This window comes from Hoplias malabaricus, chromosome 5 (assembly GCF_029633855.1).
Source record: "Hoplias malabaricus isolate fHopMal1 chromosome 5, fHopMal1.hap1, whole genome shotgun sequence".
Lineage (NCBI taxonomy): Eukaryota > Metazoa > Chordata > Actinopteri > Characiformes > Erythrinidae > Hoplias > Hoplias malabaricus.
Window position 1 is genome coordinate 8,763,526 of NC_089804.1, and position 70,190 is coordinate 8,833,715.

At 38.7% G+C, this 70,190-nt stretch overlaps 6 protein-coding genes across 14 annotated transcripts; 2 read left to right on the forward strand and 4 right to left on the reverse strand.

Annotated features, from left to right (window-relative positions):
• Nucleotides 1–1,852: 1,852 nt before the first annotated feature.
• Nucleotides 1,853–10,497, reverse strand: mrgbp (MRG/MORF4L binding protein). Its single transcript, XM_066672269.1, has 5 exons — nucleotides 10,317–10,497; nucleotides 8,443–8,564; nucleotides 8,280–8,361; nucleotides 8,115–8,189; nucleotides 1,853–2,981 (listed from the first exon to the last, which is right to left on the reverse strand). The coding sequence occupies exons 1-5, from the start codon at nucleotides 10,450–10,452 to the stop codon at nucleotides 2,773–2,775; spliced, it is 624 nt and encodes a 207-aa protein (XP_066528366.1). The 5' UTR covers nucleotides 10,453–10,497; the 3' UTR covers nucleotides 1,853–2,772.
• An 866-nt stretch (nucleotides 10,498–11,363) lies between these two features.
• On the reverse strand, nucleotides 11,364–15,990 carry sac3d1 (SAC3 domain containing 1). Of its 2 annotated transcripts, none has more exons than XM_066672465.1 (4): nucleotides 15,460–15,802; nucleotides 14,490–14,844; nucleotides 13,148–13,424; nucleotides 11,364–12,493 (listed from the first exon to the last, which is right to left on the reverse strand). In XM_066672465.1, the coding sequence occupies exons 1-4, from the start codon at nucleotides 15,519–15,521 to the stop codon at nucleotides 12,030–12,032; spliced, it is 1,158 nt and encodes a 385-aa protein (XP_066528562.1). In that variant the 5' UTR covers nucleotides 15,522–15,802; the 3' UTR covers nucleotides 11,364–12,029. The 2 variants fall into 2 exon arrangements, with proteins under 2 accessions (XP_066528562.1, XP_066528563.1); XM_066672466.1 differs by lacking the exon at nucleotides 15,460–15,802 and adding an exon at nucleotides 15,872–15,990 and having other exon boundaries at nucleotides 11,365–12,493.
• Nucleotides 15,991–17,703: 1,713 nt separating this feature from the next.
• Nucleotides 17,704–24,189, reverse strand: haus8 (HAUS augmin like complex subunit 8). The gene is made up of 10 exons (XM_066672548.1): nucleotides 24,057–24,189; nucleotides 22,248–22,312; nucleotides 22,079–22,140; nucleotides 21,733–21,862; nucleotides 20,859–20,966; nucleotides 20,686–20,777; nucleotides 19,829–19,987; nucleotides 19,588–19,729; nucleotides 19,323–19,464; nucleotides 17,704–18,450 (listed from the first exon to the last, which is right to left on the reverse strand). Exons 1-10 carry the CDS (start codon nucleotides 24,122–24,124, stop codon nucleotides 18,330–18,332), a joined length of 1,089 nt encoding a protein of 362 aa, XP_066528645.1. The 5' UTR covers nucleotides 24,125–24,189; the 3' UTR covers nucleotides 17,704–18,329.
• Nucleotides 24,190–28,197: 4,008 nt separating this feature from the next.
• On the forward strand, nucleotides 28,198–33,260 carry snx21 (sorting nexin family member 21). 7 transcript variants are annotated; one of them, XM_066671774.1, is made up of 4 exons: nucleotides 28,198–28,330; nucleotides 29,270–29,569; nucleotides 30,106–30,263; nucleotides 30,969–33,259. In XM_066671774.1, exons 2-4 carry the CDS (start codon nucleotides 29,305–29,307, stop codon nucleotides 31,716–31,718), a joined length of 1,173 nt encoding a protein of 390 aa, XP_066527871.1. In that variant the 5' UTR covers nucleotides 28,198–28,330; nucleotides 29,270–29,304; the 3' UTR covers nucleotides 31,719–33,259. The 7 variants fall into 7 exon arrangements, with proteins under 7 accessions (XP_066527871.1, XP_066527878.1, XP_066527874.1 ...); XM_066671781.1 differs by having other exon boundaries at nucleotides 29,270–29,566; nucleotides 30,969–33,258; XM_066671777.1 differs by having other exon boundaries at nucleotides 28,249–28,324; nucleotides 30,969–33,260.
• Nucleotides 33,261–36,684: 3,424 nt separating this feature from the next.
• Nucleotides 36,685–40,500, forward strand: wfdc2 (WAP four-disulfide core domain 2). The gene is made up of 4 exons (XM_066671653.1): nucleotides 36,685–37,023; nucleotides 38,184–38,321; nucleotides 38,510–38,647; nucleotides 40,211–40,500. The coding sequence occupies exons 1-4, from the start codon at nucleotides 36,927–36,929 to the stop codon at nucleotides 40,342–40,344; spliced, it is 507 nt and encodes a 168-aa protein (XP_066527750.1). The 5' UTR covers nucleotides 36,685–36,926; the 3' UTR covers nucleotides 40,345–40,500.
• A 510-nt stretch (nucleotides 40,501–41,010) lies between these two features.
• pigt (phosphatidylinositol glycan anchor biosynthesis, class T) lies at nucleotides 41,011–50,361 on the reverse strand. Of its 2 annotated transcripts, none has more exons than XM_066671652.1 (12): nucleotides 50,011–50,361; nucleotides 48,630–48,807; nucleotides 47,915–48,042; nucleotides 47,731–47,831; nucleotides 47,567–47,653; nucleotides 46,345–46,432; nucleotides 46,152–46,249; nucleotides 45,776–45,929; nucleotides 45,162–45,362; nucleotides 43,224–43,389; nucleotides 42,832–42,915; nucleotides 41,011–42,478 (listed from the first exon to the last, which is right to left on the reverse strand). In XM_066671652.1, the coding sequence occupies exons 1-12, from the start codon at nucleotides 50,270–50,272 to the stop codon at nucleotides 42,229–42,231; spliced, it is 1,797 nt and encodes a 598-aa protein (XP_066527749.1). In that variant the 5' UTR covers nucleotides 50,273–50,361; the 3' UTR covers nucleotides 41,011–42,228. The 2 variants fall into 2 exon arrangements, with proteins under 2 accessions (XP_066527749.1, XP_066527748.1); XM_066671651.1 differs by having other exon boundaries at nucleotides 45,773–45,929; nucleotides 50,011–50,360.
• Nucleotides 50,362–70,190: the final 19,829 nt, after the last annotated feature.

Genomic DNA, 70,190 nt, shown 5'->3' on the forward strand with positions numbered 1-70,190 from the left:
CTCAGCGCTGGGGTCTTGGGTTCAAGCCCCATCCGGGTGGAGTTTCCATGTACTTCAGGGTCTCCACTTCCTCTCCAGAGTCCATAAACATGGAGGTTAGTTGTACTGGCTACTTGGAATCACTAAGCACATAGCAGGAACACACTCTGGACATGGAGCTAATCCATCACACACACACATACACACACCCCTATGGACACTTGACGGCCAATCCACAGGGATTGAACCTGTTGTGCCACCAGGGAATAGTGATGACATTTTTCACATAGCAAAGAAGGCAGTTCCTTAGCTTTCGTTCATTGTGTGATGCAAGGTTATATTTTTTCACTGAAATATCTAGGAAAATGGAAAATAAATAAGTAAATATATAAAATAATGTTGCGCTCCAGTAGTTTGCCTGGATATGCACTGGTGCTCTATCCTGGGTGAACCCCCCTTTTGCCTCTATTAAATTGTTGTTCCTGGTTGAGTGCATTTGGCTGCCACTTCTCACCAGTGTGTGTTGATTTGGTGTCTTCGGGTATCTAAAAGGCCCTATATAAATGTAAATAATAAATAAATTCCAGCAAGGTTCCGTAGTTTCAGGTGCTGCACATCTCGTATCTTCACAGCATAGACAATTGTCTTCAGATGACCCCAAATATAAAAGTCTAAGATAAGTCTCCATTCAACTGGCCAACGACGACCGATCCACTTTCCAGGAAACTGTTCATCTAGGAATGCTCTGACCTGACACCCATAATGTGGTGCACCATCTTGCTGGAAAAACTCAGGGAACGTGCCAGCTTCAGTGCATAAAGAGGGAAACACATCATGCAGCAATTTCGCATGACCAGTGGCCTTGAGGTTTCCATTGATGAAGAATGGCCCCACTATCTTTGTACACCATATACCACACCATACCATCAAGATGTGCAGCACCTGAAACTACGGATACTGGAAGCCTGTGCTAGCATTTCTCCTGCAGTGTTGCTATCAGTGTGTGAAGAGTGGGAGAAGAGGGTTGCATTGACAATCCAACACAATGGGCAGCACTTTGAACACATTTTATAAGTGCTCAGAAACTTGTAAATAACTCATGAAAGAATACGTTAAAACCAAGCAAACCATTGTTTTTCTTGTGAAATTCCAAATAAGTTTGATGTGTCACATGACCCTCTTCCCATTGAAAAAACAAAAGTTTGATCCAAAATGGCTGACTTCAAAATGGTCACCACCCATCTTGAAAAGTTTCCCCCCTCCCATATACTAATGTGCCACAAACAGGCAGTTAATATCACCAACCATTCCCATTTTATTAAGGCGTATCCATACAAACGGCCCACCCTGTACATCAGCCACTAATTCACTGACCATTGAAGAACAGGGTGCAAGGAAGCATGAGCAAGAGATGGACTACAGGCTGCAATTGTACAACTACAAAGTGCTCCTGTCTGGTCAGCTAAGCAGAGAAATGGACCAAGAGAGTAGAAACAAGTGGTCAAAATTTAGGGTTGCTCAGTGTAGGGCACAGATATACTGTATATGTATATAGAGCTACACCGGCATTCCAGGTGACTAAGGCTATATCTAGCCCTACTGGCACCGTTAATGTATTCTCAGCACCACTAGTTCCTTGGATGGGATGCTCTACTTTAACTTATAATGAATAAATAAAATAAACAACAACTTTTTTTTTTTTTTTTTTTTAAATGAGACATATGTAGTCAATAGGTACAAAAAGATACTAGAATCACACCCCAAAATCATACTAATACATAAAGAATAGACCTATACATGCATTTCTTTCATTCATACAAAAATCACTCAATAACAGTAGTATATTTTGATTTAATAAAAGGTTTATACCTTTTAAAACAAAACTGGCAAACTAATAAATACAGTAAAACAAGGTTTGAATTTAAAAAAAAAAAAAAAAAAAAAAAAAAAAAAAAAGAATCACCACATTTTCCTTAAAGACAGTATGTAAGGGATGGTGATGCATAGTCTTACACATGGAATTTTTTTTTTTTTAACTTATGCCCTTGACCTCACACTGGGGGGGATCCATATTGTCAAAATGACCGATGTAATTTATGAACCATAGTAGTGTATACCTACTGAACTAGCAATGGCTGGTTCCTAAGACTACATATTCCCTCATATCAAATCTAGAGCAAGTCATGGCAGAACATTAAAACCAAATAGTCCAGTTAAGAAGCATTTCTAACAAAACATATATGTATGTAAAGTTGTTACTAATTCAACACCATGACAGTTAATCTTCTAAATGTCTATTATAAACCAAACGTCCTACATTTGCCAACAATGAAATCCTACCCAATTCTCCCTGTTCAAGTAATAGAATCACAATATTTTTAGCTATGGGAAGTCTCAGTGAGACATATCAGGCAATATAACAAAAAGTAAGCTACATTAAAATTAAGGGGAGGAAAAACAATTGCAAGTGCACATCATCTGCCTCTAACCTTGGAAATGAGCAATAGTTAACATAGCTTACATTGCCCTTCGATTACTGACATTTTCTAGGTATCTGTCCTTTCCTCTGAGAAATGCTCTAAATATCTGAAGCACAGTAGCTTCCCTTCATTACTTCAGAGCTTTTGCAGCAAGCGCAAAAACACAGGGACATCTATTGATATCTCCTCAGATCTTCTCACTTTGACCTCAGCTGAGCCGCAGACTAGGCTAGCGTAGGCCATTTCTCTCAGTCTCAACCAGCCAGCTTCTCTATGCACCATGGGTCTGTAGATTGCCTGCTGCTGGCTGGCTCTACGTCCTGCGGCGCTTGGTTCCCCCAGGGCTGGACGGGTTGCCGGAGCTCACAGTCTTGTCCGTGGTGCGATTTCTTTTCCTCTTCTCACCTGCGGACTCTCTCATTCCTCCACCCGACTCACCCGAGGCCCCCCTCTCCCTGTCGCGATCTCTCTCTTTCTCTCGCCCGCTGCTCGAGCGCTCCGTCTTTACTGAGGAATTGCTGCCTGACAAGTCAGAGAGGGACAATTGGTAGGAGAGAGAAATAGAAAGAGGGATATTTTGAATTAGATTTACGAAAGTGTAAAAGCACATTTCACCTTCAAAAGGGTACTCCACTCAACTCATACAGCAGGGAGATTTTGATGCCATTATCCAAGTTTAAGCGTCATTTTGGTGGAGAATCCTTTGAAGCTATATGTCATCAAGGCCTTCTCTCCCTCCCTAGTCAGTATTTAAAGCTGACTTTCATGATTTATTCAAAAAACACTCTATAAAATTCAGAAGAAGTTTCCTCACCATTTGCCAGCTCTCCAGTCTTTGCGTGCTCGAAACCCGTCTAATTTCTCAATGAAGCCCCAGTGTTTGTACGTGTGTAAAAAAAAAATTGTGTCTCAGTCCACTAAGCTAGGCTTTCTGACGTCTAAAAACTTCCAAAATGCCATTTTTCTGCCGTGAGCAAAGAGACACTCAAATGTTGAAAAGCGTAAACAGAGATGAGGACATGATAGATGCTCTATTCCGGCTCCATGGGTGGGTATTATTGACCGCCTCTAAATTCAGCAGAGCACCAACTGCATGAAAGTGCTACAAAACTAAACAACTCGAGTTAGATATTTGTTTCTGTGGTAATTTAAACAGTAAGTAAAAACTTCAGCCAAACACATCAAATTGGGGTTTATTTTGCCCTCAAACATACCCTTCCACCTTAAAATAAATAAATAAATTTACTTTCTACATTTCTTACATATAAAAATAAAACTTACACCATCTCTAACAATGTTCTACCTTTGTATGTGAGGCAAAAGTTACATTTGTTAATAGAATTAAACCACTCTTTGCTGCACCTCTATGAAACCTGTATTCATTTATGTTATTCACATTTAAACTCCCACTGGGTAAAATAACATTCATTATATGAGATGATGTATCAAATGGACCATACTAATGTGAGCTGGCTTAATATACACAAAATAAGACAGCTGTTTGCAACTGTTTGAATGTTGTTTAACAAAGCATTTAACGTTTAAAAAATATGAACATTCTACACACGCACAGTATTTCTGGAAGTTGGGATATTTTGTAACATGCGATGAGAACAGGAATCTGCGATGTGTTAATCTTCTTGAAGGTTCTCTGACAAATTTACAAAGATTTTGAATGATTTTACTGACAAACATTACAGTATTGTGTAAATATAATTTCAAACTTTTAATTCAATGCCTACAATATACATACAAAAAAAGAGCTAACTTTTTTAAACTCCTGCTTGGATCAAGATTCCAGCTGCAAAACATTTAATGGTTGGTACTGTCTGACTCTCCTCGTCATGATTTGTAGTCATTTTTAATGCGGAATATATCCTAACAGCAGGTAGAGCATTAAAGCACATGCAGTGCGTCTCTGATGCCATTTTAACTTTAACGTTAATTTGCCTCTTACTGGCTTTGGCATCATTAACTGTACCAAACTTTACCAACTGTATCAAAGTCCATATTTTGGAAAAACACAATGGAATTGGACACAGCATACATTTCCAAGGTATTTTGGACAATCTGACTTTCTCCCAAACATAATATTTTCATGTTCTTTCATTTTCATATTTTCATTCTCATTTCTTTTTGCATTGGTGAACTGTATAATGTGATGATGGTTTTCTAAAGTACAAACCCCAATTTTAGAAATGTTGGGACACAGTGCAAAATGTAAATAAATACAACCTGCAATTATGTGCAAAACCCTATATTTAGTTTAAAATAGTACAAAGACAATATTTCAAATGTTTAAAATTGTTTTAAAGAAAAATATATGCCAAAAAAAAAAAGGTTGGAACCAGGCAACAAGAGTGTGGTAAAGTTGTAGTTGTGTAATGCTACTACAAATCAGGTCCCCAATCTGTGAAGGACTCAATTGTGCAACGATTTAAGAATAAACTTTGTCGACTTAAAATATTAAACATCTACAGTACATAATATCATTAAAATACTCAATCCACAGAAATCTCTTGCAAGGTACAAGGCCCATAACCAATATTGTTAGGCTGTGATCTTTGAACCCTAAACTGGCACTGAATTATAAACAGACACACATCTGTAGAGGAAAGCACTGCATGGGCTCAGAAACACTTCCAAATCTGTGAGCACATTTCGTCACTGCATCCACATATAAAAGCTAAAACTCTATCATGCAAAGTGGAAACCCTATTTCAAAAGGATCCAGAAATGCTGCTGCTAACTCTAGGCCCAAGTTCATTTAAAATGGATAGGGGACATCCATTTTATTTTTTTTCTTTGAATATGTTATTTTTAATTCAAGCTTTGTGCCCAGTGATTCCAGGTAGGCTCCGGACCCACATCCACCCTGAACTGGATAGACAGTTTCAGACAATGAATTAATGAATGCTGGCTCCTACAATCTAAAGAAGAGAGAGAAATCTGTCTTGTTATAAGCTCATAGTTAAAAAGCCAGCATCTGTTGCATGTTGCAGGGCTGCATTAGTGTGCATGACACTGTGTGACAGGCACCGTTAATGCTAAACAACATAGATAAGAGCAACACACTGCCATCTTTTTTTGGGAAAGTCTTGCTTATTTTTGTAACAAGTCCAATCCAGTCTTCCTGGATTTCAAAAGCATGGCTCCTTAGTAAAAGAGTTCAAGTGGTAAACTAATCCAGACAAAACAAATGGGGCATTATGAAATGAAAAACATTAGAATGGAGACTTTGAGCTGTACAGCAGCTGAAACCCTGTGGCAAGCAGAAACGGGATCCCATTCCACTTTTCAAACTATGAGTTATTCTTCTCAATTCCTAACACTTACAAAGTAATAAGAGGTGATGCAACACAATGGTAAACATGAGCATGTCCCAACCTTTTTTGGAACGAGTTACTGGCATCAAATTAAAAACGGGCAAATATTAAAATCAATCCAATTTGAACATTTAAATGTCTTTGTACCATTTTCAATTTAATTCAGGGTTTATATTATTTTCATTTTTATATGCAGTTTTTTTACCAACAAAATTCATTCAAACAGTTTACTTATGCAAGTCATATCTGATTATTTGAGTTCTCCTTTGTGTGAATACATTTTCATGGCATTAATTCAGAGCATTAAGCATTTATGCTTTCTGAAGCTCACAAAATTTCAGGTAAAGCTGAAATCCAAGCTAAATCCAACCACCTGAAGTATTTCTAATAAGAACAAACTGTCTGCATTTATATGTCTGACAACCTTTAAGTCACTGAAAAGCCACTTGCCTTTAAATTCAAATTTACTAAAAATATCACTAATATCTGACCTGCTTTTAATCATAAGACCAAGTTACTTTCATGATGCCATAACAAGACATTCAGAACAACAACCTCCCATGTATAATGGTTCAGTTTACCAAATCTCTTAACCTGTCACTACTGTAAACGTTTTTATTTAAATGTTTTATTTTTAATTAAGGATGTTATAAAGTATGCATCTCTTCAAGGGTTCAAAAACAGAAGGTTATATGTCTGCCCAAACAAAAAGTCTATTTAAAACATTTTCATTAGTGGGGCAGACATTGCGGCTGTGTTGTTGCAACACAACTCAAAGTGGTAAAAGCAAACTGTCAAAAACCAAAAAGGGTACCTAAGAGGTAGCTCAGATCCAACAAGCTGAATTTTAAGGGTATTCAATTAGCCAAAACAAAGATAGAATCTTAGACCAATATGCTCAATATACTTTTGGGGAATATATAAATAAAATTTAATGGGGACTCTCCAATCCTTCCCCAAAATGTTTGAAAACTGGTTAAATAAGTTAAAGGAAAGTGATCAAGGAGGCACTGAGTTTTTTTCATGAATGTGAAATATACCTTGGGTGAGTCAACTCTATGGCAAACTATGTACAACACAGTGTCACTACAGAGCTGAGAATGATCCAAATAATTACTTCTTTGTGGTGGTTCTGACCACTGACAAATAGGTTAAGCAGAGAAACAGACAATCTATATCATGCACTTATGTGGTAGGTGGCTGATAAAATGGTCAATTAGTTTAGATACAATATATCTAAAAAAAAAGGCCAGTGGGTGCTGCCCTATATAAATAATGGCCATTACATTCTTTGTTCAGCATAAGTAGGCAATTTACAATCAAACATTTAAATAATAATAGCTGGTACCCTAATTTCATAATGCACACATTCAGTTTTCGGTGTAAAGGCAGTGTGCAAATTAAACAGCCACTACCGTCACTTAATTGCATATCCACTATAAATATTACAGATGTCCTGGTGTAAAATGACTTTACCCCACCAACCCATGTGACACTAACCCCATCCAAATAGGGTTACTGTTATTGTTTTAATTCCAGAGGAGTGGAACATTATCTCTATAGTTATGTCTGTCAAATAGCTTGCCTTCTGCCAGAAAACTAAAGCTTAAAATGTATGCTTGCTGCTGTAAGGTTTGCTGTAAAGGGTTATTCACCCGGAAATCTGTTAAGACCACATGCATGCATTTTTCTACCTTTTAAATGAATTTGAATTATGTTTATCTTTCAATTCTAACCTTGGTTAACTGTTTAAGTCATGTACGTTTGTCATATTTTAAAATACAAAATTACTCAGGAGTTGACAGCCCCTTATAAGCTCATATTCAAAAACCCAAATAACCAATCTCTTAAAAGGTCATGCTTTTCACCAGACACAGAAAAGAGAAGATGAGGGACAGCTACTCCACAGAAGGAAAGAGAGAGAAAAAAATAGAGAGTAAATAAAATAGTTAAAGAGAAAGACGCACATGCTCAGAGGACTCTGAAGGCAGCCTACAGAGGCCTCTGGTACTGAGCTGGTCTGTATTGAGCTCAAGCTGGAGTTTTGGAACAGAGTGAAAAGTTTTCTTCTGTCCATACCTTGCAAACTCCTGGCCAGCCATACTGGGACCCAGACCTTTGAAAATAGACACAAATCACCAGGGTGAGCCGCATCGAGCTACGCGCCAAATGGGAGAATGATCCAAAAAAGAAAAAAAAAAAACTGCAATGATGCAGGCTTATAAAGATTTCTTGCGTCAGAAACAGAGAAAGAGAAAGAAAGAGAAGGCAAAGGAAAGAGGCAGAGGACAGCAACATGGGAGAAAATGAACTAAAATAAATAAATAACCTTCTTCATGAGAGGCAGAAATGTCCCTCTCTTCTTTGAACTCTTCTTTCAAATCATCCTCTGAGACTAATTTTCCTGTAGAAAGTGCAAAAGAACATTAGGATGAGACATGCATGATAGTTCCCAAACCACTGAAGCTTAGAAATACAAACTAAACTAACTCACCTTCTTTGACATCCTGTATTATGTCCTCAGGTAGGACAAAAGTCCTTTCTGAGTTGGGAAAGGGTAGTATTTCAGACTCATGCTGTCAAAATGAAAAGAGGATAAATAAAGATTTTTATAATCACTATTTCTACTACATTCTAAGACACAAAAGTTAACTCACCAGTGCCTGCATGTCGTACATAGTCCCTAGGTGATCCCAGATGACTTTTGAAGAAACCTGCCTTCCGATGTTTTGGCTAAATTTATCACGGATGCAAATCATATGGAAGTGACGGTTCACCCCTGAAATAAAGTATCAAACATTACTCCTCAGCGTGACTACAGCATGTTCTGTCAAAGAAGAAGACGACACATGTTTATTGCTTCTCTGCATATAACCCATCCGTGGCCCCTACAGTGAGCAATTCTTCACATGCACTAGGGGCAGTGCACACACACAACCGGAGCAGGGGGCTGCCAGCCACTTCGGAGTCCGGGAGGACGCGGTTTAGGGGTTAGGTGCCTTGCTAGAGGTCACTTCAGCCGTGTATGAATTTTTTCTTGCCAGTCTCGGAAAATGAACCGATGACACTCCAGTCTCAAGGTCGCTTCTCTAACCTCAAGCCACAGCCGTCTGCTTAAATGTTACTTTACATATGTATAACATACTTACAGTGGTATACAGACCTATAGCATGGACACTAGCATAGGTCAGTGATTCAGTCTGGACCAGAGACTCTCACAAGTCATTTTCTGCAAGTAAAGCTTCAAGTCTCTGAGCTCATGCCCAAGTCAAGTCTCAAGTCTTTTATCACAAGTCCAAGTCGAGTCTCAAGTCTCTTAAAGCTGAAAAGCATGAATGGCATCTGGCCCATAACACTGCGCTGCTATTTCTTATTAGTTTAAGTCATGTACTGTACTGTCATTTATTAGCATGCATTATCAAAACTGATCAGTTGAATGAACACATTAAATATATATTTCAATGCAATGCAATGTCACTGAATGCAGGTCACTAATCAAACACCAAAAATCTATTTAGAAAATAATATTGTTAATAATAAAATAAAATAAAGATGGTTAACAAGTCCTGAATCTCGAGTCCAAGTCGGGTCCGGTCATTTAAAGGCGTATCTCAAGTTGAGTCTGAAGCCACCGTTTGAGTGACTTAAGTTAATAAGTCAACATTACCCACCAGGAATAGAATAGGACAGGAATAGAGCAATAAGCTGATCTTGGTTCATGCTTTTCAAGGTTTGGAGGTCTACTCCTTGTATAAAAACTTCCAGATGCCATTTTTCTGCTGTACGTCTACCTTGAGCAATTATTTAAAAAATCTTCCTGAAAAAAACATTTGTTGAAAACTTGCTTGTTGCTGGTGTTGTAAATTTGATTATTTAAAAAAAAAGCTGTGGGAGCCAACGCAGATGTATTGAATGTTATGCATAAAATGTTATGTAAATGACAGAAGTAAGTGTGTAGGAAAACTTCAATTTAACAGGATTTTTTTTTGGTCACTTTAAAAGGAACACTGGGTAGTTTTACTTTTAAACTGCAATCCCAAAGTCACTGTCTATTACTTGTAATAGGGAGAACAGATTAAATAATATTAAATATTTGCTCGACCTTTTTTAACGTTATACTCAGGGGCTCTACATACTGCTAAGAATGACTGTTTACCAATTATGCTACTGAATTCTGCAGAATAAAAAAAAATACACCGGTGTCTTTCACAGAGCTTACAATGATAAAACAGCACGGACCGACTGTGGTCTGCAGACAAGTGTGCTTTCTTTACTTCATTATTGTGCTATAAACCCATTAACGCACTTTTTGCTTACTATATTAGTAAACTGATATACGGTTATTTTATAAGACTAACCAGTTAAGTAAAACTAAAATCAGCACGCTATGTGGCTGTGGAGACCCGGCCAAGCACAGACTCTGCAGGCGGGCTCCCTTGACGTAGGTGACGGAGGGAGAGCTGCACTCTAGACCGGGGCCTTAAGGCCTACTGCGAAGAAACAGTACAGAAGAACTGGAAATTAAGCTCACCAACGGGTTTATGACCCAGCATGGCGTGAAACAGGCACACTTCCACCTCCTGACTCCATACCACCGATTCCTCAGCAGCAGAGACCACCGAATCGCCCTGTTTTTCCTCCGGAGTCACCGCTTCGGCTTCGCCCATAGCTTTTGTCTGAGGATCCGCTTCGCCACCTCCTGCAGCTCAGAAGAGCACAGCACGCTACAGCCGCGCGATATAACGATGTATCGAGGAGGACACATGGAATAAGACACAACCATTAGTTTAAAAAAAAAATGTACTATTGCCATGTTCCACACCATTTGATGTTATTAAACCTACAGACCAAATAAAAGGACCAAAAATTTTGATAATAATAACATTAATATTAGTTTCTTAGTTCCTGTAAATTGTACTTTTGGAAGTGTTTTTTAAATTATTATTATTGTATGCATGCATGTATGTAAAAGTAAAAAAAACATTTTAAATATAAAATTAAATATCCTATTCCATTATAACCACATCAAGTATAGATTCATTGAATTATTATAATAATTAATCGGTAGCTTTTTGGAATTATCTGCAATATTCAAGAAGAATTTGCATATGGGAAGAAGGACAGGCTTAGTTCAAACTGTGGAGACATTAAGCTTAGCAGAAAACTGTAAGCGTATGAGAAGCGTAACAGAAAATGGCACTTGGATCATCCATACATGAAAGTTTTCAAATATCTCATGTACAATTTTTAAATAAACCAGAGGAAATTACGACTTGAACAGCAAGAAAGAAAAAATACGAATGTGGCAGATGAGAAAACAAGGGATGGCATCCTCCATACAAATTGAGAATCTTGATATACTGATATTATTGCAACACAAAAATGCATAAATATTAGTGCTGTGAATCGATTACATTTTCTGAAATTAATCACAAATAATTGTAATGTCCCTGCTTAAGACTGAAGCTTTATTAATGGTCATTTACATATAAAATTAAAGATGTAAGATGAACACAATGGTATTATATTTATATTAATATTGTCTATTTACTTAAAAATATCATCTCTGCAATAGTTAAGTTAAAATGTCAATATCTTCTTGTATTTTTGGGTGGAAGAATCTGGCAAAATAAAACCATTCTTATTATCTCAGTGTGGTTTCAATTAATTTAAGAATCAAATTATTTAAAAATTTCAGGAAGAGCTTTGGCATCAGACAAAAGCTTTAATGGAGAAAATTAATGCTACAGCATTGAATATGGGCTCAAACATTAAAACAAGGGCTCTGTGGGTGTGTGTGTCATTTCAGCAGGAATATAATGTATTCTATAATCTATAAGTCATCAGTATTGAGGCTGTGTTTACATCTCTGTATAAATCCGCTCATATGTCACTAGAATCTTTACTGAAGGAAGTTGCGGCCATATTTGGTAAAATGATTATTTAGGGTTAATTTTGATAGCAATAACAAATATTACACATTAGTTATTGTATCACGCACAGATAATTAAAAAATAATAATAAAAAATGCATAACGTCACTGAAAATGCTCATGGCTAAAGGGTTTGTGTACCACCTGAAATGCTGAGAAGTCACCATGTTGTGACTAATAGCGATCAATCCAATAAAAACAAAACAATCCAAACAGTGCTTTAAAAGTACGCCCACCACCCACATCCTAAAACTAGGGGGGAAAAAGTGCTTTGGTAAACGACATGTAATATATAAAAACATGATTAGTTCTTCAAGCAATGCCATGAATGATGTTGCCAATTGAAAAGTCTTCCTGTTTGTCATTCTCTAGTTTGTGCATAACTGCACATTCCAGCTGTTTAGATGGGTTCTCTGAGAAAGAACTCTTACAGAAGACAACATAGTCCCCATTAAGCTGTATTCCATGAGTCTGGCAAAGCTGAGCAGCTACAGAACACTCCAGCGTGAGAAGGTCAGCTAGCTTCTGAATGGGAAAGCGGCAGTTTCTGCTGCTGTGTCCATGGCTGTAGAGCAGTAGCAGATCTTTCCTGCAAGAGTGCAGGTGCCGGTGTAGGGCACAGGCCTGAAGGAAGTCCAGTCTTTGGGCCAGACGGAGGAGACGGACAGGGTTGCGTTCCATGTAAGCGCTGCTGACAGCCAGAGCTAACTGAACAGGTGCAGAGTGCTGTACCCCATGAGGTAGCTCAAGAGTATGCTGGATAGCATGAGGTGAACCTGGACATCCACACAGGTATAGAAAAAAGTAATATAAAGTTGAACCATCTTTGACTTAAAGGACATCATTAAATAAGAAGCCAAAGAGCTACAATATTAATACTGCATTTACCAAATAAACATAGCACTACTACTCAAAACAACTTGTAGCACTTCAAACATGATTACCTTTACTACCTTCTTTATTTCAAAGAAGCTGATTTTAGACTTTTATGTTTGGTTCTCTGAAAGCTTAGGACGTACCCACACTCCCCATCACACAAGCACATTGCTGATCAGCACAGGTTTCTATTGATTGATATAACTATCAGGTGGAAATAGCAGACTAATGATTTTGGAGGAAACTGGGATCACATTAAATAATAAATCTGCCTTCAAATTCAATCTGCCTTTTTGATATATATTAATTTAGGATATTTTTGATATGATGGGAAAGGTAGATGATTGCAAACAAACTGTGCAGTAACAGATGGCAATGGCCTATTGATTTTGAGTAAACTAAGCATCTACAAACTGCAGGTGATGAGTGTGGGGAAAAGAGTGTAGTTAATGATTGTAGGTAATGCCATAGATTATTATTAAATTGACATCTTTATGTGTGGATTAACACTTCTGTAGATCAACAACAAGCAGAAAAGCAGTACATTCACCCACCCAGGTTGTAGAGCAAGTTGAGGGCTTGGAATTCGTTCTGGTGCTTGTGTTGGCCTTTGCTGTAACACTCCAAGAGCCAGCTTATACACTCCTGCAAGTGTGTGTTGTTGATGTGTGGATCGTAAAGCCGCAGTGGCTGACCACACAGCCGGTAAGAGCCGTACAGGAGGAAGCGCACGGTTCGCTCCAGTACACTCACGCATTCTGGTCCAGAAATGCGCTGGATCACCATGTCTTGCCGCACGCTGCGTAACCGATCAAACACAAAACTGTAGACCTGTACAATATCCAGAAAAAAAACAGATCTGTCAGTACTACTGATTAGACAGAGAACATTTATACAGAAACAGAATTTTCACTGGTCTATTGAGTTTAGATTTCTGTGGACATATAACTTGATCCATACAAATTTATACAATGCCATTTTGCACATTCATTCATTATCTGTAACCACTTATCCAGTTCAGGGTCGCGGTGGGTCCAGAGCCTACCTGGAATCATTGGGCGCAAGGCAGTAATACACCCTGGAGGGGGCGCCAGTCCTTCACAGGGCAACACAGACACACACACACACCCCTACGGACACTTTGGAGTCGCCAATCCACCTACCAATGTGTGTTTTTGGACTGTGGGAGGAAACCGGAGCACCCGGAGGAAACCCACGCAGGAAAACACACCAACTTCTCACAGACAGTCACCCGGAGCGGGAATCGAACCCCAGGTCCGTGGAGCTGTGTGACTGCGACGCTACCTGCTGCGCCACTGTGCCGCCTCTTTGCATATGAACTATATACAGACCATGGGCCACAATGTTAAATCTGCTCCAGGTTTAGCCTTAATTTATGAATTTATTTATAATTTTGTGTAAATTTACCATTATCTTTGATATTTAGCTCCATTAACTTTACTTCACTTTCAGAATGTACACTGTCACAAAGGATCCTAATAGAACTAACAAACTGGTATGAAATACTCAAAGAACTCAAGAGTAAAAAATGAAGACTCAAATGTGAAGCTGAATCAACATTCCCCTGACCACACTGTGAAATTATGATACAACTAGTATCTAAAAAGGTTTACTGAGACGACTGTCATAAATGAGTCAAAAGAAGGATCTAAATAAATATTTGGGATCTTGATTAATGTTAACTATTTAACCAAAAAGTTATGAGACAAAAACTACAAACTAACTTAGACAAGATGTAAAATATGAGAATATATGAATAGCTTATTTATGTATAAGATTTTCGAAGTAATGAATGTAATATCAATTAAAGGCTGTGCTCCAGGCTAGATTGAAGAATATCCCAGCTCTTTAACACCTGAGAATGCAGCAGCTAACCTCAGTCCAGGGCTTAAGTGTAGGGCAGGCAGCTATCTCATCCACCAAATAATACACAGTCTTAAGCAGTACATCTGGTGGCCGTAGATCACTGGCTCTTGTGGCGTCCTTCCCAGCTGCAGGGCGGCTGTATTCCTTGACCACTCGGGTGGTGTCTGCACGCGGCAGGCGCTCTCGTTCTGTGCCAGCCAGCATCTCAAAGCGGTGCAGCCTGTTCTGAGCTTCACGCTGCCGTGTCTCTGAAATGGGACACATTGAGGTGCAGGTGCCACGGGGTACCACATCTTCTGCTTTTACCTGTGCCTCACGGTGCTCCTCACGTTTCCTCCCTCCAGTTTTCCTGGCGAGAGGTCTCCTGTGCATGAAACGTTTCATAAATTAATACATAACTCCAATGTGTTTGTGATGAAAAATCAGACCAACTGCTGTTTTTTTTAAAATCTTTTAGTCCTGCACTATAAAAAGTGACTGTTGAAATACTGTGATGTATTACTGTGTTAACGGTTGGCATAATGTTAACAGTTAAAACATTCACTGAACTTTTGTAATATTAAAACCTTGTATCTACACTTATTGTTCATTTTATCAGCTCAACTGATCATACAGTAGCACTTTGTACTTATACAATTACAGACAGCAATCCACCTGTTACTCTGCATACTTCCTTATCCCCATTTCACCCAGTGTGACAGAGTGTAGATACAAAGTAGTTTTTCCAAATCCAGTGATCTTTCAGTGTATATGTTATAATTTAGCAGGTACAATAACCAATTCTCATGAGGAATCAAAGGTGGGCAGAGTAGTCTAAATCTTTAATAGCTGCAAGCAAAATAACATTGAAAAGAGTTTAAATACAACTACAAATGTAGCACTAAAATAAGAGCCATTAAATAAATGTTTGTGCCTGAAATTAAACATAAAAGTAGATTTATTTGTGCTGTTTGCAGAGAAATCATTTAAAGGTGCATACGTATTTGTGAATGAAATATCCGAGAGACACCAATGACGTTTCACTCTGAAATCCACCTCCATTCTTCAGTCAATCCTCAAACTCTGATACACTGGGATATTAGAAACATTACCACTCCGAGTAGCACATAGAATCTCATCATCTCTATATCTGACCAATAAGCGATAGCTTAAATATAAGTCCTCAGCTTTTATTTGATATCAGAACTAAACGCGTTGGTCACTGTAAGGTGAGACCCTCAGTAGGAGTTATATGAACAGACAGAGCCTCCAGCTGACTAACCGCTATAGCGCGTAACCAGGAAGCGTCTACCGCATGTGATTAATCGGGACCTCGACATTACTATATTATTATTACATTATTTATTTAGTGAACAAAAATTCTGCAATGTTAACGATAAAAAGAGACTTACGCGCCACGCGCTGCGCTGCTCCTCATTGGTCGCCTCTGTAAAGCAAAACAAAACGACGCCTTCCTATGTCGTCACATTCGTTACGTCACAAATTGAGTGCAAATAAACCAACCGAGGGGAACTGGAGGGAGAAAGTTCATGAACGAACTTTGAACTTGACTTGTCACGTATTGCTAGCGTCCATCGAAACGGGCACATTAAAATAAATACCACATTGAAAAGTCTCCCATTCTATTTTGCCAGCCACATTAAGAAATTCCACCTAAAAAATCTACCATTTTATTTAGGCTTCCACATGAAGTGGAACCTTAAAAAACCCAACCACCTTAAAAAGACCATTATATTTAGACTATCTCGTTCAATAAAATTCTGCTGGAATTTCACATTCCACATTAAAAATCCGGCCACGTTTTTCCAGATCTTCCTTAAGTCAGTGTGAGAGTGGCAGTTAAATGTCAGTGTTCCGGAAAGTACAAAAACCGTACCCCACAAAACTAACCATTGTATGAGGAAGAACCCTTTGTCGATCGATTTGATGCAAGAACTGTGCAGATTGAGCAAGAATTGTTTGTGTTATGGCAGTGTAAAACATAAGGTGTGCTCCGCCGGTTAAAAACTAAATTGAAGTCTATGGGGCCTGGGACCACACCTAGTGTCGAACAAACACTCATAACTCCAAAACCCTACCGTGAAGTGATTTCATATTTATAGGTGTTAGAAAGGGGGAATACTTTAACTCTAAAACTGTAGGAGCAGTATCATTTTAGATTTTGAGTGTAGAATCATAATAAATACAGGTGGAATGTTCGTGAACAATCTTTGAATTTGGCTTGTCACATATTGCTAATATCGTTGCAACTTTAGCTTATATGCTATATTGACGGTTACCTTAATGAAAATTCCACATAAAAATGGCCATTTTATTTAGACTTTCACCTCAAATAATCCTTAAAAGTGACCATTGTTTTGTCTGACACCTTAAAAGTTCCACATTTAATAATCGGTCGTTTAAATTAGACATCTACTTTAAATACATGATCACTTCAAATAATCTTTAAAGACTAATATTAAATCAGTCATTTTATTTAGGCTTTAGCTTAAGTAAATGACGGACATATTTAAGAAAAATAAACACCACTTTAAAAAAATCTGCCATTTTATTTAGGGTTCCACGTTAAGTAAATGGCCACTTCGCAGAAACTGATATATTAAAATAAATACCACCTTGAAGTTTATTTTAGAAGAAAACGTTTAGCCGAATAAGGTCATATAAGACACCTGAGTTAGAATGGATTATGACATCACCCACTCTAGCTGTCCCTATTCAAATGAATGGAGGGATATTGAAGGATGGATAAAATGAGACAAGATGAGTGCGATCAGTCTGAAATTTGACATGGTGGGTCCTGGTGTGCCCAGGTCTCACCATGTGAGTCTCATAACTATAGGTTAAAAATTGACCGTTAGAGCATGTTGAATTTTTTGCCAATATATTCCTATGGAAAAAATTCCCAATTTGGAAGCTCATATTCCGGAATCTGTCAGTCAAATCGCTCCAAACAGCACAAGCAATGTAATTGGTTATAGGTTCCTGTGAACCTACAATCCTGTGAAATTCTGTGGCTCTACATTTGAAGACCCTAGGAGTAACACTGCGAAAACGCAAAGAGAAGAAAAAGAATATTATGAAGAACAGTAATTTGGCTTTGACAGGCCAGATGAATGACTGAACAAACAAGTCAAAAATCATACAAGAATATTTTAATATGAAAATGTACGGATATGTACAAATCTACAATGTTGGGTGACAATATTTAACCAAATAATTTTAAAGACACTAAAAACGCAGAAATTTTAATTACACAAAGTGGCATTTCCAAAAGAGGGAAGGAAGGGGGGGAAAAAAAAAATCAGATGTCTTTAAAACAACAAATATAATTTTGAATATTTAACATTATTCAATGAGAGATCATTTGTGCCTTTAGTACATTACATGCCTTGCTGTGGCAGTGAACTTGTTGATCAACCACCTAAAGGGAAAGCAACAATTTTGTTGAATTTCCTCCATTTGTACACGATCTGCCCGATTGGTGAAGTCCAAAATATTTAGATATGTTTTCAGAACTTCAGGCCTAATGACCATCAAAACTGGTCCTTAGAAATCTCCTATATGTACACTATGATTTACTTCCACAAAGGTGTTTTGCAAAAATCGAACTTTTGACAGGGACCCCAGTCACTCACGACTGTCATACCACATGTCACAAACGCCTACAGACTTACAAATGAAAATCAGATGATGTTTTAGGTCATATTTTAACAGAAATACAGAACATTTTACATGACTCGTTACATTTTCAAGCACCACTGTCATAGGAATAAGACGGCAACAAACTGAATATATTTTAATGCTTTAATACCACAAATGTGCACATATACAAAGAAAACAAATGTTGCATCAGTCTGAGAAGAGTGTCTGCACCATAGTAAGTCCAATTTTATCTTCTTCTAGAGCTTGCTGGACTAACACAGTCTCACGGCTTACTAGTGAAGACAGCTCCAAAAGCTCTGAACATGTACTGAAAAACCAGGAACACAAAGCCATAATCGTAGTCGATCAAACCAGTTTCAGAAGTTTATAACCCTGCATCCTACATCCAATTTGTAATGTTAGATTTCAAACAATTGTTTCAACAGCTAAAGAAACTTGATTAGCTTGAAAAACTTTTTCAACAGACCTAAAGGGAGCTTACATTCAAGCTTCTGTGATTCTTATAAAAACTAGTACAAACATGGTGTACAACCACCCCTTATTAAAATATGGCATTAGACGTTTGCAAACCTAATCCAATTATTTAGTTGTGTTAAATGTATAACAGAAAACATTTGTTGGCTTTTCTTCAACTGAATTTTTTCCCCAAAATACACAATAGAATCACAGTATAGTTGTCAAATCAATTAAATTTGTAAAGTGTATTCACTTAATTAGGAGAAAATGCTCAAATGTGGAAATGTCCATTTTAATTGAAAACACTCCTCCTGTCAGAATGCCAGCATATTACTAATCATGTAAAATAACAAGCCATGTAGCAAATGAGTAGAAAAACAATGCAGTTCTACTGGTGATGTACTGCAATATTGCAAACATCAGCATCAGTTCAGTAATAAAGAATAGTGTCTACTTGATAAGTAATAATCACAGTAGGCAGAAAGAAAAATTAGATAAATTAATAGGTATTTTAAGGATGCAGTAAAAGATAAAGCATAATTATTAGATTAATAGAATTAAAAAATTAGGGGAGATTCTTCTCAATCATAACCCCACACGAGTGAGTGTAAGAACTGTATATATATATATATATATATATATAAAAAACCTTAGTTTGAGAGACACCTTAAATACTATAGAAATTTTAGGCCATTAGAAAAAGTGCCACTGACTGACTCTTACCTGATCAGCTGCCTGTTGATCTCAGGTGCTGTGTTTTTTATTTTTTTAAGGCACTCAGCAGTGGTTTCGCTGTCTGTGGAAAAGTCCTTCACATATTGTTCCAAGGCATGCTGACTCTGATTTAGACACACTACCGCGTTATCTGTGTGACAAGAGAATGCATACTGAACTTAGTGGTAAGATTCTGCAATTTTCACATCTAGAGCAATGAGTCTATTTAACATGAAGCTTTAACATACTTGGAATAAAGGAACATTTCACTAACCCAGAAATTTCCCCCGATCATCTTCAATATGAAAGTTTTTCACAGGTAACTCATGCCGAGTTGTGTCTATGGCTGTGGCAAACACCTTGTACTCCTCTGTAAACTGTTTTGCCATTGCAGCTGCAGGACTTAGTGCTGCAATCTGAAAACAGAAATTACAACCTCAACTCCCCATTACACAGGTCTATTTAATGTCGATTAGAATTTATTTAAAATAAGTTTGTGTATTTGTAAAAGTAACCTGCAAGTCAAGTAAGTCATTGAACTGTTTTTGTTTTTCGAGAAGGATGTATTGCCGCTTCATGCTCATGACTTCTGAACGCAACTTCTCCTCTTCCTCCATCATTATAAGGAGATTTCTTTCTGCCTCTTCCTTCAGCTTGTGAGTATTATGTTCAGTCTACACAAAACAGTGAAAGACTACAGATTGATATCAATTCTGTAAAGCTGCTTTGTGACATCAGTTGTAAAAAGCTCTATAAGTAAAATGTGATTGACTGATTGATTAACTTCAAATATAGATGTATTCAGATTCAGTACTTAAAAACCTATGACTTAGGGGGCTAGGAAGGAAATCTAAATTAGTCTGTTCTTACTTCAGTGGTAAAATTTTATCCTGATGTCACACATTAAGAAAATAAAAGTGAAAATATATGGAGGGAAAAAAAAAAAAAAAGGAACAAAAAGTGAAAATGAATAAAAGATAAAAGCCACTCTCTGTTCCTGGTGCCTCACTGCTCGGCTCTCCTGTTTAAAAGTAAGCTGAGGTAGGTCTTTGTGGTATTTTGACCAACAAATATCACAGACGTGTTATTAAGACCCCAAACGAACTGTGTTAACTTGGGAAAAAGGGTGTAATGTGTTCCCTTTAAATGAAGACTTTGCCTTATGAGAATGTTTTGTCAACTCAGTCAGTATAATCACAACATACTTGGGGGGGTGGGGGGGGTTGTATTTAAAAATGAACTCTGCAAGACAACAAAAATCCAGGATCACAGCTGAGCATTTATAGGCTTAAGTACTTAGGTCACTTCCTCTACAAAATTACTGATCATATGATTTGTTTGTGTAAAATACTTTAAAACCTCTGCGTCTAACCTTTGCAGTAAGGAAGGCCAGCAAGAAGGTCTCCAAATCCATGTTCCGTTTCTGAGCTTTAGAGTGCCCTGCAGTTGGTGGTGCTATGTTTTCTGAAAATATATTGCTTTGTATGAGAGACCTGTATTCATTATGCTTGAATTCCAAAGTTTAAATTTTTTTTTGTACTTTACCTTTAATAACTGAGAGATCAAAGTCTGGGCGCAAATAGAAATCATCCAGTGCTGTTGACTGCAAGATATTTCCCCCTAAGGCTGAAGCCTCCAAAACGCTGGGCATAACTAGTGAAAGATTTGCAGTGGTCAAAAGTTTGTTACATAAAATTGCAAAGGTATAAACATGTTTTCCTGACACTGTTAAACATATACCCGACATAAAAAGTCATGATCCAAACAGAGAAGTCCTCACAAGATGCATAAAAATGGTGATCAACAAATATACATTATAATAACATCTGTAAACATCCCTTATAATTAGTGAACTCCAAGTTGCCTCCATTGTGAAGACATTCAATAATGCACACACAAAATGTAAAGTCCCCCAAACATCCTGTTTCAACTATTGCTGAACTGGAACATTATACGACAGGTATGTGCACAGCTAAAAGGTAGTTTCCCAGGCAGGGACTAAACCTAGCCCTGGCCTACACTGCAATTTGAATAGTGATCTACCAAATGAAAAGAGGTCCAGGACTAGGCTTAATCCATCTGGGATACCACCCCTAAATGTCTCTGTCCACTCTACAGAAGTTTAACTGCATTCTCTGGTGTAACAGAGCTCCATCAATATCTCTGGGGTGAGTAGTGTTTGTGATCCAGAACTAACCCTCCAACATTAGCACATAACCTTATGCTGACATGTTTGCATGCTCTAGTTAGCCTTCACAAAAGAATAAAGATCATTACTGCAGCAAAGAGGGAACAATTTGTTAATATCGTTGATTCAGAAATGTCAATCCATAACATTTGGCCATAATGTACAACATTATATTACAACATTGAAGCCAATCCTCAGCATTTGCAATAATGAAGAAAAGCAATAACGTACATGTTGAGTTTTGATCAGAATGGCCAGAAGATCCATGTAACGTTCGTCTCGGTGGGGTACCAACTTTGGGTTTGAAGGCACCAGCAACTTTTGGTGAAGCAGGTCTTGGTGGCAGAAAGACAGACTCTTTCTGAAAAAAAAAAACAAAAAAAAACCAAAAAAAAAAAACCATGCAATTAAGAGTATGGAATAGATTCAGTATATACTTATATTTTATGCATTTTTTTTTCATATCTTCTAGTACATCTTGATAAATCTTGCAAAACCAAAAAGACATCCTCCCACGAACTGAAGCATAAAGAGAAGATGCTGGTGGGGAACACAAAAGAAGAAAAGTAAATCCTACCTTTGCAACAGATGACTTCTTTTCAGTTTGCATATACCGAGACTTAACGAATGTTTGAGAAGCTGAAAAAAAGAACCCAGACAAACAAATATGCAACACAAGTCATTCAATATCCAGTTGAAATGCTTTAGTAGATTTTTTAGTTCAACAATTCTGTAAAATATTTTACACTGAGTCTTTCTTCGTGCTCCACTACTGTTTTTTCCACAGCTGGTGTCATTTCCAGAAGCTGAACTGAAACAAAAATGGAGAGAGATTACAGTTCTCAATTTTTCTGCTATAAAATAATTCACAATACATGGATAAAGCGGCATCGAAAAACACATCACCACTGTTTTAAGCAATATATTTTCCAATATAAATAGTGAAAGTCCTTGATACACCTTCACATTAAAGGAATTTTGACAGGAGGCTGCAAGATAGTATTATGTTTTGAATTTGTGTAGTATGAAAAACCAAAAAATGAAACCAAGATGGCAAGTGTGGGAACATCCCAAAAATGTGATAGATATATGATGTGTGACCAACATGTGATAGATATATGATGTGTGATGTTCAATGCTTCGACACCTGGATTTTCCAAACATCCACAAGTTCATTCAAACAATGAAACTACGGCATAGTAGTAGACCACTCGAAAAAGTAACTTTAACCTCTTAGTAGTATATGTATACGAAAGTTTTCATTTAAAAATGCATTACAGATATTTTTCATTACGTTTCTGTTTTGCATGGGATTGGAATTTATGCATGCAAGGCTTTTATAATTTAATCCATTCATAGTAGAGAAAAAAATATTTTCCAATATAAGTGAATTCTTATGTTTTTCACAAAAGTAATTTCATCATGGGGCACGGTAACGTAGGTTATATGTTATACGCAGGTAATATGGCAGTCACACAGCTCCAGGGGCCTGGATGTTGTGGGTTCGATTGCTGCTCCTGGTGACTGTATGTGAGGAGTTGTGTTCTCCCTGTGTCTGTGTGGGTTTCCTCCGGGTGCTCCGGTTTCCTTCCACAGTACAACAACACACGTTGGTAGGTGGATTGGTGACTCAAAAGTGTCCGTAGATGTGAGTGCGCGTGTGTGTGTTGCCCTGTGAAGGACTGGCGCCCCCTCCAGGGTGTATTCCCGCCTTGTGCCCAATGATTCCAGGTAGGCTCTGAACCCACCGCGACCCTGAACTGGATAAGCATTACAGATAATGAATTAATTTCATCATGAATATATTGGACAACTTTAAAATATATTTGTTTATAAGTCAAATAAGAATTAGGTGAAACACTGCTCAACATGAATGTACAGTGTGCACAATCTTTATCATTTGCCATGGAAGAGGGCTTCAGGGCTTTTGTCAATAAACTTAACACAACTTACATCCAGCATTTCTACAAAGGCTCTCAAGACTATGGTGGCACAAAGATATACAGAAAAAAGAGAAGGGCAATGGCAGATGCCCAAATGGCTGAATGTTTGCTTTATTTCTGACATACATCTGAATACATGGATGCTTATCTTTGAGTTACCTGCAATTGTTACTCTACAGTTAAATTTATCTTCTGTTCTTCTTGGTGTTACTAAATTCCCTAGAGCTCACGTCAGGAAATCTGTGACTGGTCTGACCTTTAACAGTGACCTTACAGGCAAAAATCACTCGTGTGGTCTTGAGAAAACAAAACCTGTAACCATTGAAATAGAAAAAAAATAAAAAGTTGTGGTCTTGGATCCCGAGGAGACATTAGAAAAACTAATCCTAAAGGTACAATGGATTCACTGCCCTGGGGTGATGCTTCAGTGAAAGGATATGGTCTGGTTTTGTTTGAAATTGAGGGTTGTTTATTGCTGTTTATCGTAGGCCTAGGAACACTGAGCAGTGTTTTGTTCAGAGCACCAGTAATGCTAAGTGTGTTGTTTAGCTAAAAGCAGACAACAGACTAGCTGGACAATAAGCTCCGTTAAAGTTAGGCACTCGGTCTCACCTCTGAGAGTGCTCGGCGGAGGGTTTCTGTACTTTGTTCATATTCACGCTCTTCTTCTTTGATGCCATTTTGAAACCCGCCCTTTTTATCCGCGTCTCTCTCGTTCTCTTCCTTGCGTCGAACAGACCATAAACCCGCATTACTGCCCTCTACTGTCATGAACCTGTAAATACTGATATATTTGTGCTTCAACGACCAGCCAAAACATTAAAGCCACCTCATTTTTTTTATACACTCGCTGTCCATTTAATCAGCTCTACTTACCATTTAGCTGCACTTGTACGTGTAAAATTAGAGGCTGTAGTCAATCTAATATTTTGGATACACTGTTAGAACACTTTCACCTTGTTCTTCAATGGTCAGGGATCCCACAGAATCCCCACAGGACCAGAGGGAGCAGGTATGATTTGGGTGGTGGATCAACAATAGACTATCTAATACAGCGGAAACTGGGTGGACACTGTGTATGATAACTCCAGCAGCACTGCTGTGTCTGATCCATACCAGATTATTGTCACAGCAGGGTCACTGCAATGATGAAAATTGTGGTACAATCCGCCAACCAAATAGTACCTGCTTTATGGTGTTCCTGTGGAGGTTTCGACGTTTGAAGAATGGGGGAAAGGGGGCTAACAAAGCATGAAGAGTGACATATGGACTACAGTACATCACTGTGTAACTACAAAGTGTGCCTATATTGTAAGGGAAGTTGCTAAAATTGACAGTGAATGTTTAAAACACAGGAGTTCATTTTAATGTTATGGCTGACTGGTGCATATGTAAAGTTGTTCTGCTCGAAATGGCTGCGGGTAATGTGCCTCATTCAAAGTACTGGAAAGACGGAAGTGCTTTTTATGAATTCAGCATAAATGGGAGGTCTAAAATAGAGTAGGACTATGAAGAGAACAGCATACAGAGAATAATATTCATTCATTGTCTGTAACCGCTTATCCAGTTCAGGGTCGCGGTGGGTCCAGAGCCTACCCAGAGTCACTGGGCACAAGGCAGGGACACTAGAGGGGGTGCCCGTCCTTCACAGAGCGACACACACTAGCCAATCCACCTACCAATGTGTGCTTTTTTGGGCCTTGGGGGGAAACCAGAGCACCTGGAGGAAACCCATGCGGACATGGGGAGAACTCCTCACAGAGAGTCACCCGGAGCAAGGCTTGAAACCAGAATCTCCAGGTCCCTGGAGATGTGTGACTGCAATACTGCCTGCTGTGCCACGGTGCCGCCCAAGAACAATGTTAACAGTGTTTATATATAAGGTTTTTTTAATATGGTCTGTTTAAAGACATAGTGCAATAATACAATAACTGTATTAAAATAAAATAAATGCTACAAACAATAATATTTCCAGAAAAGTTGAAATGCTGCCAAAATGTTAATAAATGCAATGATGTGCAAATCATTAAAACCCCATATTTAATTGAAAATAATACAAAGATAATGTTTCATATTGTGAAACAAGAAAAAAATATTGTTTTTAAAAAATGTATGCACAATTTCAATTTGATACAAGCAGCATATTACAAAAAGTGCGGGCAGGGGCATTTTTACAAACGCATTTCCTCTCCTTTTAAGAAAACTGTAAATCTTTGGGAACTGAGAAAACCAACTGCTGTTGTTTTGAAAGTGTAATACTTCCCCATTCTTGCTTGCTATAGGATTTCAACTGCTCCGTAACTCTGGTCTCCATTATAGTATTTTTAATTGTTAATGCACCTAATGTTTTTAATGGGTATGGGCCTTTTTAGTCTGGTTAGCCATTGCTAATTCCCCATGTGTGAGTTCAGGCACATGGACATTCTCTCTTTTTTGGCTGTTCTGTACACATTTTCGGATGCGGAGTTGGAGTGCAAGTCACACAAGACATTGATGCCACTTTCTTTTTGTGAATCACGTAATGCTCAAACAACACTCCCACAGCCAAAGGACAAACATTTGGACACCCAAAGTATGGAAAAAGCCCACTCAAATGTCAATTTCTGCCTACGCCAATAACTTGCACATGTATGAAGGAACTGTAAATGCTGAACAATATATATATTTGCCATTCAAGTCTTTTCCTGGGAATGCATTTATTTAGTTGTGCAAGACAATCATCATTATACATGGATTACAACAGCACGGCTCTCTAATTAAAACTGATGTATGGCATGAAAAAGAAATCTATAAAGGGATTTCTGAGTTATTTCTGAGCCCATGCAGTGATTTCCACTAGAGAAACATCTTTTTTAATGCAGTGCCACCTTGGGATCCAAAGAAAACAGCCAACCAATACTGGTTTGGGGCCTTTTTCCTTGGATATAGAGGTTTTTCCAGATTCTCTTAACTTTTTATTGATATTATATATTGCAGAGGATAGCATTCCCATGTTCATTATTATTACTACTATACTACGATTCTTGAATTGTTTCAAAATTTACCTGCAAAGTCTTTCACAGAGTGGTGAACCACTACACATTTGGATTTCTGAGGTTCTTTTGAAATAATATCATGTTACTAACCTTTTTCTAGTTCATACCTCAGTTTCAATATAGACTTCTTATAGAGTTTCAATTTAATATAAAGCTTAAAACTCTTGCTTATCATTGCATTCTTCATTCATTCATTCATTATCTGTAACTGCTTATCCAATTCAGGGTCGCTGTGGGTCCAGAGCATACCTGGAATCATTGGGGGAATACACCCTGGAGGGGGCGCCAGTCCTTCACTGGGCAACACAGACACACACACACATTCACTCACACCTACAGACACTTTGGAGTCGCCAATCCACCTACCAACGTGTGTTTTTTTAGGACTGTAGGAGGAAACCGGAGCACCCGGAGGAAACCCGCGCGGACACAGGGAGAACACACCAACTCCTCACAGACAGTCACCCGGAGCGGGAATCGAACCCACAACCTCCAGGTTCCTGGAGCTGTGTGAGTGCGACACTACCTGCTGCGCCTCATTGCATTCTGTTTTATTATAGTTTGCAAAACATCCCAACTTTTCTGTAAATGTACTTGTTGATTTGTTCAATCTCTGACGTTCTGTCAAGCACTGTAAATCAGCATACTTGTATTCCAAGGTCATATTTGCATTGTAAAATACTAATGCTACTCACTCTCATCAGCTGGAGAGTCAAAGCAAGTCACTTAACTTCATTTCTCCTGAAAGAGCTCTAAATCATTTTCTTTCTGAACATCTTTTTTTTTTACACCAACTACACTTGTGAAGTTTGTGACCAAAAAGATTCTCCGTTTCCTATCTGATCACAGCTCCAGTCAAAGTTCTGATGTTAGTAAACTTCAGTGCACTGTGCAATGATAAGAAGACTCTTTCTTCTGTCAGGCCTCCATGTCAACTTCAATAGGAGGCATCTTATGTCAAATTTGAGCCAGTTCAAAAGAGTTTTATTTTTATATTTTTGGATAATTAAAGCATTTAGAGTGGTTTGAAAGGGTGGCACGGTGGCGCAGCAGGTAGTGTCGCAGTCACACAGCTCCAGGGGCCTGGAGGTTGTGGGTTTGATTCCCGCTCCGGGTGACTGTCTGTGAGGAGTTTGGTGTGTTCTCCCAGTGTCCGCGTGGGTTTCCTCCGGGTGCTCCGGTTTCCTCCCACAGTCCAAAAAACACACGTTGCAGGTGGATTGGCGACTCGAAAGTGTCCGTGAGTGAATGTGTGTGTGTCTGTGTTGCCCTGTGAAGGAGTGGTGCCCCCTCCAGGGTGTATTCCTGCCTTGCGCCCAATGATTCCAGGTAGGCTCTGGACCCACCGCGACCCTGAATTGGATAAGCGGTTACAGATAATGGATGAAAAATGAACAGAACAGTCTGCTGTGGGGGTGATAGAAACCAGACATGTAATGCTTCAAAAAAAGAAACAAAGAACAAAATTCGTAAGAATACACTGATGCCTGAGAAATTCTGTTATAACAGTAACAGAACATAACAATATCTATTCCCTGAAATGTTTCCTCTGCTTATTATCAATCATAACTCTCTACTCCTCTTCTATATACTGTGTGTGTTTGTGTATAATGTTAATATGTATTTGATTATGAAACACACACACACAGAAAGATAGGGGTGTGTGTGTGTGTGTGTGTGTGTGTGTGTGTGTGTGTGTGTGTGTGTGTGTGTGTACACGCCTACCTCAACACACCCAGGCCAGTGGAAATGTTCCTACTGTTTTTCCAGCTCAGCTCTCAGCCGCAGTGCCTGTCCTCCTGAGCTGTGTGTGATGTCCGTTTGTGTGTTCAGTAGAAATACGCGGTGCGGGTAAATACTTTTCGTGTTCTCACTTAAGTTATATTTTGTATCTGTGATATTCCTAACCGACATTAATTTTAAAGTTCTGTAACGTGTTTTATTTTAGCCAGTTAGCTAGTTGTTAGCAGGTGACCTGTTGCTCTTCAACAGTTTTAGAAACACTACGTAATGGGACTGTTCATGTTTTCAATATTAAAGTCGTCTTTATGCTTAAATTCTCATTGCCATGTTATTTTCCAAGTTAATTTTAGCTGATTCAGCAGAACTGTTATTAGCGACTCTGCTACTACCATCCTCGTATGGTCTCTGCTAATACGACGAAACGTCTTGTTTGGTTAATTTATTCATGTATTTTTTTTTATTTGCCGTCCGTGAATAGTATTTATAGATCTCCGCAGATGGCAAGGGCTGAAGTTGATTCCCTTTCTCCCACTTCTATTTCTAATTATCCGTTCCACCTTAAACCGTACAGTTAACGTAACATTCCCAGATCCCTGACTGGTCACTGTATACCATTTAAGGAGGAACGACTACTTCGAACAAGAGCCTCGTTCAGCTTGTCGGCAGATGTGTAATTCAACAGATATGTGTTTGCTGAGTAACTGGATTTTTCCCTCGGGGTTTGTCTAATGTTATGAATAATTGTGAATTGTAACATTGTTTTCTTATCTGTTTAGAGGCCAAACAAATTCAGTTAGTGTTTGTTGGTTTAGTCTCATTTGCAAACGTGCCTTTATGAATTAAATATAATAGTCGCTTTCAGGGTTTGTTCTCGGGTTTCACAGAGCAGTGGAATATCCTGAAATGGTAGAGCTTTCACTGTTTCCGTTGCTGCTGTATGACACAACATGCAATGCTCGTGTGTGTGTGGGGGTGGTTAAGGGATAGTTCAAAATTGTGTGGGTATTTTGTTTAACGTTTGTCTCTGGCTTTGGCTTTCAAATCCAGAGCACCATATTCTGTAGGATTGTGCTGAGTGTGGGATGGCCTCTAAGCTGCTTGACAGACTTCGCCGCACACTGTTCAAAGAAGGAGAGCACCCCACAGATGCAGATGGAACTGATGACTGCCCAGAAAGCTCTGAACTAGATGATGACACAGACTATGTGTCGGCCAGACTTGGAGGAACACTGTGCTTTGAGGGGGATGCTGTCCTGGACTCTGAAGATGCAGGAGAAGCGTCGGGCCCAGACAGTGATTCTGACTTCTTTGGGGAGTCATTAGATAATCCATGCAGTAGCACAGGTAGTAAGTCCAAGCACTCTTCATTCATTTTGTTGGTTTGGAAAACTACAGCCTTGTGGGTATTTTAGGTGTAACTAAGAATCAACCAAAATAAAGATTCTAAAAGATTTTAAGTTAATATTTGTAAGTAGTTTTCTATCTTCTGGATTTCTTACGAGTCCAGTTACGACAGTTTGAACACAAAGGAAGTAGGCAGTAAATCATGGCTTATAGTAATTTTGTGGTTATTCGAATTTTGCACAACATAATGACTGCATTGTTTTTGCAACACCAAAGATTCTTCAAGCAATTGTAAAGCAGACATGCATTCTCATCTTGCTTTCATCTTCATCTATTTAAAAGTTCTTTCTAAGCTGTAATGCAAATTATGAGGTCCTGCTGTTCTGCCATCACACAAGTGTGACCAGAAATGAGCTAGTATAAACAGATTTATTAAAGGACACTTAGCTTTCAGTTCTTGTTTTTATTGTTAGAGTTGTGAGAACTCTCAGTTCTCTACATATTTCACAATTCCAAGTAATTACTGTTGTGTTTCTTAGACATAAGCCCTACCAGCCCTACCCTGAAGGGTTCAAACATGCTCACCAGGCAGCTTCAGGAGAGCTGGAGAAGCCTTCGGCCTCGATGTGCGTCAGAAAAGCTTATTTTTGAAGTCACTGATGCCAGCGTAGTACATGAGACAAACTCCAAATATGTAGTAAGCCACTTTCCATCATCATCATTTTTTTTTACCTGTCATTACTGCATTTGAATAAGTTTGCTTGTCAATCCTCAAAATGGTCCATATTGATTTTGTAGTTCCCTCCCTCAATGTTACTGGAGGGCCAATAATTATTTTGTCTAACAGTGATTCACCAATAGTTGAGTTATTGGAAGTTTAAAGGTGTACACATTTATGGTGCATGTCAATTGTGCTTGCCCATGAATCACCCTTCTGCATTTCAATCAATATGTTTAAATACAGCTATAGTATATACACAATGGCAATAAAAGTTCTTGCCTCTGGACTCCTAACATTATTTACCATTAAAAATGTTGAACAAAACCAATAGCCTGCTTAAAAATGACATCCTTTATTACCAAGAGTTACATGCTCAGGGAAGAGCTGCAAACAAGATGCATGTGGAAGCATGCTAAGTATATGTTGTTCAGTGGCTCCAAGATATTATAGCTTTGTACTTCCTCAGACATTTAACCTTCTATTTTAAGATCAATCCCAGTATGTATTTTATGTGAAAATAGGACACAGCATACCATATACATAGCAGATGTTCTTAAAATGTACCAGTTGCTACTGAAGTACATTTTGCGTTGTAAAATATACTTGATTATTACAGCACAGGCTTATATTTTTCTGGATTGTCATGTGTGTTATAAAAATTGTGTTCACCTCTTCATGCAGCTCTACACCATTCACATCATTCAATCTGCATCTTTCGACAAAACACCAGGCGTCATCACTCGTCGCTACACTGATTTTGAACGTCTGCACAGCCGTCTGCGACGCCGGTACGGGGATGAAATGGAGGGCGTTTACTTCCCCCGCAAGAAGCTCCGCAAAAACTTTGCAGCCGAGACCATTGCCAAGCGGAGCCGGGCTTTTGAGCAGTATTTGAGTCACCTACACTCACTCCATGAGCTGCGTGTTGCACCCACCTTCCTGGAGTTCTTTTACCTGAGTGACCTGCGTGCCGGTCAGATGCTGCTGCGCGTGGGACATTATCAGGAAGCGGTGGGGACATTGCTCAATGCTTTGAGGCTCCAGGAGAAACTGGGCTGCCAACAGCTGCTGCACCATCAACCTGTGCAGAAGGCTCACTGGCTCTTTACATTGGGGGCACTAGTCAGCTGTTTCCAGGATTTGGAGCAACCAACTGAGGCACAGGAGCACTGTGACAGAGCACTACAGGACCTGGCACCTTCCCCAGACACCTTGAAACAGCAGCCACCACCACCCCAGGTTCACCCTCTGCTTGTGCCTCTGTTGCAGGCCAACGTCCGTCTGTCCTGGAAGATCTGCAAGGACAAGCGGTGCTGGGAAGCCCTTCTGCAGGACATCCAAGAGCTTGGAGTGGATGTAGGGTGTCATCCCAACCTGAAAGAGTTTCTCATAAAGGAGAACCTGGGGGATAGTGAGGGAGATGCCAAGTGAAAGTGCAAAGGGGAAGAACACCCATAGGTAGGCCCTAGGACAGGAGCCTGCAGTTCTGGTCTGCACTAAGTAAAGCTGGTAATTATTGAAATACTCCAGTACTTTTCACCACTGTACTAGCCTACAGATGTTTACCATGGACAGTCATTTAGGGAAAAAGCCTGTTTACATAATAGATGGTTTCACATTCTGCCCAGACTTTAGCTGCATTAAGTCAACAGTGTTTTCTGTTCAAATAATTGTTAAAAAAAAGAATTTTCAGTCAAAATAATTGTCTATTGCATTCAACTCCACATAACAGATGGGCTGTAAAGTCAAAAGTAAATGCTGGAGTATCACTTAAATAATGTGTAAATTCAGGGTCAGAAGGGAAATCACTGAACTATGCTGGACACCAGCCATCCTTGACCAGAACTGATGATAGTTGTTGCAATATTTTGGGGGCAACCTGAGGGATTTTACTATAGTGCTGTTCACATAGCAGATAAACCTGTGAAACTAATACTAACCCATTGCATTTATGCTTTTTTGCAGCGAACAATCACACAGTAGTAAGCAATTATAATGTATACTCACCAGCATTTTAAAGATTTGTTGTGTTTGCACAAAGAGAGAGAAGTTTTATGTTTAAGTGATATTCAAACTGCACTACACCTACAGCTAAGCTGATATTTTTGAAATAGTTAGTTGTATACTATAACTACAGAAAGCACAGCCTTTTTAGAGACCTATTTTTATTAAATAACTATTTTCATTGTGCTCAAATATGTTTAGGGAAATCATGCAGCAATGTTACCTAAAGTTTGTTTATATCTATAAAATTCAGCAGGGGAAAGTGGTTTAAATTTAATTTTAAAGGAGATGTATAGATTTTAATTAATGTTAAACAATGCTTAATATTCCTCTAAAACTTCAGGTAAAATTGAGGTACCACATTACAAAATGTCAGACTTTTTTTTTCCTTTTGTGTGTCGCTGCTATGTTTTCTGTTACGTTTTATTTCCCAGTGCTACAAAATTGAGTGTGTTATATATGTATTTATTTATTATTTAGGGAAATTAGGGAAAGTATAGTAGCATTAAAGTATTACAATTTAGTCCGTATATTTTGAAATTATATAATATTAGAATAATATTAGAATAATTAGAATAATATTCCTCTGATTATGTCTGAAATATTTTTGATAAATTTTACAAAACTAAAATGGCCTTCCTGTAGTAAAGTGTACTGTACATTTGTTAATACAATAGTTTTTTCTTTCTTTTTAATGGCACATTGAAGGCATTATGTCAACAGGTCATACTTTTCACTTTCCTAAATCATGCACTACAAAATTGTCACCAGTAAAAGAAAAAGCAGGAACTGATGAGTGAGGGAGTGAAAGAAACATGGCACACAGCTTATTATCAAGCACTCCTATTTCAAACACTCAGGTTTACATCGAACAGAAAATATTTCTAATATATATTCCAAGTGTTTTATTTGTTCTGAGTGTGTTTTGACTGGAATAAAATGATTTTCTTCAGTAAACGTGTAATAGTTATTTTGTAAGTGTATATTTTTGTATTTTAAGAGTGTACATACACTAAACATTATGTAAATAGGCTGGTGCTTCACCCAGGGTGTGTCCCTGCCTTGCACCCAGCGCAACTCTGAATTGGATACGTGGTTAAAGACAATGACTAGATGTGTTTTCTAAAATAGTTAAAATCCCATCTGTTTCTGTGCATACCTGCTCTGTGGTGGTCCTGACTGATATACAGCAGGGTGAAACTGGGATAAGAAAGTATACAGGGAAACAGGTGGATTACAGTCTGCAATTGTACAACTACAAAGATTTCCTCTATGTTCAGTGGAGCTGATTTAAAAAAAATTATTTAGATACAATGTAAGATTTCTTAAGATTCCCAGTTTATACTGTTGTTTTGAGTGGAATATTAAGAGTTTTAGAATGAACACTAGGTGTCACTCTACACAATGCTATGTAAAATTTGCTGCTCCTGGAATTGGAAAAAATTGTAGCACTTTGATATCCAAGCACAATCTTATATGAATGTTTTAATATTATAATCTTAATGGGAATGTTTAATAAAGTTTGGTTCAATTCTTAGGTTGTTTGTTCATGTATCCTGACAAAATGCCAATAGGCGTAGACTAATCTTCAAAATGATCTACTTACATAAATACATTAGGTTCAACCGGTTTAAAATAATAAAACAGGGTGTGAGATCTAACAAATTCAAACCATTATTTTTTTGTCAGCATAGCAACATGGATTGCTGTAGTTATATTTACTTTAACACTCACACTGCAGATTAAAGTGTTTATAATGTGCATGAATGATAGGACAATTAGGAAAGAATCCATCTTCTTACTTTTAGATTGTGTATAATCAATGATTTAATAGTTTATAAGTTAATCATTTATCTGGGGGAAGAAATCTTTTTTTAAGCTGTTTAATGTCTGAAAAATGCTGTGTAAAAGTATTTCCCACCAAACCACACTAAATGGCTTAGTAAACTATTTAAAATGAATTTATCTGAAATTTAAAATATGAAATTACAGTATATGTTTGCCCAATCTGGTTGGACTGTGGCACTACTACTGAAGTCACCAAGCAAAAATAAAATGTTAGATTTAACCTGACCTACAAAGTCTTATTGTCCTTCTAAAATCTTCATGGCCAGATCTAGAGTTAAAATGATAGGAAATACTGGCCTTGTGTTTGAAATATGGAGGCATGCAGCTTAGACAACAAGACTGATCCAGATTTGGCTTACTTTCTGCTGAACAGGTAACAGCATGTCATTCCTGAACAAATGATAGAAGTATAAATGCCTGCCTAAAGTTTAAAGGTGTAAGTTCCATATTTTGTGTGTTTAATATATATAAAGTGGGGGAAATGATGATTGAACCAACTCTTTTGTGTGTTTTATATGATAAAAATGAATAACAGCAGTAAAAAGTGTAAATACCATAGTTTCTATTATTTAGAGAAACTGAGGCATATTGATATGTGTTTTGCTGTCACACAGTTCCAGAGACCTGGAGGTTGTGGGTCCAAGTCCCACTCCAGGTGACTGTCAGAGAGTAGTTTGGTCTGTTCTCCCCATGTCCACATGGGTTTCGTCCAGGTTAGGGTGACCAGATGTCCTCTTTTACCCGGACATTTTGTTTTTCTAGAGCTTACATAGAATTTCGAGAAGCGTTTCGTTCACAAACTAGCCCTCCCTGACTCTGATTGGTTCTCTTGAGTGAGAAGGGGGCGTGGTGAAGTAGCCTAAAATCTTCTGAGTGAACGGTCTGACTGTAGAGCTACCGTTATTGGTCGATAACCTTCTCTGTAAACATTTAATTGGTCAGTCTGCACGTCAGTAGTCCTTGTTTACGTAAGGCAAAGCTCATGTACCCACCCTCAGCTCGAGCAGCTATGCCGAAATGTAAATGTAAGTTCTCGGATGAATTAAAAAAGAATTTCACATGTTTTCCCATGTGTAGCAAATAAAGGTGTAAAGGACCTAAAAGCACACGTAGGTTCAGCTAAGCATACAACGGCAGAGGGGGGTGTGACTACCCAGGCCGTGTCCTCTTTTTCACCATCTCAGATCCGGTCACCCTACTCCAGGTGCTCCAGTTTCCTCCCTCGGTCCAAAAATCACACGTTGGTAGGTGGACTGGCAACTCAAAAGTGTCCATAGGTGTGCTCCTACCTTGCACCCAGTGATTCTGGGTGGGCTCCGGACCCACCGCGACCCTGAACTGGATAAGCTGGTTACAGACAATGAATGAATAAATTTTGTGTTTGAAAAGCCTTGCATATTTGCTCATTTAAGGTAGAACAATTTTAATTATGGCAAGTTATATTCATTAAGTAGCTGTTTTAATGACATGATATACACTTGGTTGTGAGTTTTAAATTAATATGGGAAATAAGAATCGTTTTAAAACGAGGCATGTTTATAAGAATCGCCATCTTTGGCTTCGTGTAGCCGTCTATTTAAGAGAAACGAAGTATAGAAGATTGTAAACTGACCCATTTAATGTGGAAGCAAGGATCCTAAAAGAACATTTATGGTTGAAGAGAAAGTCAATAATAATGTCTAGTATAAATAATTAAGGTGCAGGGAAAATGGCTGCCGCTCGTTCACATTTATGGCGCATAGCTATTATGGTCTGAAATTTTTAAACTCATCAATGCTACTCATTGATGTAGGTGGTTTTCCCTCAAACTGGCAGTCTGGTCTAGCTTTGTGTCTGGCGAGGAGCAGGAGGGAGCAGACAGATCTCTCCACTGTTTTAAATCTGCATTTTATAGGGTGACCAGACGTCCTCTTTCATCCGGACATGTCCTCTTTTTTAGACTTAAAAAATGTCCGGTCGTAATTTCACAAACGTCCGGGATTCCCCTACTCCATTTGGTTCGCTTGAGTGAGAAGGGGGCGTGGTGAAGTAGCCTAGAATCTTCTGATTGGACGGTCTGACTGTAGCGCTACCGTTATTGGTCGATAGCCTTCTCTGTAAACATTTAATTGGTCAGTCTGCACGTCAGTAGTCTACAGTTAGACCGTCCAATCCGAAGATTTTATGCTACTTCACCACGCCCCTTCTTAATCAAGCTATCCAATCGGAGTAGGGGAGGGCGGGACTAGTTTGTGAACGAAACTCTTCTCGAAGTTCTATGTAAGCTCTAGAAAAACAAAATCCCGGACGTTTGTGAAATTCCGCCCGGACATTTTTTAGATCTAAAAAAGACATGTCCGGGTAAAAGAGGACGTCTGGTCACCCTACTGTTAAAAAACAAGGTATATATATAGATGTTCAACTAAATTTATATTCACTTAATTTTCTCAGCCTCCATAAAGCATGCCTCTGGGCGTAAAGTCAATTGCTACAACAGATGTATATTTCAGCTCAGGCCTTCTTTACTATACTCCTCGGCCTCACACAGACAGTATTAATCTAGAGTTGACCTGCCCCGCGTGTATTTCATGAAAGTAAACTGTGTGGCGTGACATCTATGCCGTGGAGCACGTGGGGAAGTATGAAATGCACGAAAAGTGTATGATACGGGCTCTTTAAAGAGGGGCCAGAAGGACCAGAGGGATACTCCCCCTCAGTCAAACCCCCTACAACCCCTCCCTTCTGTCTCTGCTGTCAGTTCGCCTTGTTTCTAACAAGCTCAGTCCTGTTTGAACACTCGTTAGAAAGATGAAAACACCAGTGCTGTATTTTGTTGCTATTTTTCTGTTCTGTGTGACTGAATGGCCGAGAACAACCGCCTCGGCCCCGGGGAGAAACTCCACAGGTGAGTTCAGCTCTGCACTAACACTGTTTACTTTTCAAATATAGTTTTCTTGAGTCTCTGAAATAAAACAGCCATTTACAAAACTCACACTGTGGAAAAAAAAATGGCTGGGGTCTAAATAATCCTTAAACGGCTAAAAGACACCGACTGAATCTCTACTAAGATTTAAACCTTTCCTTTAAGAAATAATCAACATCTGGAGCCTGTTACGAACCGACTCTTTAATGTGAAACTATGTGAATAGATTCACATTAAAACATGTATAAAACTCTGGGTTTTTCAGGCTGTGGGTGAAAAAAGTAGGCTAATGTGGAAAAAAAAAACTACTGCTAAACGTTTGTAGTGTCTCAATAGGCATTCAGCACAGCACACTGGTCTCCGTCGTGGCTACATAATGTTCACACAGCTTGTATAATCAACAAGAGCCCAGAGAATTATAGAAAGGCATAAAATTAAATGGGTTGCTCTGGAGCAGTAGAACATGAGCCTAAGTTTGCCATTCCTAATGACAAGTGTGGGCTAGAGAGCTATAAAAGCTGTCAGCATTTGGGATTTTTAGTCTTAGTTTGATCACTAAAATGCACCACTGACTTAACTAATAATATGAACCATAGAAGCTAAAAGAAGGTAACAGGGACAAACAAATGCACTCATTGTCAGTAATGAATAATGCATATAGAGTTCAGGGTTGTGGTGGTACCCAGAATCACTGGGCGCAAGGCGGGAGCACACCCTGGAGTAGGTGCCACTACTTCACAGGGCGACACACTCACACATTCACTCACATCTAAGGACATTTTTGAGTATCCATTCCACCCACCTGGAGGAAACCCATGGAGACACGGGGAGAACACAACAAAGTCCTCACGGACAGTCACCCGGAGCTGGGCTTGAATCCACAACCCCAGGACTCTGGAGCTGTGGCACAGCGACACTAGCTGTTGTGTAATACACTACCAGAGGGCGATATTTAAAAGTGTCATTAATTTTCCATAGAGAAACCTCCTTTTGCCTGAATATCCTCATATGGGCATAGATTGTTGTTTAAATGTTGCATTTGAGTCAATTAAATAAACAGTTCCAAAGAATCAGTGCAGTTCAGTAAATTAAATCAATCTGTGTTTCCATTCATCAATCTGACACCAAGCTGTTTGTGCCAGTGTTTAAAGCAGGTCACTGCCCCAGGAAGTTGACAGTGATCCCATCCAGTCGTGCATGCGTCTGTGATGACGACTGTCCAGGTGACCACAAATGCTGTGTGTTTGACTGTGGAGCCGTGTGCGTGCCACCAGCTTTCAGTAAGCACTCTACACAACACACCACAATGTTTCTGTCTCAGCAGTGTTGGCTGACATAGATCCATTCACGACCCAAATGCAAATCAGCATCATTTGAAAAGAATGAAAATGGAAGGGTGGATTTCTGCCTCCACTGCCTCTTAACTCTGGGAGACAGCTCCTTGACTTAAACATGTGTTCTGTAACAGGGAAGCCTGGTGTGTGCCCACGTCGAAAGTGGGGCTCAGGGATGTGTGCTGAATACTGCGTCAGTGACAGTGACTGTCCAAATGATGAGAAATGCTGCCACAACGGATGTGGCCATGAATGCATCGCCCCTTATTCAGGTAAGAATTCTGACTTTTTTTGTTGCAGGAAATCTCCTTGAAATGAAGGCATCAACATGTAAAATAAAAAGCGTGGAATATCTGTATATAGGAAAGTTCACACCCAGACTTGTATTGGTATTAGTACTGATTACAAAATATTTACTTAGGGATGCACAGTTGCACTGCTTGTCATCTATCGTGCTTGAGACCCAACAAAAAAAAAAGGCTTGTTTGGTCCCCTTGTCTGCCAGAAGAATTAGGTGCATGAGAGTGGAGGAGGAGCATTGTCTCCTTCCTCAGCATTCCCTCGAGCAAGGCACCTGAAGATGGCGGCTCACTGCCCCTATAGGGCAGTGTGTGTGTGTTTGTTATATTCACTGCTACACATTGGTTGAATGCAGAGACATAATTTTGTTGTAACTTGTGAAATGACAATAAACAGCAAGTGTACCAATTTATTTTTTTATTCTGACATTCTAAACCACAGAACTGTTTTTTCATGCTGTGATGTATTTCTAAGCAAAGTTAAATAACAAAACGGGCACCGGAGTGTAGCTGTGCTACTTTACTCACTTTGTCCCTGGTTGGTTTTCAGCTACAAACCCGTACGTTCATTACGTGAGTCATTTTGGCACACGTGAGGCATTGTGGAAAGTGGTTCTGATGTGGAAGAATTGACTCCAAAAACGTGAGTGATTTCAGTCGTATGGAGGTGGTTTGGTTGTGCAATCAGATGTACAACAAACCACTGTAATAGTAAGATACAAAAGAAGCCTGTAAGAACAAAAGGGGGAAACACAACTAATCTGTTTTACCACCTCAAGCAGAAACACCCAGTTGAAAATGATGTGAGAAGAGTTCAACAGCCAATGAGCTTTAACCCAATCAGGCACTGACTAATAACATCTATTCTGTATTTGTTTTATTTACGGTGAAGCTTTAAGGTTACGCATTCTATACTTGTTTTACGTGTTCTGTTTATATGCACACAACTGTCTGCACTTTGTTTATGTGGTGGATTTATATGAGACTTTATTTTATACAAAATCAGAATATGAGTCACTGCTGTTTATAAAATAAGGAAATATTTAGATTTTTTTTAATGCTTGAAACTGTTATTAGTAGTAAAATAGATCATTTTAATTAATAAATTACATTTACTTTGATATTAATATAACATTTTTGTCACAGTAGTGTTCTTGAAATTAATGAAAATATTTTTCATTTTTTTGTTGTATCGCCAAGAATATAACTGTCAAAATACCCTGAAAACAGAGATCTTAATTTGAGAACTATACTGTGAACACTGGATATTTGAATTATATTAAATAATGACTTAATATTAAATAAGTATTTATTTCTTTTGTGTCACTGTATAGCATTTATGCCACAGTGTCACCAAGGTCACCGGGGGGGGGGGGGAGAAAATAGGTTGCCAGTTTTGCATCTTGTATCCAAAAATCAACATTCTGTACTAATGCACAATAGCTAACAAACAAACTGGATCAGCGCACCACTATCTGTGCGATTAAGAAAGGAAAAGCTTGGATGGCAAGACTAATCGTATTCTGTCCCTTTCAGTGAAGCCTGGTCGATGCGCAAAACCCAAGGGGACTCCAATGTGTGCAGAGTACTGTTACCATGATGGCCAATGTCCTGGAGAGCAGAAGTGCTGCCGGACCACATGTGGCCATGCCTGCAGTGAACCATGTTGATTGAGCCTGGGTGGCAGCTGGAGGGACTCAGTCATACATTATATTTCATACTTGAGTTTTTGAGAGAGAAAGAGAGAGAGCATGCTTGTGTGAGAGGAAATTGCATACATTTCATGAAAATTTTCCCAATTGGGATTTTTTTTATATTACATTTGTAACCTTAATAAATGCTTCTTTTGGTAGATTCCTGAGTTTTCCTGGACTTCTTTTCTCAGGCATTACCTTATGGTTAGTCTTGCAGAACTGTTGGTACATGTGTTACAAAGCCATTCGCAATCAAACCTTTAGGCTACAGTCTATTTTCATACATATTCTCCATCTCTTGCATGTGCATCAGTGCTCAGGAATGTAAAAGACTTCTCACCCTTGACTCGAGACCCAAACATGTGCACTAAAATTTTGGCAATGAAAGAGCCCTCTGTGTCCTTTTTCCAGGAGCTTGGCAGCAGCAGCTGGTGCAGGCAGACAGAAAAAAGTCAACCTAGTGGCCAAGGAATGTGAAGTATCAAAAAATCTCGAGACAAAACTGAGACAGTCACGTGTATGAAGAAAAGGAGCTAAAACAAACAAAACTGGGCCGAAATAGGATTAGCATTCATCTATTAAGCTCAGAGCTATGTATGGTGTTTGTCTAGGGACTTAAGACAAGCATCTCGCCTGGGAAAGTTTAGTCCAGGGATCAACCAGCAGTATACATGCTTTATTTCAAGGTCTGTATCCATCTTTACCTTGCATCATCCATTGAACATAAACATTCACACCGGCAGGTTAGTAAACAGAGCATTCAGAATGATATCATGAGAGGGAAAGCAACACAGATTGCATTGGATATAAGAGTTAATTTGGATAACATGTATGTTTTGAGAAAGCTTTTTCAGTCATTATGGAATGTCTACAGCTGCACAGATTACTCCGAACACAGCTACAGTCTCCTGACATTTTCCTGTTAATCCACAAAATAGTGTGACCATCAGAGGAATTACTTGTACCATTGAAAGTAACTCCAAACTTATGAACTGTAGTGTACATACATAGTTTTGAGTTCATACAGAGACAGTTATGAATAGTAATGTCTGTACTGTCTCTGTATAACTTGCAAGCTACTCACATTACAAATCTTTGGATAAGGAAACTGTTCTCCAAACATGAACCCAAACTTTGAAATGTATTTTGTGGGGAAAGAATAAACAAAACCAAATTTTTGACTATATACTTGAGTACCTTCCATGACAACGTTAACCTTAAATGTATAGTAATTAACCTGGATATAAATGTAATTAATCTTAATTTAACTAATCTCTGAATGTTTCAAACATAAAACGGATGATACATCAAAGCACCTTATGAAAGAAAAGTTTTTCCACATCAACAACAATTTCAGTGCATTACCCATAAATTAAAATCTTGACTTTCTTCACCATCGCTACAAGGTTTGCTTCACTGTACTGAAGGATGACTAACGACTTGGTCATGCCCACATGTCATTAATCAAGAGAGGTTCACATTTCCCTCTGCTGAGAGTGCTTCTTCCAGATGAGTGCAGTAAAGCAGTTAGATTTAAAATACTCCCTTGAGTTAAGAAACAACAAAAAAAATGTTAATTTTCTCCAGTGTTAACAAAAATCCAAACCTGAGACCCATAACATCATATTCCTCCCACTTAGCTTCAGTAAAGTATTCAAAAGGCCTTTAGTACCAACATTCTTTATGAGTTCCTCTCATCCTGCCAGAGTTCCATAAACACAAGCCTTGGATTCATGTCCCATGAAAACACAGTCCCTCTAAAAACTTCAGACCTTCTCCATGTCTATTCCATTGTTCAGATTCATGTAGCTGCCGGATGAGGATCTCTGACAGTTGGAATTAGATCCCGAAGCTGTTGTTTCAGAGCAGTGGCACTCCCCTTATACGGCGGATTACATTCGCCAAGCGTTTAGCCATTGGCTGGCTGGGCTCCTCCACCTGAAATGTGCGGGTCAACAGGTTGTAGAAGGAGCCGTATCCCACTGCCACCACTGTGCAGGTGAGGCAGATAACATTGTAGGGCATGCTGAAGTCAGGTGTGGGCAAATTAACTAACAAAGGCTCAGTGTACACCCGCACAAAGTAACTCGACTCCTCTTTGGTTGGGAAACTAAATTGAAGAGGGGGGTAAAACAAAACAAAACAAAAAAAAATCAATACAATTGTTAAACTTTAGACTTGTAATGTGTGAGTTTTTCTAGGGAGAATACAAAAGCTATGAATTTACAATTAAAAGTCTAGAAACGTAGAGGTAAGTTGCAGTTTCAGTCAATGTTAATATTTGGAACTGATTTGATGGGCTTACAGGTTTGTTTATATTTAATGTAACTTCAGATATTATTTTTCACCTTACATGTAAAGTTCTTACATGCAACACCGATTTTTCCTATATTTTAGATATACGATATTATATTTAGCCATATATCTGTTCAAAATTCACATGCTGAGCTGGGAAGTACTCACAAGCTGCTGAATAGTGGCCGCTCCTGAGTGCTGTTGACGTCCATGGCGACTACACTTGGCACAAGAGCACTTATCACAGATGATCTGGAATAAGGTTAATCAAATTTAGTGCTTTAAACATTTTAAATTCCTGCTCAAAGTCATAGTTTCAAAACAGGTTAAAACATATTTGGAGCAATTTTAGTCAAGTGCGGCATTCAAGTTTACAGTTAAAATAAAAGATGGGTTTGTTTCAAACTGTTGGCAATTTTCAGTTTTATTCTAATGGATTTACCACTTGTTCCTTTCCAGATTCGCACTCACTGTTCAGGCCTCTAGAGTCACAGTATTTTTGTCAATATAAAACAAAGTCTTAAGCATTATACTAAAGAATATAAATAGAAGATTCCTACCCAACATAGAAACCGTGGTTGGGATCTGGAGTGTATTCAGTCCATTTGAGCAAGGCTCGCTCAAACTGCACTGTGACTTCAGTGACTGAATGAGGAGGCAACTGCACCAGCATCTCCAGAAGATGAGGGCGTAGACGGTCCTTAGAAGGCTGATAGTGAATATAGCCTTGGAATGTAAGAGGACAAACAAGAGGGCTTCATTTGTGTGCTTTCAAAAACAATAAAATTGTGATTTATACATGGAGCAAAACCCCAACATTAACTAAAACTTTTTGAATGATCATGCTTAATATATTAGTGATTGCTTTGCAGTCGTCGTCCCCCGTATATATATATATATATAATAAAGTATTCAGACCACTTTACATTTATCATTTTTTTCATTGCAGCCATTTGCTAAAATCAAAAAAGTTCATTTTATTTCTCTTTAATGTACACTCACTACCACATCTTGGCAGAAAAAAAAAACAGAAATGTAGAAATCTTTGCAAATTTCTTAAAAAAAGAAAACTTCACATGAAATTTGCTCTGACATTCATATTTAACCCACATGCTGTCTATATCTTCTGATCCTCCTTGAGATGGTTCTACTCCTTCATTGGAGTCCAGCTGTGTTTAATGAAACTGATTGGACTTGATTAGGAAAGGCACACACCTGTCTATATAAGACCTCACAATGCATGTCAGAGCAAATGAGGTTCATGAGGTCAAAGGACCTGCCCAAGGAGCTCAGAGACAGAATTGTGGCAAGGCACAGATCTGGCCATGGTTACAAAAGAATTTCTGCAGCCCTCAAGGTTCTTAAGGGCACAGTGACCTCCATAATCCTTAAATGGAAGAAGTTTGGGACGACCAGAACTCTTCCTAGACCTGGCCGTCCAGCCAAACTGGACAATCGTGGGAGAAGAGTCTTGGTGGGAGAGGTAAAGAAGAACCCAAAGATCACTGTGGCTGAGCTCCAGAGATGCAGTAGAGAGTAGGGAGAAAGTTCCACAAAGTCAGCTATCACTGCAGCCCTCCACCAGTCAGGGCTTTATGGCAGACTGGCAAGACATATGAAAGCCCACAAAAAAAAATCCACATGAAGGACCCCAGACTATGAGAAATAAGATTCTCTGGTCTGGTGAGATGAAGATTGAACTTCTTGGTGTTAATTCTAAGCCTTATGTGTGAAGAAAACCAGGCACTGCTCATCACCTGCACAATACAATCCCAACAGTGAAACACAGTGGTGGCACCATCATGCTATGGGGGTGTTTTTCAGATGCAGGGACAGGACAACTGGTTTGCAACTGAAGGAACGACGAATGCGGCCAAGTACAGAGATACCCTGGACGAAAACCTCTTCCAGAGTTCTCTGGACCTCAGACTGGGCCAAAGGTTCACCTTCCAACAAGACAATGACTCTAAGCACACAGCTAAAATAACAAAGTAGTGGCTTCAACTCTGTGGAACAACTCTGTGACCGTTCTTGACTGGCCCAGCCAGATCCCTGATCTAAACCCAATTGAGCATCTCTGGAGAGACTTGAAAATGGCTGTCCACCAACATTCACGATCGTGTCAAATTTCAGTTTTTCTTTTTAAATAAATTTGCAAAAATTTCTACATTTCTGTTTTTTTTTCTGTCAAGATGTGGTAGTGAGTGTACATTAATGAGAAATAAAATGAACTTTTTTGATTTTAGCAAATGGCTGCAATAAAACAAAGAGTGAAACATTTAAAGGGGTCTGAATACTTTCCGTACCCACTGTGTGTGTGTGTGTGTGTGTGTGTGTGTGTGTGTATGTATATATATATTAAAGAAGCAGTTATTATCCTCCAGGATTCTTCTTCACATAATGAAATTGTGTACTACTTAAAACACGTCCTCCGCTTGTAAATAGTTAAGTGGCGTAAAAAAATAAATACCCCAGACAAACAGACAAAAGGGCCTCACTTGGTGTGTTCTCACGCGTCTTGCTGGTGACGGACAGTGTGTGGATGTAAAGTCGCAGGTACCATGGCACGGAATCCAGCAGAAGCACAGGAAATGCCCTATATGGATGATTATTGTAGATGAGGGTGTGGATCTCGCCTGTCTGGAGTCCAAATCCTGCCACATAGCGCTCCGCATGCAGAAGGGGAGGCAGCATGTCACCTACAGCAATAATATATCATTAATAACTTTGTAAATCAACAAGGTTAAAACAACATATCCATAGGAAATGCCAAACAAATCAATGAAAACTTTCAGGAAAATCTGAAACAGCAACAGAAGTGAATCAATATTGGGAACTTCAATGCAGAGGTATACAACTTGCAACCCCCTGATGTGGGTTAATACTTAGACACCTGCACCTCCCTGGAGCCCCAGCATTCATCAATTAATTGTTGAGTGCAAACAATCTTTAGACACAAAGCTAAATCAGGTATGGATTTCACAGAGTTGCAATACAGCAAGACTATTTCACTTCAACAATTATATAAAACTGTTAAATGCTTTGGGCCAGTGAAAGCCAAGTGCAGATGGCTGCCTGATTAATTTTGGGTGCAAATGTATGGGCTTACCACCTTCCCCTTTCCAGCGCAGTAAAAGGTTGAGTGATCGGAGTTGGCCAAAAGTCTCCCTCTTGGTAAGATCATACACAGAGTACGTTCTGCGATCTCCAAGCACCACAGCTGTGCTGAGGAAAGGGGTGGCTGGACTCAAGTCAAATAGCTCCCCCTGTTGGACAAATCACTTGAACATTTAACAATCAACATGTAGAGCAATGGTTCTACCTGTCCAGCATTTTTTCATTTATTCCCTCTGATTCTCAAATCATCTTAGAAGCCATTCAAGGACCAACAGAGGGCATTAATATTTAGCAGCATAATATCTGTATTACTCCAACCTATCAAAGGTGCCACTCCTTTAAAACAGTTAAAACAGAGCCTATAAATTTACCTCTGGGTTGTCTGTAACATCGACATAGACTTTGCTAGAAGACGCTAGAGGGCAAGCCTCAGTCAGCGTGCGAGAGAACATCTTGAAAAGGGACCACTCTGAGGAAAAGAAAACATGTTATAAGCTGTAAGTGATATTCTGTCATTTTATTAAAAAGCCAAATACATTTCAGTGAAAAATCTGTTTCTCTTACCCTTTTTACCCTGCCCTGAGGTATAGAGATCAAACACTACATTCAGAGTCTGTCTTAGCTCCAAAGCCTTGCTTGTACACTGCCAGTCCTGAGTGACATGTTGACACAGAAATCAGAAAATACAGGATACAGTTATATTGTGTAGTTCACAAAGCTTTATTTATTCCGTGGTAAATGCCCAGTTGGAGACCTCTGCATTGATAATGCTTTCACTGGCACAAGAACATAAGGCATGCTCCACAGCAGCTAATTTACTGCCTTTATCACAGAAAATATCTTATGTGCATCAATGTTCTAACTGTGCTCAGATTTTTGGTCTAATACCTCAAAGTCTCAGTTACAGAGACAACTCTTCATTAATTTATTTCCACTCAAAATGCCCATTAAGTGCAAAATGTTCAAATACATTTCTAAAGTGATCAGACGTATCGGTTATTACTTGGATTGTGAGAGGCAGAAAACACATCCAAGATTGGACTTTGGTGGAGTGGAAAAATGATCAATGCAGGTTCCTTTGAAAAACTGAAAGGAAATTCCTTAAAAATAAATAAAGCTTCAATAAAAAGCAGAGGGCAGACACATTAAATACTGATTTTTAAAAAACATCAAATTTCATTTCAAATGGCTGTTTAAAACAGAAAATAAATCTGGATTACAACGGAATAAAACAATATTTTGGGGTGTGTCACAAACATTCGATCATTTCACACAGAGCAGCACAGGGTAATGTTATTTTAAAATGTACAGTGGTCTAGGGCCATTCCATATTGTATTGTTTGCGATAAAATTGTTATAAATTAAAAACATTATATATATTTTAAAATTCCATATTGTGATTATGATAAAATAATAAAAATAAAGATAATAAACCTGTTTCACCACCTCTAGGAGAAGCATCAGGTTTCGTATAAAGAAATTCAAAAATTGTTTACAAAATAACCAAGTGTTTACTCATTTCTTTTCATACGTTTCTACTGAATGTTCAAATTGTTTCATTTATACTAAAATAAAATGTAATAATTTATTTAGTTGCAATATTATGTTCTTGAAATTAACAAAATATAATTCACCAAGATTATCGTATCACAAAATGTACCCATAAATATTGTGATATTACTTTAGGGCCATATCACCGACCCCTACAGTGGACTATAATGTGTGGTGATGTGTTTCTGCATCATTGTATCTATGTAAAAAAAAAAAACAATTAAAAATATCTCACCTTACAGACTGGTCTAATATGTACAGCCTGAGAAAAGAAACTGCTGTGGAAGAGCTTCTCTGACTTCATGAGCACTGCCAAACCAGCCTATACAGTGAAACAGTGTGATTAGAATGTGAACAGGGACCATGTACATCCTTAGACACCAAAGCAATGTACTGCACCTTGGAGCCACAGGGGAGAAGCTTCTTCCAAGGGGTCAAATTCTCAGTACAGACAATTTCACGTGGCAGTGTGGCATAACGGAGGAACTGGTGATCAGTAACTGAAAGAAAGAAAAATGTTCTGTTTATCATAGGAAGGTATATTATTAAAACATAATATACCTAAAAAATGGTATCGTCTTACCATTTCCCAAACCGAGGGGTTTAAAAGAGGCACTAGGCTGAACCGTGTTTGTGGAGTCGATGAAGTTTAGAGAAGCACAGAAGATACCTGACAGAACATTGGTGAGCTCCTTCCAGTTCCCATCCACACTGTAAGCCAAACAAGATTAGAGTCGATTAATTGGTCAAACACAATAGTAACTGATCTTGTTGTAATCAATATATACACAAACTGACAAACCACAGTACAAATATTAAACATCTGAATAAATGCAAAATGCACAAAAGAGCTTAAGCCTCAGTTCAGCAGGAATCTACTCAGTTTTTGTTTCTTATCAACAGCAGAAATATGGCCTTTAAATACACACTGAATAAATCTATTCCTCTGATATCTTTAATAAATATAAATGTAGATTTCATGTCCAGAGAAACTATACAGGGTATCATCAAATGTAAAGCAAAAATCAACATATACGTGTGCAGTATTTTGAAGGAAAAACCATTGTGGATGAGATGCATCATCAATAAGAAAAATAAGTCAGAGCCATATTGATTACAGATGTATCTAATTGTTCAAATATATTAAAATGTCATCATAGCTACCCATGGATGCAGTAGCAACACAAGGAGGCCAAATAAAGATGTTAATGGTTCTTATTGACAGTGTGTGGAATTGGCCCATATGCACCATTATTAACTAATCATCAGCATTAAACAGAGACCGTTCTGTTACTCACTCCACCACAGAGTCGTGGAACCACACCCAGAGCTCAGCCCCAGGAGGAGAGGGGATGAAGGGCTGCCCCCACTGCATGGTCCTCCAGTAGCCCTGGGTGAAGGAGATATGCAGCTCCCGCACTGAGAACTTGGACAGCAATTGGCCCAATGACTTTGGAAAGAGCCGGTAATGGGACACTTAAAAAGAAATAATATAAGCACAAATTAATTTTATTTAACCCAAAGATGAAACAGAAGGTCTAATGTTTAAGGTTCTTACATAACTGAATAGAGTTCTGGGTCAAAATCCTTAAAAATATCTCAGTGTAGAGATCATCCTAGCTGGTAATTTAGTCAAAATGATGTGTGTTCTACAATGCAATAGAAAACACCACATAATGTCAAATGTCAAATAATCTCCCTAGTTTCCTCTCACAATCCAAATACATAGTCGGGTAGTTGGCTGTGCAAATTTGCCCAAATTTTGTGTGTGTGTGTGTGTGTGTGTGAGTGATGCCCTACGATACCCTGGACAAAGCACTATGCTGTGTTTCTCATGCTTGGCTTTCCATCAAATAGCTGATGTGTTGTGAATGTATTGTCGTGCATTGCCTGCTGCCACAACATCCATCCATGTGTTGGATAAGGCATCTAATACTATCTAATACTCCTAGACATGTGTAGACAAGTATTATATAAATATATAAAAGTCAAAAGGCTTATATTCTCCATACTGCAGGTCAGTGAAGCATTTATTTTGAAGCAAATATTCTGAATCTATAACATTATGGTTAAATAATTATGTAATTTTGCTTTAAAGGGCTTATAGAATAGACAAATCTGTATAGTCTAACAATGGGTGCAAACTGTGTGGTGCTCAGCTGAATAAGATATCTGCAAATAAGATATTTAACCAAAATAAATATAAATAATGTGCAAAGACTTGGGAAGCGTCTGAAAAGTTGAATGTATTTCATATGTAGGCCTTGATGCTGTATGAGCTGTAAGCCTAGTGGACTACCATAACAGTCTCTACAGATGAGTAAAAGGCAAGAAACCTGTAAAAGAGTACGTTTCATTCAATTATTGGGAGGCAGTTGGGCTCTATCTCAAATAGCTCCCTGCTCCCTATGTAATGCACAACGGATGTCAATAAATAACGGGTTCTACATCAAATACACAATAAGACTGTCATAAACTCATTCAGAATTGGCAATAAACTCCACGTTCACGAATCTTAATTGTAGTCCTTTGTTTGTGAGTGGAAGCCCTATTAGCCCTTATCCTCTCCCGTGCACTAAGCAGGGAGCTATTAGGGATCAGCCCTAGTCAACGTTTTGACCAAGAGGAAGTTGGATTTTAAAAGGGAAAATAAAGTCGTGTATTCGGAGAGTAGGGCACCTTTCTCGGCCTGCTCCAGGAAGTCAGTGTCCCACTGTGTCCTGAACTGGAAGCTGGTGTAGATGTCTCCAGAATGCAGGGGTCTGATGACTAGCTCCTCCTCAAACTGGTCACTGTGTCGGTGTTGGTCCTGTCCCACGGATCCGCTCTCCTCGGCCCCTGAGCTGCTAACTGGTCCCGTCTCATCGCTAGGGTTTTCCAAAGTGTTACATGTACAGGACAGCAGGAAGACGCTCAGTATGACAACACACAGCGCCGCCATTTTCAGCGCTCTTCCGTTCGGCACTACCTCCTGAACGACGCTCCTCTCTTCTGACCAATCAGAGAGGAGCAGCTCTGGGTTTAGGTCGAGTTCAGAGTCTGCGCAGTTTCACCAACATCACGCAGACCTCCAGAGGTTTCTATGCAATTCTTTGAATTCAACTACTGTAAGGTGCAATTCAGAGGTGCAGAGTGCACAGAGCTTATCCTCTTCCCATCCCCTCTAACACCGAGAAAGTCTTACCTCATAGTTCAGAAAAACTGAAGCAGCTTTACTAAAAATAAATAGTTTAATAGTTCTGTATTTTGTAAGAGACAATCGTGAATACATACATACATACATTTTCTTTTCCGCTTCTCCATTTCAGGGTCGCGGTAATCATGAATATATTTTTTATTTTTTTTATCATTCAGTAAGGGTTGTTTTTTGTATTTTCATAAATTGCCTAAAAAATATTTTACGAAATGTAATGAACAAACCATAAATAGATGAATAAACAAAAATAAATTGCTTAACTTATCCATTTACTATCTCAACATAGTAGTCCAAACCCAGTAAACAAGGAACGTCCCTGGACGTTCAAAATAGGTCTAACAGTAGTCTGTCCGTCAAGGACATATTTTAAACGTCAATGGACGTCCAAAATTCATCTTAATAAGTTAGTTAAGTGGTGACCAATTAATAACGTCAGTGGACGTCCAAAATACGTCTAATAGTCGTCTTTTCAACGTCTGTGTTTGGACGTCTTTTCAACTTTCATTTTCAATCTTAAGAGAACGTTGATTAGACGGCAGTCATTACGTTATTTCAACGTTGAATCAACGGCTAATTGTTTACTGGGAAATTGATTTTCCTTTTTATCTCAGCGTAAACGTTGGTTTTTGATCAATGAGTATGGGAAAATTTGCCAGAATTGACATTTTTAAACAAACCAACTGATAACAGTGCGTCTAGTGAAAAGACCAACCCCTGCACGCAGTTCAGAGGCTTTATGTTCCTGGGCTACATTCTCCGCAATTAAACATATAGTCCATCATTTAAAGCACTGTTGCTGTGTTTTGAAATCTGCACACTTTCAAAGCGGGCTCTTGCAGTCCTACTGCAGCCGTGTGAGTATTTCTGGTTTTTTTGTGCCCTCCAATGTAAAAAGTCTCCAGGTTGCAGTGTCACTGTGCGGCCACTGGTGTCGCTGTGTTGATGTCTGAACTGAGCACATCGTATGAATGGATGCTGTTGTATTGTACCGCACCGTGTGTCATGAAGACTCATAAAAAATACATTCACATAGCCGTCCCATTACGTTCAGCAAATCAGAGCCGCCCTGACCACGCTGGGGGTCAACCGTGGATCATCGTCCAAGCCCCACTTATTAGCTCTTCAGCACACCTTGTCTACAGGCGCGCACTGACACACAGAGGCGCGCGCACACAATCTCCCTCATCATCCACAGGCGCGTGCATCATCCACACACACACACACACTCGCGCGCGCGCGCGCGCACACACACTCCTTCATCATCCACAGGCGCGAACAACCCTCGCTCACACACACACACACTCACCGTGTTGTAATTCATGCTCTGGATGCTGGTGACGGCTGTCAGACTGAATCACGCCCCGCTGTTCTTTACGCGCTGACCTTCACTGCCTTTCGGCTTTATTCCATCTTATTCATAACTGCGCTCTTCACGTCCCCATGGCTTCCTCGGACGACGCGGACAAATGCATGCTGCACAGGGGCAGATCTCAAAGTGACCCCAACATCCTCCTCGAGTCCGGCATTGATTCCGCGCGCGGCTCAGGTAAGAGAAACTAACCTCCCCTCTTCTGCTTATTGCATTAGGACAAACGCCGTGAAACCCAATCTGCTTCCCTTTCTCTGCACTCCAAGGCTTCAGGCGCTAAATGGCTTTCACTTAAACCAGCGCTGATGCGGTGTGTGTGGACGGCATTGAAACAGATTCAATTTCCATTTTCCAGAACATCTCCACTCATGCTTTACTTGGCTGCTTTTGTGAAAACACACTAACCAAGCCAAGCACACATGTGCAAACCATGGCTGGATTCTGAATGTCGCCGGGGCTTTATCTCAGATGGTCCCCTTCTTGTGTAGTGTACTGTAAAGGTTATGAAAAAACCCAAACAGGGACAAATCTGTGACAACAGCAAGTCATCTGCACTCAGCCATAATATGCACGGCTCAGTGACCAACATTCAGTGCATCGTGTGGATGCAGAGGCGCTAGATTCATGACCTATGCAGTGCACTACGTAGGGAGTATGGATCCATTTGAGGTTCAGCCACGGTCTCAGACTGTGACAGACTGCTTTGTGTTGACTCTATTTTTAGTGGATACGGAGGCACCGCCGATTTTTTAACTTCTTCTGGGGTTATAGACGAAACAGAATCTATCTTCTACAACAGCTCAAAAGCATGCCTTTACTGGAACATTTTGAATAATTATATAATGATACGTGTAGCCTATGTTAATGGAAGGGTGTCTGATGATATTCGCGCATGCGCACTGTTCGCCTCCGTTAGCACGGTATTGGCGCCTCTTGAATGGAGCGTCTCAGGCGCTTTGTGGTGTGTGGAGCTGAGGGTGGCTCACAAAAACGATTTCACACACATGTTAGTGCACCATGAATCTGTCAGCGAGTAAATGAGAGCGAATTGTATTGACATTATGGGATATTTACACTTACATTTACACAATTACATGTAAAATCTTTAGTCTGACACTGACTGACTGGTTGTACAAGAAACCACAGTTAGAAATGGCACAATACCTCGTGTCCCAATATTTATTTATGCTTATATAATATTAGCTGAATATATACATATATTAATATTTCAATTACTAGCCTATGATTTATACTAAGCCTCTATTACACAAAGCACATCACAAGCAGTAGAATTATGGGCAGATACAGGTAAATTGTTTTGTACACTGGCCTGAGTGCAGATGCCAATACAATACATTAACATTTATAACATGCAAACTAATATAACAAATCAATCTTGGCTTTTTTTTCATTCATTCATTCATTCATTCATTCTTTCTTTCTTTCTTTCTTTCTTTCTTTCTTTCTTTCTTTCTTTCATTGTCTGTTACCACTTATCCTGTTCAGGGTCACAGTGGGTCCGGAGCCTACCCAGAATCACTGGTCGTAAGGTGGTAACAAAACCTTGAAAGGAGGTTTTTGAAATATCAGTCAAATCTAAATATTTGTCTGATGCTGATCATTTTTACAGTAATTAATAACAATATGATTCCACTATTACCATGCATCCCACCACCTAAAACTAGGATGTAAAGCTCCAATAACACAAATCTACTTTTGTACAGGATTAAACACACAGTTAATAATTATACGTCTGACAATGTGATGTGAGTGAGTGCTAATTCAGGTTAGTTTGTTTAGAGCATTGGATTTATTCTCTTTTTCCCTGACGTGATTCAGCATTGTCTTCTGATATTAGCCTGATACATGTATCTGTGTGTACAAGAATCATCTGTGGAATTTAATGTGATTTAAAACTTGCCCAAGCATCCATGAAAGCTGCTATGCTTTGAAAAATTAAAATCCTGACTTTGACATCCTTAGGGTCCATGGGGAACAAGCACAGCCCTCCTGTTCTGGCACAGCTGATTATAAGCAGGTGTCCAGCACAAAGAGACAATTGTAATGGATCCCAGTTTGTTAGTCTGAGTATGTAGGCTATCACTGCCTCGTTCCCCCTAGTCGTGATGAGAATCGCATATTAACATTGCATGTTTAGTTTAGCTTCAACTCTCTGCCAAGTGACTTTCTTTGACACTTAGGCAAGTAACACTCAGTAGATGTCCGCCCACCACCTCTCTGACTAGCAAAAGGCCACTTGTATCATACATGACACTTGACAGTAATGCTTGTGACTAATATTAGACCTTTTAATCGGAGAGCAGATATTTCTGGTGATTGCTGATCAATGGCTCATACATTGTGTAATGTATAGCTTTGTAGTCTGCACTGAGGGACAGGTTAATGTGTTCTGTGAAATAATTAATTTGATGACATGTGGTTACATAGACATGTCCTAATAATAGAGCACTTCAGTGCAAACACACATGCAGAAAGAAATTAATAAGACAGATAGATAGATAAAGAGAGAAACTGAGAGAAATAGAGTAATGGAGTGAGTCTTCTGAGGTTTGCTAATGACTCTTGCTTCCCATTGACTCGCACCAGTAGAAGGTACTGAGGGTAATGCATCAGCTTCTCCCTTGGCTAAGTGATAATTAATTAAAAGCCCGAATACCACATGGCCAAACTCTCTCATGCACTGAATGTCTGCAGAAGACTTGCTGCATCATGGTGGAGTGTGTGCGTGTGTGTGTTTTCCCTTCTGACAGTTACCCATCAGTGCAGTGGAAATCCCTCAGATGTTTTTAGTTTTCCTCATTCGAAAAAAATCCTCAGTACAAAACAAACTGAAATCTTAACATTGGCTTTTAATTATCCTTTTTTTATTTTTTATTTTTCTTTTTAATGTTCTACAAAAGTGTATATTGGTTTATTATTGATAGCACAGATGAATGCAATCTGCAAATGAGTGGAAGTTTTCATGAATCAGGACAGTTACATGAAGTTTAATCTTCTTCTCAAACCAAAAGTCCATCTGTGTTTTTACATAGTGTGAGGTATTTCGCACGATCAGTTTGTATCAATATTATCTGCTAGTATTTTGCAATGGCAGAGCTCTGGGGCCTTGGGGCTTGGGTTCAGACCTCACTTCAGTTCATTGTTTGTGCAGAGTTTGGTGAACCCACCCCCAGCCACTCTGTGCTATGGTGCCAGCCCCAAGCCTGTGTTTAAGAGACAAGTGCATCAGGGAAAGCATCAGGTAAAAATATAGTACCAAGTTGTATGAGCAGTCATCCACTAGGTGATGGATGATCTGCTGTGATGACATTTTGGAGTAGCTCAAAGTGAAATTACAACTAGCACTTTGTTTACTGGGCATTAAGCCTGTCACATTTTGTGATACACATTAGTTAGCATTCAAATTACAGGCAGAATTTTAATTGAGGCATTTTTAGTCATTGAGCTGAGGAAAATTCTTCTCACTGGTGGAATAATTCCATTATAGCGCAGTGGTGAGTAATGTTTGTTAATATCGCCTTGAGCAGGCAGCACTGAGGTACATTTGTCTAGTTTAGCTTGAGAAGTGTATGTTTTCAGCTGGAAGCAAATAGGTATTAATAGGAAAACACTACTTAAAAGTACTTAAAAATTAAACATAATTAATTACATTTATTTTTCTGTTAATTATTTGTCAACTGAAATAGATCATGAAGGTCCATTGGGCAATTTTATTTCCTAATTTCACTTTCAATCTTGTTAGGTTTCTTGTTACTTTATATAAAACAAGTTATATTAAAATTGTTGTAGGAGTTTTAAGATGGGGCGGCATGGTGGTGTAGCAGGTAGTGTCGCAGTCACACAGCTCCAGTGGCCTGGATGTTGTGGGTTCGATTCCCGCTCCGGGTGACTGTCTGTGAGGAGTTGGTGTGTTCTCCCAGTGTCTGCGTGGGTTTCCTCCGGGTGCTCCGGTTTCATCCCACAGTCCAAAAACACACGTTGGTAGGTGGATTGGCGACTCAAAAGTGTCAGTAGGTGTGAATGTGTGACTGTGTGTGTTGCCCTGTGAAGGACTGGCGCCCCCTCCAGGGTGTATTCCTGCCTTGCTCCCAATGATTCCAGGTAGGCTCTGGACCTACCACAACCCTGAATTGGATAAGCGCTCACAGATAATGAATGAATAAGGTTTAAGGTGTGAGATTTAGTATAAGATATGTTTTTTTATTATTAATGTGAGCAATGAATTATTATCATGCACATTTCAATGTAACAGTAATTACATCATACTTCACTTATCAATATCCAGCGACACACATGGTATGATTTCATTTTTATCTGTGTAAAATGTACTATATTTATGACTTTTTTAACACAACATGATCAAACATTTTTTCAGTTAAGATTCATCTGGAATCATCCTGGAAAAAATCTTAACATTGAAATGACAAGTGTTCACTAGTGATTTTGCAGTACACTGCTAGCATATTACACATTTAATATATTAAACATAGGGATCACAGATGTGGTTGAAGCATATTTTGTAATATATATTGTAGTACATATCCATAGCTATCACAACTCGTTGCAGTATATTCACAGTATTCTGTCCTTGTGTATAGCTGCTATTTCTGCACATCTCCATTTCTGTCTATTATTAGTTTACTACATCATTTAAGCACAGCAGCCGTCCTTCACATTGTGTGAAAATGTCAGGACGATTGGACCAATATAAATGTTTTACACTGACCTCCACTGAAAGTTAAGATGGTTTTTCCATCTCCTGTAAAGTTGCTAATTTGGAGATACATGTTTTTCTTTGGAGAGTGATGATATACTCTATACCTGCACAGTGTTCATGGCTCCTATGGTCATTTCCTTAAATGAGAATTATATGAATGAAATGCCTCACAGCCATCATTGTCTGGCCAATTCCTCTCATATGAGCACCAGGTATTCACTGAGGGCCTCCTGTATGTGCACTCCAAACCTGTCCTTGCTCTCTGCCCAGGGGCCCCGAGGGCTGCATGGCTGTATTAAAGCAGGTGATTAACCCTTTTGCTGGAAACACTGGGCTGAATGGTAGTGGGAGACAGGCGAGAGGTGTTAGAGAGTGAGGTGTCAAAATGGAGCGGCCAGCATCACATGTGGGAGGACTCTTGGGCTTCTGCCAAAGAGAAACTGCCTTAAAATATCCATTCTCCTTTGTTTTTGTCTGGACTGCTCTGATATGCTATGTGTCTGAATGTTCATCAGACAGAATAAGAAAGGAATTACATAAGATATTGTTGTAAATGTCTGCGTATATATGGCCAATATAATAATGATACACAAGCCAGTGTGAAGATCTCGGAGGTCAGAACTTGTAACCATCCTATGGAGCCTGTAGTGAGACCACAAGAATTGGATTCGGCAAGATAGTGCTAAACAGCCATTAGGACTGTAAATATTGACTATATTAGCAATTACATCCACCACTTTAATAAAAGTGAACTGGACTAAATAATAAACAATGCATATTCTTTCAATGCTATCAACATTTATTGAAAATTAACTGGAAGCTACATTTATAAAATGTTTGTATACACAGATTTTATCTTAAAATCATCTAAGTGTGAATTTAAAGTTTCTAATCAGACATGGCAACACCAGGTTACAAGTTATGAAACTCTAATTGAGATGCACAATGGTATTTGAATTATAATTAAATGGTATTTGAACATATAAATGTTTAATATGTAATTATTGTAAATTTACTGAATGATAATTTGACATTGGGACAATGTGCAAAAATAGCTGTGTTTTATTATAATAATAGAATATTCATTCATTATCTGTAACCGCTTATCCAGTTCAGGGTTGTGGTGGGTCCAGAGCCTACCTGGAATCATTGGGCGCAAGGCGGGAATACACCCTGGAGGGGGCGCCAGTCCTTCACAGGGCAACACAGACACACACACACATTCACACCTACGGACACTTTTGAGTCACCAATCCACCTACCAATGTGTGTTTTTGGACTGTGGGAGGAAACTGGAGCACCCGGAGGAAACCCACGCAGACACGGGGAGAACACACCAACTCCTCACAGACAGTCACCTGGAGCAGGAATCGAACCCACAACCTCCAGGCCCCTGGAGCTGTGTGACTGCGACTCTACCTGCTGCGCCACCATGCCGCCCTATAATAGAATATATTATTTAAAAATATATAATTACAAATATTAAAAATTTAACATTCTAAAAAAGAAACATTTCATTGTAATTCCAATTCTTTTTTATTTAGTTCTCATTTCTGCTTTTTATAAAGGTTTATCAGTATCAGGAAGTGCATTGCCTATTTAAGTGCATTTTTAACATATCTAGTTCTTCTTGATTTTTATGACATGTTACACATAATGAAGAAAACCCCAGAGTATGTTGCATTCACAGTCTCTACTCTTCTGTGAAGGCTTCAAACTAAATGACTTAACGTTTCACTATTTGATGGCATTCGGGAACACAATCATTAATAAGGTAATGTAAAGATTTCTGGCGTCACGGTGCAGCATGTAGTATCACTGTCACACAGCTCCAAGGTCCTGAGGTTGTGGGTTCAAGGCTCACTCCGGGTGACTGCCTGTGAGGAGTTTGGTGTGTTCTCCCTGTGTTTGTGTGAGTTTCCTCCAGGTGCTCTGGTTTCCTCCCACAGTCCAGCACAGTAGGTGGATTGGCTACTCAAAAGTGCTCATAGGTGTGAGTGTGTAAGTGAACGTGTGAGTGTGTGTCGCTCTGTGAAGGACTGGGAGTAGGCTCCAGACCCACCCTGAATTGGATAAGCAGCTACAGACAATGAATGAATGAATGAATGTAGAGATTTTTGGTGATTAGTTTTGGGTCATAAACACCACTCCAACTCATCCCAAAGGTATTGGATGGAACTCCTTCACTTTACAAAACAGTTCCACAGCCCAAAGCTGGGGCTTGATAACCCTGTGGACCAGGCTAGTCCCTGAATGTGGTCTCATTTTATTATACGCACAACTGGACATCACAACGTGTGCACCTTACAAAGCCGAGTTTACTCATTACAAGGGTTTTTGTGGGCTCTGTTTAATAAACAATGATACTTTTGGGGTTTGCCGCCCTGCTGTCACTGAAGCCTGTGTCTTTGTATGCTGGTCAGAGCTGCTTGCTGGCCACTACTGTGCCAGGAGTGGGCTATGACTCATCAGTTACATCTGATAGGGGCTGGTGAGAAAGACTCAGCTTTTTTTCACTAGTGCAAGGTGCTTTGTAATTTGTGATGTTTTTACTCAAAGGTTATTTTTGGTAATATGTCCCCACCCCAGGATTTATTATCACATTTGTGTTTTGTCAAGAGAGATTTGCTTTTGCAGTAAACCTGTTTTAGGATTGGTACTTCTACACCTGGATTGTTATAAATTGAAACCAACTGTAATATGTGATGGCACTATGGTACAATATAAACATTTGACAAAATACAACATTGTTCACACTCATATTTAGATGCTACTAGTCTTAAAATAAATTGAATTGATTTAGCTGTAGGGAACTTCTACAATTTAAGAACTAACTCCTGTCTTTGCTGATGTCTGATGTTAATATCAGAGTATTTAATTGCTTGTGATGTGTGGAATTGTACTTTCAATACACTGGGCAGCACAAGAACCCTGCAATGGCCATGAAAGCCAGGTTCTCTGAGGTCAGCAGGTTTTGTGCTAATATAGCATCCAAAATACAATATTGACCAGTATATCTAATTTGAGATCTACTGGAGATACTCCATATCTGAGTAGATGCTGCTGCTATTATTAGCTAATATTAGAAACCTTCAAGGAAGGTTAGTGAGAGTAATGTACCTGTACAGTACCTTTATTCTTATACATCTATTTATTAACACTATATCTTGTATCTTTAAAATGAACAAAAAATTAAAGACTGTTTGTGGATAGTCCTTCTACTGAGGGAATTCAACAACTTTGTGTGCACACTATATAGTCTCCGTAGAATGGGATACACTGGAGTTCCCCAAAGCTCAAAGCTCCACACTTTGACTCCAAATAGGTTGAACTGTGTTGTCTGAAGTGATGGAACCCCATGTGGGACGAATTCGAAGTGTTTGTTATCCAGGACTCCAACATGAGTTGGTTTCTGTAGCCGATTGGAATCTAATCCCCACAGCAATGTTCCAGAAGAGTAGAAGCTGTTGGCGAAAAAAGAGAGACCATCTCTAATATATACCACCAAATCTTAATATTTCTCATTTTGGCAGAAATGTGAGGTGAGTAAATTTAGTGGAGGTCTATAGGTTTGCCGTTCTGTTTTTAATATACTTTGTAACTCATCCTCAATCAGAAATAATCATTCTTGGTTCTCTATACAAACATATGAAGGATGCACAGTACAGGCTGCTCTACAGGGGGAGAGAAGTCTTGCCCTTGTCAAGCACAGTTCACTGGCTGCCATCTCTTCTGGGCTGTGAAAACAGAACACAACAACAACAAGCTCAGCGGCCTCCCCGGAGATGCAGCAGGGAGCAGATTAGACGTTTGACAGTGTGTCTTTTTTAGCAGTGCGTGTGAGTGTAGGGCAGGAAGAAGTAGCCTTCTGCAACTAAATTCCACAGCTTCACTGATTCAGACTTTACACCATCAGGGGTTCTTGCCTGAACTACCACTAAAATCAAGCAGCCCATGCACGCGGAATTATTTGGAGAGAAACCCTGCTCATCCTGTCCTTTTCCTCTGACAGAAAAGATTTAGAGCCTCTTCCATGTTCTTCCTAAAAGAAATGTTTTACTAAAAGACATTTTTAATTGCAGGCTATACCCTGAAAACTTGATTTCAGTTGTAAAAAAGGGTATTTTGATGAAATGCTACACAATATGCCTTAATGTTTGTAGATAGTTACAATTAATTTATTCATTTCCTTTAATATGCATTCATTGATATTTGCTGCCTGGTATCATCTCTGTACAAATGCATGAAATGAAATGGGATGCCCTTTAATATCTGAATGCCCAATGTCAATTGTCCAACAAACATACAACACAGTCCCACAGCACTGGGCAAGGGTCTTGTGTTCTCTGGAGTGATAGAGCTCCTCAGCATTCTCGTGGCTAGCAAAAAATATTCAAACACCTAGTGTTAACCATTCTGAGAAGAGTAGGTGTTTTACTGCTGTAAAGTGGGATTACACACGTATATATGAATACCCATCAAAAATATTGTATAAGCAAATATGTGGCCATTTAGAATAGAAGAATTTCTCTTTTTGATTCTCTGAAAAACCATTTAGTGAATCATTTCTTAATATATCATTTTTGTAAATGAGACGTGTGTGAGGAAAACCAAAGGTCCTCTCAACTTGTATCGCTAATGCATCAAAATGATTAGTGGGCAACATATAAATACAGAGGATATGTCAAATGAACTAAATGCATCTACAAATTTAAACAAATGACATACAGTTGAGGTCAAAATTAGAGAACAACTTGCACTTTCCTAAGTTTCAAATCACTGCTCATCTCATTTTCAAGGTATCATAGCAGAAATAGAAGCAATGCTAGTTCTCTAGTTTTTAATCTCTAGTTCATGAAATAAAAATAATTTTTTGTACAAATATTGTTTTTTGCATGGTTAAATTACAAATTCAGCCAAAGTAGTAAACATGGTCCCCTTTCTTCAGCCATTCAGTTTAATCACAATCTAAACATTCATTCTGTTCACCAGTGATGCATTTGAGAAACATGGAAATGTCAGGTTTAAACTGCTATACATCTCAATTTTGCTTAATATCAGAATATTGTAGATGGATGTTACTGCCAAGCATTAACTGAGCCATAAAGGACACAGGGAGTTGTGTGTATGTGTGTATAACCGTAGATGGGCTAGGCTAAAGGTTAAATGAAAACCTGTGCTGGAAAATTTTGTAATGGAAGGAGAACTGATCTTTTCTGTACTGTAGAGACCAGTGTGGAGTTTAAGTAGATGGTACAGTGCATCACTCAATGATACCGAGCAAGTTGTGGGCCTAAAAGCCAAACTGGTGAAGGCTATTAATAGCACTGATAGATCATGTTTGCCAGGGAAGTGGTGAAACTGTGGTGTCTGCAGCTTGGCCTACTGCCTCACATTAGATGGCCGCTGACAGTTTTATTATTTTACAATTACAGAAGTAGACAGGATGGAAAGAGTCGTGAAGAAAAGATATAAAGAAATGGCTAGGGGTGCCGCGTTGTTTAAGTAGTGTGGCATGGTATGGGAGAGGGGTGCTGGAGCTACCACTCACAAGTTTAGTTGAGGAATTCAAATGTGCAAAGGTGAGTCACAAGATGATTTTGTCAGGATCGAAAGATGCATTGGTAAAAGCAGCAGCACCAGTCATGAAAGCAGGAAGAAAGTGGAGTCCACGAGTGGCAGTGCCGGTAGCTAGGAGCTCAGATCTAAGGGATGTGATTGGCTAAGTGCAATGCAGAAGAGCATGTCTTGGGTCAGGTGATGCGTGGAAAGGTTTTGGTAAGACCACATTGCCAGAAAGAAAGTGAATGATGACTAGTTTTAATTGTGAGCTTTAAGAGGAGCATCACAGACAAAACAAGGCCAGTGGCTTCGTTGAGAACTCTAGAGAAGCAGGTGATGATTTGGCAGGAAATGCGGACAATGCTCATATTAACTTACAACGTCCTTCTAACACCACAAAATCTTGGATAGTGGATAGGCGAAGACTTTAGCTGTAGATAACATGCAGGGGTTGGCATGCTGAAGCATATTCTATCGGCTTGTACAGTTTGTCACAGCGTTGATATACATGAAGACATAATCAATTGCTTAGGTATTAGCAGCTTTATTGGACAGCAAATGCCTAGAAGTTAATGCTGAGTGGTTGTAGTAATAAAGTGGTAAGGTTTTTGTGAGAGGGAAAATAGTCAGGAGTGTGTGCAGGCTATGAATATTTGTAAATGGGGTGAAGTACATGGCTGGAAATTGCTGGCAGATGTAGGTAAAAAAACGACAGGTCCCAGAATGCATTGCGTTAACTACATTGAGGCCTAACATGAGGTCTGTTCCAAAACCTAGTGAGCTGTTGAACTAGACAGCATTTTATGTCATAGTGTGCGCGTGTTAGGGGATTTGTAGCCAAGTCTGCTACATCTCTGCCGGTGCAGTTCGGCATTAGGCGCCGAAAACTAATGGCAGCTATGAAGGAGTTAGAAAGGTAGTTAAAATTTAGTTGAAAGGTCAAGTCAGTGGATGTAGATAAGGACAGCACAGAGTAGCTGGATCATTTCAGCATTGGAGGACATTTATGTTTTTGAAAAAATATTGTAAAAAAAAATATTTTTTCATATTTAGTTTCATATTTAGCTATTTATATTATATATATTATATATTATATCATATATCAACTATATCATATTAAATTATTAGAAAAACCTACTGTGCCATCTCAGCATGTTAAACAGTTAAAATAAATTGAAAATTGAAAATGTTTTTTTGTGTTCATACATCAGCCCTCTTATGGATATTTGGCTATGTGAAGGAAATATTTTGCAAAGAATTAGTAGCAAAAAAACACTTTTTATATCCATTTATTGGTCCCTAAGTAAATAATGTTATTGTACAAACTATGTATTTATCAGAAGCTATTTTTCATAAATGTAATGTCTATACATAAAAAAGAGCACACATCTGGGTCTTTTAATCTTTAGATAAAAATGGCATTAAACCTGTTTGGATATTAGGAAGAAATATGGTGAGAGCTTACTTTATATTCCTATTCAATTTTTAGTACATAGATAATTTTGTCAGTATAGACTATATAACTTTATTAAATATTTGTAAATAACAGGGTTGACAGTGATTAAATAGGGTAGACTCTGTGATGTGTAGTAGAGGATAGTAGAGGATAGGGTAGAGGATAGTGTTAACAGGGTTGACATTGTTGGGTTACATGGCATTAAATGTCAGTGAGGTCTGTTTATTCTATTGTGACATATTAAACTTTAAAATACGTTGAGCTCACTTTTAATGGTTCTGACAAATAAAACAAATTTTTTTCATTCAAAACCTTTATGGTGCAATCAACTTTTACAATTTAGAAATTGTAAAAAGCAACAACAAACATCCTTTTGCCTGCAACATATACATTCATTGTTTTAGATCCTATATTTAACCTTCTTTAAATACACCTGCCTTTTCACAGGGTCAGTATCTCTGCGTGCCCTGTATTGTCTCTGCCTCTCTGCTGCTGTTGTGACAGGTCCCATACCACTGAAATCTATACATACAGAAACGAAAAGAAAATATATATTACAATTTAGATACAATGCACTTTAAATTAATTTTCTTAATTTCTTAAGAATATACTTAGGCCTTTTGTGCCCCAGCCGTGGATACAATGCAATAGTGTCAACACTGTAATAAAACAGCACTAACAGGGTTGATGATAACAGGGTTGACAATTGGCATGCTAAATTTGAAATAGCTAGCAGTGTGATGAAGCACATAGCTAGGCTACTTATGTATTCAACAAAGGTTTTAATAAAACCTTTAAAATATTTTACTCTTTCCTGTGCAATTTAAGGGTAACAGTGTTGACGGGTTCTGTTTGTCCCCGTGTGCCAAGTGTACAAAAACATGCTTTAAACTTGACAGGAAATGAGCTGGCTTACCATTCCTTGCATGATATTCTTCTTCATAATGAAATGAAGTCACTTCCTTAAAGTCACATGATTAATGACAAAAGGTTATAATTTCCTGGGGTCTTTTCCGTAATCATAACAGGGTTGACAAAAAGTTGAGGACAGGTATAATATGTTTTTCCACTGTTTAAGCACTGCTTAAGTCATCCATGTTTGTGTTGTGACACACCACTTTTGTAGTGACCAATGAAAACCTTTGTCGCATAGTGTTTATGTTGTGGATTTTAGCCAGTTTTAGTGTGAACGACATGGTGAGCGAAGCCTCCGAAAAATGTGTGCAGTTATTAGTTTTCTCCTAAATTACATCATATTTTTTGCCGAAGCCAGGCGAACTTCGTCTCCACAAGAAGTATGCTGAGGCCTTTAGTCACTAGGGAGGTGCCTACCTGATGACCCCTAGGAGCTAGCAGTGCAGTAGCTGAGCTGGGGACACATGGGCTGGGCACAAAGATTAACCTGTGGTGTTAGGTGTAGCTGGTTACTGATTAGATAAACAACCACAACAATCACGGTTGTTCTATGTGTATTTATATGAATCCATATTCAGCTGATCAAGAACAAGATAATTTTGTTCAAATAATATAAAATTGAATTTTTAACCACATTATTACACTATTTGTGATTCCAGGTAGGTTCTGGACCCACCGCGACCCTGAACTGGATAAGCAGTTACAGATAAGGAATGAATGAATGAATGAATGAATGAATTACACTATTTGCACAAAGGTCTCAGCCCCTGGGTTTGCAGTTGTAAGATGACAGGATTGAAATGAATTACCATGAAGTAATCACCATTCCTCAATAAATCTACTATTTTATACAAGTGAAACCAAACTTGGATTGCATTGCTTCAATGGTTGGCATTTAGCTTGTCTATGAGGCAAAACCTAACATTTCTGTAATGCTGCTTTGTGACAACATCAGTTGTAAAAAGCGCTATATACATCAATTTTGATTGATAGACACAGAAGGGATTGAATGCATCACTCCATGTCTGGGACATTTTATTTTGCTGCAACTTGTGGAAAGGTAGATTACCACACATTTCCATTTAAAAGCCAACTAATTAGCCCCAGAACTCTCAATATAACCCTCTGATTTGAGCTATGGATTTTAATATGGATTGATGTTGTCAATATGTATGACGGGTGCTTTGAATCTTCCTATACTTGATATTTGTGCTAGTTCACTGGCTTCGGATTCTAGACAGACTTGCTTTTGCAAGCATCCACCTGACCTTGCAAAGTGCAGCAGAGGCAATTTTACTTGATCAGTGTAAGTGGATGAATTTTTGTGGGAGCCCTTTTCAGATGGTGCAGGTCATGTCTTGGAGGTTCTTTGTTTGGCAGCCTGTAAGCGAAAAAAAAATCCCTTGTGCCACCAAGTAAAATAAGTAGTGTTTCTCTGAAACCTTCTAAAAAATACATCATCAATTAACAGTCATTTGTACTGTGTGTTTTGATATCTAGTCACATCGCACTCCCCAGAGAAGCATACCATTCGTCAGCCGCTCTGACCACCTGCGATTTGTCAAAACGCTCACAGTACATTCGCTGATGCCATCTGAGATTATTCAGGAGGCTTACAGCACCCTCAACAACAACTAAAAAAAGTGATTCATAGGGAGCCCTGTGTGATTAATAGTTTTGTTTATAACTGTGCTGCAGGCTAATAAATAAGATCTATTAAGTGCTACCTTTCACTGTTAACTCCTTACAGAGTCTCAGACCACCATTTTGATTAGGATTCAATTAACCACAAATTTTTAAATTGATGTTTAATTTGTGGATTAACATTCACGAATTTGTCAAGTACTTTAATATACATAGCTTTCAAATTTGACTGACCAAATTCTACACACACACACACACACACACACACACACACACACACACACACACACACACACATATATATATATATATATTCCAAAAGAAGGACTGACAAATCATACTGGAAGAGTAGGTTGATTAATTGTTGGTTTCAAAGAAATCTATAAAATTCTGTCATGTATTCAACTCTCAAGTCTACACCACATTTGTTGAGATATATTCATTCAATCATTATCTGTAAAAATCACTGGGCGAACACACCCCCGGGGGTGTCACAGGGCGTTACACACATTGAAATATATTATTATTTGCCATACTCTTGATGTCAAAACAAAAAGAATATATTAAAGTGCAGCTGAGGTATTGAAGATGTTTAGCCAATGTAACTGTAATTCACTCTGTAATAAAATATATCTGAACAACTGAACATGACTAATATAATAAGACCCTTAGGAGTTCATCTCAAATCTAAAAACAACATGTTAGAAAGAAGGTGATTAAAGGCCAGTAAAGACCATCTACCGATCAGTGGTGAGCTTCAGCAGCTGCACTGCTCTTACAGTTTGGCTCCAGATGCACAGTTGTTAATGTTGATTAGAGCTGAGGGACATGAAGAATCTCTTTTTATGAACCAAACTCTTACCTGAAACAAAGGGAATGCTTTCAAAGTCCCATTGTCCATTCATAAGCTGAATTTGACCGAGACAGTTATTCAGTAGATCTCAGAGTTAAAATGAAAGTGAGAGGAAGACTGAGATGCTGCTTAAAGAGAATCAGAGAGACCTGAAAGAGAGAGAGAGAGAGAGAGAGAGAGAGAGAGAGAGAGAGAGAGAGAGAGAGAGAGTGGGAGGAAGTGATGGAGAAGGGGAGACAGATAAAAGGAGCAGTGAGAAGACACAGTAGCATGAACATGACTCTTAAGTGACTCGTGCAGTAAATGTACACTCATAGGTCAAACACAAGTTATATAAAAGTAATTCAGCGCTAACCACAAACACTGTTTTGATTCACCCACCATGACAACATCCTCTTTCAAGCTGATATTACATTTGGAAGTTGTATTTGATGTGTTCATGAGCTATTATATATCACATTATGTAATGTATGAATTTGCTGATAACTGCATGATAGCTGATTAGAAGTTGTGCATGAATCTTCGAGCCAAACAGCATTATGGGAATTCACTGTATGCTAGGGCAAATTGTTTGTACCCTGGGACACTTGCACTGTTGGACTGTTGAGTGCACTGGAGATTCAGAATACCAGATAAGTGCAGTGTATAGAGAAAAGGGCACTGTGTATTGTAGTTCATTGAAACTAAGCAGTTTGATGACAGCAATGATGAATTTCCCACCATGCTTAAGTGTTATGATGACTCTCCCACCATAAACAAGCCCAGAGGCGCTGCTGGACGGATGTGAGTAGGCTTGTGCCAGAAACAAAATCCTCTTATTCATGTAACTGTGTGGCAAATTACCATGATAAATGCTTCATCTGGCACTCAGGGGGTGTAGCTATGTTTTCTTTGAATTATTTTTTAAAATATTATTTGTGCAATGCATTTACCCACTTATTTGTCCAATAAATGTATGACTTTTCATCCAGATCTTGACGGTTCCTAAAAACTAGGAATCATAAAACATAATGCCAGTTAAATAACATTTAACGCGAGACATTTGTACTGTGCGATCTGCTCACACACTGTACGTATTATAAGTGCTGGAGTTCTCCAGGTCGTAGGCTGGAGCACTAACATTTATATTTCATTTACAGCAGTTGGCAGACATATATTTCCGGAGTAATAGTTTGCGTGTTGTTATTTTTTGAGTGGATCAGACACAGCAGTGCTGCTGGAGTTTTTAAACTTTCTGCTTATTGTCCACTTTATTAGACACACCTACCTCTTTCGTCCACCTTGGAGATGTCAGAGACAGTAGCTCATCTTATGTATCTCAGGTAAATGGGTTATGATTGTTTATCTACACTCAAAAATATGACACGATTTATTTATTTACTTTTATGTCAAAAGTTTGCAAGAAATTAAATCATGTACGGTACTGTGCAGAAGTCTTAGGCACCTAAGATGATTATATTTATTTAAACAAATGCCTTCTCAGTGAGCGTGGTGCTTGTATAAAGTCATATATAATCACAGTAAATAAATCAAATCAAAGTAAATACAAAAAAAAATAATTATATAAAACAAATAAGATCTATAAGATCATTTTATTTTCTATAAAGTAGTAGGTGAGAGTGAGTTTGAAGAATAATGTTTTGTTCAGATTCTCCTTGATTGCATGAATTTGTTAAACCAACAGCACACATCATTATTTATTAACCTCTAAAACTAGGTATTGGATGATAACCTCAAATAATACAGACTGCCACGAGGAGAGATTTGGAAAAATTTAAACCAACACATTCACACAGAATGCCACACTTACTGGAATAATGTTCTTTGTTTTTTTTTTTCTAATGTTAGCCATTATTTGTTGTTTGCTTGTTTGTTTTTTATATCTCATAATCTCTGGTGCCTAAAATAAAACTTTTGCATAGTACTGTACCTCCAGATATTAAATTTCATAACATGTAGTAACACTTTATTTATTTATTTATTTATTTATTTATTTATTTATGTGTGTGTGTGTGTGTGTGTGTGTATTACTTTCATATTGTTGCACCGTAGTGGACTGAAAATCGGGTGAAATCAGGTGAACCTGGTAAAAGTACAAACACATCAGAATTGTAGGAATTAAAGATAATTGTGGAATAAATGGTCGAATGGGCTTTTGACTGGTAAAGTTTGTAAAGCTTGTCCACTATTTAGCACCAGCTGATATGGAAGAACCCATCTGTGAGTAGAGCATGGATACATTTTTATGCTCCGTGCATAAATGGTTTACTTAATAAGTGGGTTACGTAGACCTCTCATTCATCTAAACTCCTACACATACACACAGTCCCACTTGATACAGCTGTGCTATGTCTGCTTCTCTTACAGTAGAGACTGGAGGTGGAGGCCAAAATAAGTGCATTCTGTACAGCAGCAGTGGGGTTTTCAGCACCAGAGAGAGCACCACCCACATTACAGCCTCAGGCACTACACTCACACAGACACTGTCCAAGCGTTCAAACACTCTATGGCCAAAATTTTGAGGACATGTCCAAGATTTCTCCTGCAATTAAGTGCAGTAATACAGAGTTTCTCTACGTTTGCTGCAGTAACAGCTCCTTCGCTTTAGGGATGACTTTACATTACATTAGAACCCTTCTGTAAGGGACAGAGGAAACTCATAATAAATAATATTATATAATATAAATTTAGTGACATCAGGTATGTCTATTTAGATGATTACTTCAGGATAAAAAAAACAAACAAACAAACAATAAAACACTCCAACTCATTCAAAAGCATTGTGCCGGGTCACTCCAGGGAATGCAGTTTCACTGCTCCATAACTGGATTGCTTTATAGCCTTCTAGACCAAACTTTGTATTCACCAGAGGTTCAGATTCACCCGCTCTGTTAGTCAGTATTTTTTATGGAGATGGTAGAAACTGAATGTGCACAGTTTTAGAGTATGCTTGTGTCAGTATTGAGTGCTATATTTAGCAGCAGAAATCATTCATTAGAAGATGTGTTTATAAACATTTTAACATGTAGTGTACATTGCAGCTGTTGTAATTTATTATTTGTTTTGTTATTTTTTCTGGCACAGTCACCATTAGACGATTATTGAGATTGTTATAGTGCTTCAGTA

What these genes read in the sequence shown, in the direction of transcription:
- wfdc2 (XM_066671653.1), top strand. Translation starts at nt 36,927, where the DNA reads ATGAAAACACCAGTGCTGTATTTTGTTGCTATTTTTCTGTTCTGTGTG. An exon ending in CCCGGGGAGAAACTCCACAG is followed by an intron (nt 37,024 to 38,183) that starts GTGAGTTCAGCT and finishes TGTTTGTGCCAG; the next exon opens with TGTTTAAAGCAGGTCACTGC. An exon ending in ATGCATCGCCCCTTATTCAG is followed by an intron (nt 38,648 to 40,210) that starts GTAAGAATTCTG and finishes TGTCCCTTTCAG; the next exon opens with TGAAGCCTGGTCGATGCGCA.
- pigt (XM_066671651.1), bottom strand. Translation starts at nt 50,272, where the DNA reads ATGGCGGCGCTGTGTGTTGTCATACTGAGCGTCTTCCTGCTGTCCTGT. An exon ending in CCTGGAGCAGGCCGAGAAAG is followed by an intron (nt 48,808 to 50,010) that starts GTGCCCTACTCT and finishes TTTCTTTTTAAG; the next exon opens with TGTCCCATTACCGGCTCTTT. An exon ending in CTCAGGGCAGGGTAAAAAGG is followed by an intron (nt 46,250 to 46,344) that starts GTAAGAGAAACA and finishes TCTTTTCCTCAG; the next exon opens with AGTGGTCCCTTTTCAAGATG.
- haus8 (XM_066672548.1), bottom strand. Translation starts at nt 24,124, where the DNA reads ATGGCATCAAAGAAGAAGAGCGTGAATATGAACAAAGTACAGAAACCC. An exon ending in TGATCGGGGGAAATTTCTGG is followed by an intron (nt 19,465 to 19,587) that starts GTTAGTGAAATG and finishes CTTGTCACACAG; the next exon opens with ATAACGCGGTAGTGTGTCTA. An exon ending in ATCAACAGGCAGCTGATCAG is followed by an intron (nt 18,451 to 19,322) that starts GTAAGAGTCAGT and finishes CTGGTTTTTCAG; the next exon opens with TACATGTTCAGAGCTTTTGG.
- mrgbp (XM_066672269.1), bottom strand. Translation starts at nt 10,452, where the DNA reads ATGGGCGAAGCCGAAGCGGTGACTCCGGAGGAAAAACAGGGCGATTCG. An exon ending in GCTGGGTCATAAACCCGTTG is followed by an intron (nt 8,565 to 10,316) that starts GTGAGCTTAATT and finishes ACTTTATTTCAG; the next exon opens with GGGTGAACCGTCACTTCCAT. An exon ending in AATACAGGATGTCAAAGAAG is followed by an intron (nt 8,190 to 8,279) that starts GTGAGTTAGTTT and finishes CACTTTCTACAG; the next exon opens with GAAAATTAGTCTCAGAGGAT.
- sac3d1 (XM_066672465.1), bottom strand. Translation starts at nt 15,521, where the DNA reads ATGGAGGTGGATTTCAGAGTGAAACGTCATTGGTGTCTCTCGGATATT. An exon ending in GATATTTCATTCACAAATAC is followed by an intron (nt 14,845 to 15,459) that starts GTATGCACCTTT and finishes TTTCATGCACAG; the next exon opens with GAGACCTCTCGCCAGGAAAA. An exon ending in CACTTAAGCCCTGGACTGAG is followed by an intron (nt 13,425 to 14,489) that starts GTTAGCTGCTGC and finishes GATATTGTACAG; the next exon opens with GTCTACAGTTTTGTGTTTGA.
- snx21 (XM_066671774.1), top strand. Translation starts at nt 29,305, where the DNA reads ATGGCCTCTAAGCTGCTTGACAGACTTCGCCGCACACTGTTCAAAGAA. An exon ending in TCCATGCAGTAGCACAGGTA is followed by an intron (nt 29,570 to 30,105) that starts GTAAGTCCAAGC and finishes TGTGTTTCTTAG; the next exon opens with ACATAAGCCCTACCAGCCCT. An exon ending in AGACAAACTCCAAATATGTA is followed by an intron (nt 30,264 to 30,968) that starts GTAAGCCACTTT and finishes CTCTTCATGCAG; the next exon opens with CTCTACACCATTCACATCAT.